The 72,089-nt window shown below is 39.0% G+C and overlaps 1 long non-coding RNA gene and 1 other non-coding gene across 2 annotated transcripts; one reads left to right on the top strand and one right to left on the bottom strand.

The window, feature by feature from the left end:
* Nucleotides 1-40,443: 40,443 nt before the first annotated feature.
* Nucleotides 40,444-40,551, bottom strand: LOC112700140 (small nucleolar RNA R71). Its single transcript, XR_003153058.1, has one exon. It is a non-coding gene; the product is annotated as a small nucleolar RNA R71 (small nucleolar RNA).
* Nucleotides 40,552-42,454: 1,903 nt separating this feature from the next.
* On the top strand, nucleotides 42,455-45,798 carry LOC140173348 (uncharacterized). Its single transcript, XR_011861968.1, has 5 exons — nucleotides 42,455-42,750; nucleotides 43,054-43,197; nucleotides 44,327-44,454; nucleotides 44,836-44,922; nucleotides 45,663-45,798. It is a non-coding gene; the product is annotated as an uncharacterized lncRNA (long non-coding RNA).
* Nucleotides 45,799-72,089: the final 26,291 nt, after the last annotated feature.

The following is a 72,089-nucleotide window of genomic DNA, read 5'->3' as shown; positions in this document are numbered from 1 at the left end:
CTGGTTGCTTGGAGCTAGCATTATGCAGAAGGTAAGAATGTGTTTTTGAATAAATTTTGGTGGGACACCAAACTTAGAATCCTTAATTCTTCCTAAATTAGTTTTGGTGTGAAACACCAAACTTAGCTCCTTGCATTACAGCTAAATTATTTAACCTTCTTATTAAAAGAGTTATAAAAAGAAAACTACCTCAGGTTGGGTTGCCTCCCAACAAGCGCTCTTTTATTGTCACTAGCTTGACATTGGTCCCCTTAGGGTGGTTGATGACTGAAATGTCGCAGCTTATCCCCCCTCACTATAAGCCTCCTTTGTGTGCCTTGATGCTCAATTTCAATGTGCTCAAGAGAGAGTACTTGGTTAACAGTGTAGAGATCTTTTGTTCCCAGCTGTTAGTATACTAATTGCACCTTATCACCTTTGGAAAATCCTTCAGTTGGGATTTTTTTTATTCTTCCACCCTTTGTAAGCCTTCTTCTTGTTTTTCTTCCTTTTTCTTGTTAATCTTTCTTCCTTGACAGTGGCTTTAGTTGTGATACTTCCCTTCTTGTTTATCATCCCAATTCCTTTTTTATTTCCTTCTCCTCCTTGCACATTCTCATTCTTTTGCTCCACTGTGTTGTTGGTTTCTTGCTTTGGAAAATAGTCATTAATTGTCTTGCGTTTCTCTTCACAAATTTGTGGTTCTGGAAATACTTTCAGGATAATGATTTCCTTATGCATCCTGAGGATTAGCTCTCCCTACTCTACATCTATGATGGCTCTAGCAGTGGCCAAAAATGGCCTTCCCAAGATGATTGAATTGTTTCCTTCTTCTTCGGTGTCCAAGATTACAAAGTCCGCAGGAAAGATGAACTTGTCAACCTTAACTAAAAGGTTTTCAATCATTCCTTTGGGATGTACCACTGATTGGTCCACCAATTCCAAGGACATCTGTATTGGCTTCACCTTCCCTATGCCAAGCTTTTTCACTAAAGAGGATGGAATTAGATTTATGCTTGCTCCTAAGTCACACATCCCCTTGTTGATGAATAGACTTCCAATGATGCAAGGTAAGAAGAAACTTCCAGGATCTTCCAGCTTGGGAGGGAGTCCTTTTCTGATTAGTGCACTGCATTCTTCAGTAAGAAGCACAATCTCCTTCTCCAACCAACTTCTTTTCTTGTTGATGAGCTCCTTCAAGAACTTGACATATAGGGGCATCTGCTCCAATGCCTCAGCCAAGGGAATGTTGATTTCAAATTTCTTGAAAGTTTCCAAGAATTTGCGGAAATGTTGATCTTTGGTTTCTTTGTTGAACCTCTGTGGATATGGCAATGGAGGGGTGAAGGCTTTCTCCTTTTTCTGTTATCCTTGGATTAATTCTTCCTCTCCCTTTTGTAAATTTGTTGGCTAGTCTTCTTTCCTTCTTGGCTTCTCTGTGTTCTTGTTTGGCATCACATCTTGATCATTGGCTTCCTCTGCGTATGTTGGCTTTTCCTCCTCTATTGGCCCTTTGCTGCTCTCCACTTGCTTCTTTGTAGTGTCATTGTTGCTCATCAATGCTCTCCCACTTCTTAACTATATCGCCTTGCACTCTTCCTTAGGATTGGGAATTGTGTCACTTGGCAGGGAACTTGATGGCCTCTCTATTGCAAATTATTTAGAGAGCTGGCCAATTTTCCTCTCCATATTCTTTATGGAGGCTTCTTGATTCTTGGCTGTCATTTCTTGGTGTTTCCATATTTTGTCTATCAAGGTTTCTAGGTTGGTGATTTTTTGAGATTCTGGTGATGCTTGTGGTTGGTTGTGAGATGTGGGTGGTAGATGGTAAGCATTTTGGTTGGTGGGTTGGTTATGGGTTGGATAATGGTTAGAGTTAGGGTAAGTGTTTTGTGGTTTTCTGAATGAATTTTGGTTGTTGTTTTGCTGGTTATTCCTTCAGTTATTTTGGTTTGTGTTTCTTTGCCATGGCTGTTGGCTTTGGCTATGGTTATCTCCCCATCTAAGGTTGGGGTGGTTCTTCCAGGAAGGATTGTAGGTATCACCATAAACTTTATTATGTCCAGAACTTTGGTTATGCTGTACTACACATGCTCCTGTTGCTGCTCTTCTTGGCTCTCTTCATTCTGCACCCATGTAGTTGATGGTTGGCTTGTATTCACAGCTGCTACCTGAAGACTGTCAATTCTCTTGGCCATCTGCTCAAATTATTGTTGAATTTATTGTTGCATCATCTTGTTTTGAGCCAAAATGGAGTCCACTCCTTCCAGTTCTAGCACTCCCTTCCTCTGTGATGGTTGACGGGTTCTTTGATGAGCAAAGAAGTATTGGTTGTTGGCCACCATATCCACAAGATTCTGGGCCTCTTCAGTAGTTTTCATCAGTTGTAAAGAACCTCCGACAAAGTGATATAATGCCTCTTGAGATTTCAATGTTAAACCTTCATAGAAATTTTGCAGCATGTCCCATTCGTTGAACATCTCTGGAGGACACTTTCTGATCAAAGATTTGTATCTCTCCCATGCTTCGTACAACGATTCAGCATTTAATTGGGTGAATGTCTGCACCTCGGTTTTCAGCCTGATGATCCTTTGGGGTGGGTAGAATTTGGCTAGAAACTTGGTCACCGAATCATCCCAACTAGTGATACTTCCTTGGGGGAAAGTCTCAAGCCATTGTGCAGCCTTGTCTCTCAGTGAGAATGGAAATAGAAGAAGCTTGTAAGTTTCAGGATTCACACCATTGGATTTAATAGTATCGCAGATTCTCAAAAAGGTAGATAGGTGCTGATTTGGATCTTCCAATGGGCTTCCTCCATAGGAACAATTGTTCTGGACAAGTGTAATGAGTTGTGGCTTCAGCTCAAAGTTGTTCGCATTGACATTGGGAGTGAGAATGCTGCTCCCACAGTGTCTTGGGTTTGCAAATGTGTAAGAAGCTAGAACTCTTCTTTGAGGAGGGTTATTGTTGGTCACCCCCCTGTTGGATTCGAATTTGAGGGATTCCCTTCCATCTCGTGATACTCTTCTTCTTCTGAACTTTCTTCTTCCCCAACAACAGCCTTTCCTCTAACTTCTCTTCTCAACCTCCTGAGAGTTCGTTCATCTTGCTCGGAGAAGCGAGGAATTTCTCCTCTTACATGTGACATACACACAATCATAAGGAACAAACAGCAGCACTCTTGAGAATTGAGTGCAGTTAGTTGAGACAAAATCTCAAACAGTTAGTGGGTTAATCAAAATTAAAGAAAAAGTGTTTGATCTAAACTACCACCTTACTTAATCATTGTCAATCAATTTCAATCCCCGGCAACGGCGCCAAAAACTTGATGTGTGGAAAACGATCCAACACAAAACTCACCAGCAAGTATACCGGGTCGCATCAAGTAATAAAACTCACATGAGTGAGGTCAATCCCACAGGGATTGAAGGATTGAGCAATTTTAGCTTAGTGGTTGATTTAGTCAAGCAAACAAGAGTTGATTTGAGTGATTTGTAATTGAGAGAAACTAAATTCCATGAATTGTAAAGGGGAGTGGGTGAATTGCAGGAAATTAAAGAGAACGAAAGGAAAAAGAGCTGAATCTTAAAGTGCAAGTAATGTAAATTGCAGAAACTTAAATTGCAAGAAATGTAAATTGCAGAAACTTAAAGTGCAAGAAATCTAAATTGCTTGAATCTTAAATGGGTTAGGGATGTGAGATTGCAGAAATTAAGCAAGGAAAATAAAATTTAACAAATAAAAGAGTAGAATATGAATTCAATTGAACCGGATCTCAAACTGAAATATAAAGGAACTTTGTAGAAGCATTCAACAGTGAAATTTAAAATGAAAATTCCAGATCTCAGGACTCAAGAGACTAGATAACTAAGTCTAGATCTCAATGCCTTCCTAGATCCAAATTCAGGAAACAATTACAAGAGAAGTAAAGATCAAACAGTAGAAGAAAGGAATTCAAATATCAATTTCTCAATTGTGCAGTAAATCAAAACAGAGAGACCTCAGGGTGAGATTGAAACAGAATTCCTTCAATTCTCCAACCCAAGGTTCAAACAAGTGTGCAGAAAATGAAAATGAGAAAACCCAGGGGAAGAGAATGCAATTCTTCTTCCCAGAAACTCTAACAGCAACGAAAATTGAAAATTAAATTAAACTCTCTCCAAGGAAAAGGCTCTCTAAAAATTCTAAAAAGAAAGCTCTCTAAAACTTTAAATCCTAAGCTATTTATACACTCTCTTCAAATGATCATGGAGCCTTGAATTTGGGCCTTGGCCTTGATGGAATTGGGTTGATAATAGCCTCCGTTGATTGCTCTTGGTGTTGGGGAGAAGTCCACTTGTGAACCGAGCCATGAACCATTCACGTTTGAGCCAACATTTGAGGCAAACGTTGACTCAAACGTCTTCGTGTGTGGCATTATGCAGCTCGGCCACTCTGCTGTCATCCACGTTTGAGCCAACGTTTGAGGTCAAACGTGAGCTCAAACGTGGCCCTTCCCATGCTTCTCTTTTAGCCAACGTTTGGCCTAACGTTTGAGGCAAACATTGGCACAAACGTGGCTCATCCAAGGCATCAAACATGGGTGCTCTTCCATGCTAAAATGGCGCCAACATTTGACCTCAAGTTTGAGGCAAACATTAGCGCAAACGTGGCTCATTCAAGGCATCAAACAGGGGTGCTCTTCCATGCTAAAATGGCGCCAACGTTTGACCTCAAGTTTGAGGCAAATGTTGGCACAAACGTTGCCATGCTCCAGGGGTGTTCTTCCTTGTTCTTGTGGTGCCAACGTTTGACCTCAAGTTTGAGGCAAATGTTGGCACCAACGTTGGCCTCCCTGGATGAAAATTCTTAGCCAATGTTTGACCTCAAGTTTGAGGCAAACATTGGCGCAAACTTGGGCGTGCCTCCAGGGTGTGATTGCACTCTTCCTCACGTTTGAGTCCAAGTTTGAGGCAAACTTGAGCTCAAACGTGAGTCCTTCCTCTTGCCTCTTGCTATCCCATTTTCTTCAACCTTCTTCCAAGCCTTTTTCCACCTATCTTCAATCAACAATTGCATCAAAGCTATGCTATACTCATGAGAGTTCTTCTTCTTATTGACATATAAGCAATTATAGCACAAAAACTCATGAAAATGCATCAATTCATCCATGGTTGATTGAATCTAAGAAAACATGAAATTCCACCCAGATAGCTTACTTGTGGCTCAAGAAAGTGCATAAAACCCAATGAAAATCAAAGAAAAAGACTAGTAAAACTAGGCTAAGATGACTTGTCATCATCTATACATTTGATTAACACATGAGTATGTACCCGATTCCCAATATTTTCAACAAAATACAAAAACACACCCTTTTTCCCAACAAATGTCCCAAGCTTTCCCACTCTTGAATGATACTCACACACACTAGCCTAAGCTAATAAAAGATCCAAATTAAGGACATTTATTTTTTTTCGCTTTAAGGCTTGTAATGTGCTAAATTAAAAACAAGTGGGTTAAGCGTAGGCCCAAAATTGGCTAAAAATGGAGAGTAAAGGGTAGGCTTTTGGGTAAGTGATCTAATGAAATGATGGCCTCAATCATATAAATGCATGAATACAAGGAATAATTGGACATATAGACTCAAACAAATCAAAGATTACAATCATAGAAAGAGAATAATTACACACAAGAAGGAAGATAAGTGTTTTTGAGATGTAACCACGCAATTAGGCTCAAAACTCACAAGCTTGTGTTCTTAGCTCAAAAACCATGTTCCAAAATAAATTCTTTCAAGAAAGTTCAACAAAAAATTTTTCAAATTGGTGGGGTGCCCAAAAAAAGAAAAACAATTTCTTGGAAAAGAAATCATCACCATAACCAAGTAGTCCTAATAAGAAAGAAGTGGTAAAAATTTGTGCAAATTCTAATTAACATGCAACCTATCATGCGAATCCAAGAACTATCTAACATTGGTGTTGAGAAAGGAAATTGTTACCCATGGAGATCGGTCGAACGACCTCCCCACACTTGAAGATTGCACCGTCCTCGGTGCATGCATAGAAGAGCAAGGTGGACGGGTTGCTACAACTAATGAGCTTCTTCAAAAGGTTGTACGGATGACTTGTTCGTTGCCCCATTTAAAAACTTTTCCTTTTCTTCCTTCTTGGTGGCCAAACTAAAAGGAAAGATAAAGAAAGAAAATTAAGCCTATAACAAAGATATGAAAGTAAATAGAACATAGGCGGGGGCTAATTTTCGTGAGTCAAACTTGAACTTGATCTAGCTCGATTCACTTTCAAGCCTAGTAGTGGGTATATATATATATATATATATATATATATATATATATATATATATATATTTAAGTGGTTGTAATTGATTTGTAAGTATGTATGTGCGTTTTCAAATAAAAAGTATTTCTGTTTTTTTTCTAAACGAATAGTTTATACGGTTTTGGGTTTTTCAAAGGCTCTTATTTTATTATTCAATATATGAAAGTCGTCATAATACTCCTCACTATCAGAGTGGCGCAACCGGAAGCGTGACATTCTGCTAGTAAGGATGTTACAGGTGACAGCGGTAATGGACATTGGGGTTAGAGGAGTGTAAGATTAGAGTTTAGCAAATGCCAATAATATCAAAAAAATGGAAGAAGGAAGGAAAGAAGAAATACCTAGATGAAAGAGAGAGAGTAGTGTTGTAGTTGATGAAGGCAAGCAGCGGTGGTGGCGAACGACGGAGGTAGCAATTCGCAGGGAGGAAACAAGCTCCTCCATGGCAGAAACAAGCTCCTGAATTTATGGTCAATTCTACTGTTGAATTTATTGTCGAACACATAGTCTGTGACCGAAATGGCGCGTTTCATTTAATTATTTTACCGTCGGATTTTTCTCCCCTAATTCCGATGGTCAAATGCGTGCCCACCAAACTTTTTTCTGCACCATTTGTTACTGTCAGATTTAGGGTCGAAAATATAAATTTGACAGTAATATTTCATGAATAACAAATTTAGTGTTGCAACTGCCAGTAAATCTAATGGTAATTTCCGACACTAAATCCAAAAGTAATCAATATTTTGTAGTGTAAATGATTAAAGTAGCATCTGTAAAACTCTAAGAAAAATAAATTTTTATGATTAATTTTAAAAGGCAATAATATGTGAAGTTTAAGTATGATTATTTGTATTAGTAAATAAAATTTGAATATGACTTGAAAATACTAAACTTTTTGCAAAATTTATTTTAAGAGATCAAAATAATTTTTTAACATTAATTTAAAAAGAGAAAAATATTTTTAAATTTCATATTTAAGGTACAAAAGATAGACTATAATCATGAATTTTTAAAAAGATTAAATTATCTTTATAAAATTAATTAAGATTGTTTTATTGTATTAGAGAGTAAAAATTAAAAACTCTTAAAATCTTAAAAGAAAAAATAAAATAACCTTTTATGACATAAATTGTTTAATTATATTAGAAAATATAAATTTTAATGTCTAAAAAACCCTAAAATAGTAAAATACCTAGGGGTGGTAGTGGGGTAGGTAGGGGCGGGTTTTTGGCCTACCCAACTCTGTCCCGCCGTCCTTTTACTCAGGTATTACTAGCCCCATCACTATCCGCGGGTAGTAAACTACAGTACCCTAACCCGTCCCTGCGGGTACCCGCCCCTGTAAAAATTTAATATCATTTTAATTTTTACATATTCATATATGAATTAAAACAAAAACTTAAAGTTCATAGATAAATTAAAATACAAACATAAAATCCATACTATGTCATTAGCTCAAATAACTTGAATTTAAAGAAAAAGCTAGTGCTAGATCACTACAAATTGAACAACATAATAAAGAAATTACAATATTAGATATAAAATAGTCTTCAATCCTTATTCTTGATCACTTTTCACATATTCACCATCATTAAAAGTTTGCAATTCGAAATTTAAACCTAAAAATCAAAAGTGATAACAATTAAACAAAATTAAAAATACTTGGTAGAATTAAATAAAATAAAAATACAAAAAAAACAAAAATAATTCAAGTAATATATGATGACAATAAATAGCATATTAGTCTTCTTCACAAAGTTGAAACAAATAATAACACACCACACCACTGTAAAAGACTAAACAACGCATATAAATTATAGTATAAGAGAATATAGTATAAGACTTTAAATTATTAGAATGAATAATTGCCAAGACTCATTTGTCAATAATAATTCATAGGCATGATTAGGGAGTGATTTAAGATTATTATTCATAAGCACATGACTCAGATAAACAGAACATTAATAATTCATAAGCACATGATTTATCAATAATAATTCGGACCTTTTCTTCTTGTGATGCATATCATTCTAAAATGAAAATATGATTGTACAAGAGATAATGAATTTCTGCCAAGAGATAATAAGCACAAGATAACTATTAAATAAGCACATAATTTGTTGAAATAAGTTTTTCCTTTGATTCTCAATCAATGAAATCATGTTGCCTTAAGAAAGACTCTATACTCTACTTGGATTACTCATTTTTCCCACAGTCACCTTGGCAATGTTTTTTTATAAATGACTTTTTTCTAAACTACGGTTATGATTAGAAGCCGAATTGGAATACTATCCCATTGAACTTTTGAATTATAAACTAATTTGAATACTATATGTTAATTGACCACATTGGTTTGTTTTTCTTATTTGATGAGTTAGCTTTTCTATTTTTGGTGCTAACAGTTATTAATAAAGAAAAAGGGAAAAAGTTCTTCGTCCGTGTGGGTAGAGACATTCCTCTCTCCCTATGTTCTGTAGCCATTGCATATATGATGATGAATATTGCAAACTCCTCTTAACATGACTCATATAAAAAGAACAAAGGGTACCCATCAAATCATCAATATCAAATAGTGGAAAATTAACTCACAGTTACAGAGTTCTAGTTACAGATCTTGTGTTCTAGTTTCAGAATTTAGTTGCAGATTCACAATAGGAGAGAGAGAGAAAGAGAAACTTACAGATCCAGTGATTCGCAGGATGCAAGGACAACAACAGACTCACAGTGATAGCGACGGCGACGGGCTCACGGCAAAGGACAGAGGAGGACAGCGAAGCTCTGCTCTCAGACAGAGGACGGCAGTGAAGCTCTGCTCTCAAACGAAGGATGGCGACTAAGCTCTGCACAGGCAGAGGACAGCGACGAAGCCTCTCGAACGGAGGACAGAGAAGAATCCCTTCTCTCAGATGGAGAACGACGGCAGCCGGCGGGTTTAGAGAAGAAGAAGCTTGATGCTCTATTGCTCTCAGCGTCAGCGACAGCCTCTCACACTCATCAGTGGTCACTAGAGATTGGAGAAGAAGAATAGAAGATTAGGGTTTCTATTTTGAATATGAACTTTCTGAAGAGTGAAAGTGAAATCCTAAGACAACTATAAAAGTCTTTTATATATTTTTTATATTTAATAATTTTTATATATTTATATTATATATTTTATTTTATATTATAATATATAATATATACTCCGAGGCGGATAGGGGTGGGTTCACCCTAGCCCCCGACCCCGCCCCGCTTTGACAGTGCACCCACCCCGACAAAACCCGCCGTCGCACTCGGAGTGGGTAATAATCCGCCCCAACCTGGTAGGGCGGGTCGAGTACTCGCGGGTTCGGGTACTCCTACCACCCCTAAAATACCACTACGAATCATAATTATGTTACAACAAAATAATCCCAAAAAACTCCAACTAACCCACATGTCAAAGCCGAACATTCCACCATATGGGAATGGGATTAATGCCAGTCTAGTGGGTCCCTAGGAAAATTAGTCCATGAGTTGCAAGCCATAGGAAGCTTGGCTTGACTTGAAACATCCCTCATCAATTATCATATAACAAGAAAGCCGACACTTTGTCAATTCTATATTAGTCTTTTTATGCATTACTTTAAGGATATTTTGGACATTGCATCACGTATTAGTGGTGCAGAATTCAAAGTCCACAAACTAACTGGCAAGTACATCAGGTCGTACCAAGTAATACCTCAGGTGAGTGAGGGTCGATCTCACGATGATCGATAGACTGAGGAACAATAGTTGAATGATTCACTTAGTTAGGAAAGCAGAAAGTGGTGTTTTGAGTGTTGTAAATCGCATTAAATAGTACGTCAGAGAGTAAGAAAGCAAGCAGTAGAATTGGTGTGAAATATATGTGAGAAAACAGTTAAAGTTTCGGAGTTGTTTATTCTTCCGGATTAAGTTTTTTTACCAATTATTTTAATCATGCAAGATTCATTTTATGGAAAACTTTAATTGACTAAATCCTAATTTCTTAGTGATTTAGTCTCCTCTAACCTAATCAACCACCAATTCTTTGGTCACTTAATATAGATTAGAGGGTTAGTGATACATGGAAACTTGTCTCTCAACAAATTTTTCTTCGACAAGTATACCAAATTATTGTCAAGTAAAACTCACTATAGAGTGAGGTCGAATCCCACAAGGATTGATTGGTCAAGCAACTTTAGTTAGAAGAGTATGCTAGTTGAGCTAAACAGAATTTAGATTGAGATGCAGAAATTTAAATGACTAGAAAGTAAATAGCAGAAATTAAAGTGCAGAATCTTAAATGGGGGATTGGGTAATGCTCATAAAAGTAAATGGCAGAAATTAAAGAGAATGAGTAAGGTCAGAAATGGGGGAATCATTGGGTTTAGGAGATGTTGCAATTCTCCGGATCAAGTTCATTCTCATCTCTTCCTCAATCAATGCATTCATTGATCTCCTTGGCAATCTTAAGTGACTGAATCCCAATTCCTTGGTAATTCAATCTCTCAAATCTTGATCAATAGCCAATTCCTTGGTCAATTGCTCATGAGAAGAGATGAAGTATGGTCATTGATTATACCACATACATTTCCCAATTCAAGTATTGAGGGGATTATAGTCACATATCCATCCCAACCCAAATTGGTCTAGCATGAGAAAGCAATTCTAGCATGATCTTTTCATTCCTCTTCCAAGGTTCCGAAGAGATCCAATTATGGAGAGTTTCTTTTCCAAGATAACTAACCAATTGAATTAAGATTGAAAGCTTTCTAGTAAAATCAAGAGAAAAGATAGAAGAAGAAGAATGAAAACTACTATTGATCCATCAAATTACAGCAGAGCTCCCTAACCCAATGAAAGGGTTTTAGTTGTTCATAGCTCTAGGAATCAAAAATGGCAGAAAAGAATAATCCATGCTAGAAGTACAGAAAAGTAAATATGCAAAGAGTAGTTCTCCAAGGTGCCAAAAGTCCCTTTCTAGTTCAAAACTACCCTATATATACTACTCTTCATGATCTTCTAGTAAGTTCTTCAAGTCTTGGATGTGGGCTTTGGACCTTGAGTTGAAGCAATCCTCATCTTTAGTGGGCCCAGCTTGTAGAGAAATATGAATTAGGCTTGAGCATTTAGTGAGATTAATCGTGGAATACATTTTTGGGTGTGAGAACATTAGTGGCATTTACCTTTTCCACTAACGTTCCACCTTTATATGCCCATGTTATTCTCAACGTTAGAAGTCTTAACGTGATTTCTAACGTTCCTTCTCAATTCTTGGCCAACGTTAATGGGACTCACTTTTCCCATTAACGTTGGCTTGTGCCCCTTTCGCAAACGTTAATGGGAATCACTTTTCCCATTAACGTTGCTTGCCTTTTGCCTCCTACGTTAGGTCTTACATTAGCTTAGCTAACGTAGCTCTTAACGTGGGCACCTATCACCTTCGAGAGCGTTAGTGACACTCACCTTTGTCACTAACGCTCTAATTGCCTTAATCCCCTACGTTAGAACCCACGTTAACTAAGTTAACGTGGCTTTTAACGTAATAATGAAGCCATCTTCCAACGTTAGTGACAAAAGTGAGTGTCACTAACGTTGGTTCTTTGAACCCCACTCCACGTTAACTTTCACGTTAACAATATTAACGTGAGAGTTAACGTAGGCAATGAAAATGATCCAACGTTAGTGACAAAAGTGAGTGTCACTAACATTGGCAGTGTTGATCCTTGTCGACGTTAGAGTTCATGTTAACTTAGTTAACGTGACTCTTAACGTGGGGCATTGCCTAGTTTCTCAACGTTATTGGAGTTCACGTTTCTCATTAACGTGGATTCTTCCTTTCCTTCTACATTAAGTACCATGTTAACTTAGTTAACGTAGCTCTTAACGTAGGCTATGAAGTGGCTTCGCAGGTGTTATTGGTGATCACTTTTCTCATTAACGTTGCAAGCCAATTGCCATCCCACGTTAGTAGTCACGTTAACTAAGTTAACGTGAATGCTAACGTGATTCTTCCATGCTTTATTTGTCCTGAAATCAAGCAATTAAAGTGCATCAAAGCTCTAGCCAAAATCATGAGATCATGCATCATTAAAATATCATGTAATTTTGGCAAAAAATCTCATGAAATCATGCAAAATTCACAATAGTTGCTTGAATGAAGGTGTAAGTGTATTTTCACCCAAAACTTGCCTTGTTTACTAGGAAAATGCATGAAACTACCCTAAAACAGTAAAGAAAAGGTCAGTAAAACTGGCCTAGATGCCCTGGCATCAGTTAGGTTCAATTCTAGTTTATTGGCCACAAAAACCCTAATTACCCAAATATAAGAGGATTATATGTTACGTATTCCGTTAAGTCCAAGTAATTAGCAGTTCATGAGGAGTTTACTTTCAAGATAGTATTTAAGTGAGATAACTTTTCTAAGAATCATAAGAATTCATATAGAAAAAGGGTTGTTCATCCGAAATATCCATATTCATAAGATGAAGAACAAAAATAATCCTTGAAACTGAATTGATACATAAATTAAAATAGAATAATAATAGTCTTAATCCATAGAAATAAACAGAGCTCCTAACCTTAACCAAGGAGGTTTAGTGGCTCATGACTTAGAGAGAAAACTAGGGTTCCAAAAATGTAAAAGTGCAGAAGTGAAAAGATCCCTCGAATGACTGAATCTTTTCCCTTTTATAGCTCCTAATTTGATTTGAAACTAAAATAAAAAAATAAATTATAAACCTAAAAGATTTTTCTTGTAAATAAAAATAACTAAAATAAAATAGAACAATTAAAAGATAAATCCAACTAAAGATGTTCTATTGGTGAAAGTGGATCCGCATTGCTGGCGCTAAACGCCAGATTCGGTGTTTAGCGTCCTAGAGGATAGAAACACTCCTTTCAATTCTGGCTTGCTGGCGCTAAATGCCAGGCTTGGCGTTTAGCGCCCTAGTGGGCAGAGAACTCCCTTGCATTTTTGAGTTGCTGGTGCTAAACGCTCAGGTCTGCGTTTAGCGCCAACTTGGCAGCTTCCAAACTCTTTTCTTTTCTTGCTCATGAACTCTACCAAACCGATCCAAACTTCACCTGAAATAATTAAAAAGCTAAAGCAACCCAAAGTAGTATCCAAAGAGGTTTCAAACACAAAAATTTAATTAAAACTCAATAAATATTTATCTAAAATAAATAGAAAATAGAGAAAAAATGCTCATGCATCACAACACCAAACTTGAAATGTTGCTTGTCCTCAAGCAACTAAAAACAATATAGGAATGAGAAGAGGATTTGCCTAAGACTTGAGTATTCATTTAAGCTGGTGTCTAATTACTGAGTAGGGTCAATGACACCATGATTCTGAATAGGTTTGGTATCTCACTATCCTTTGAAGCTCAGAAAAGTTGATATCTCTCAAAACTAGAACCCGGATGATATTATGGATTCTCTTTCTTTTTAAGCTCTGATTAATCCTTGAACACAGCTATTTCTTATCATTTCTTTGGTGCTTTGTACCTTGAGCCTAGTCGTGACTCTTAGTGTTGTATTCTCAAGCTTAACTTGACACACAAAGACCAAAATCACTTAACTGGGGGACTCTTTGAGCTTTGATCTTTCTTTTGATTTCTCTCAGTCAGTGGTGCTCAGAGCCTTTGGCATACTCTGCAATTGCATTTGGTCTCGACTCTTAGTGCTTTGTCTCAAAGGTCACTTGATGATGCGTGAACATCTTTTCTATCTTTTCCTAGTGAATTTGCATTCAATTTGTCGAGTTTAATCAAGAATTAATTATCTTTTAGCCTCTATGGATGCTACTTTAAGTCATGTACAATTCTGTTTATTTTAGGTAGCATTCGGCTGGATTTGATGTAGTTTTCGCAGAAAAAGAGAAGAAGGCGAATGATGCTGTCAATCCTGACCTCTTTGCACTCAAAACTGAATAACGTGAGCTACAGAGGTCCAATGGACGTGATTTCAGTGGTGTTAGAAAGCAAACTTCCAAATCTTTCCAATGATGTATAATAGTCATACTTCTTCTCCACCAAGTCATCAAGGGTGGCACCTAACTTGAGGTTTCTCAAGTTAGGCACCAAGATCACTTATACTCATTCATCCAAGGCTGCGCCTAACTTGAGATTTCTCAAGTTAGGCGACAGGACAAAGCAAGGGACGTCCAAGGAGGCTGCCAAGGCTGCGCCTAACTTGAGATGAAATCTCAAGTTAGGCGCAAGACATAACAACAACACGCAAGAGTAGTTAATTCCTTCAATTTAGGCGCATGATTTACCCAAGTAAGGCACCGATGCTCAAGAATTCCATACCAACACACGCTGCCCACCTCAAGTAAGGTGCAGCTCCATGCCAAGTTAGGCGCAAGCTCTCCCTCAATCAGGTGGTCTCGGCGCTCAATCAAAGGAATGCTGCGAAGATCTTTATTTATTTTCTATTAAATTTAATTTATTTATAAATTGAAAAATATATTATTTTGTTTTAGAAAATATATTTTATAGTAATTAGGATTAGATATAAAAAGGAAAAGAATAAGCCCTTTGGGCTAATCTCTTCTCTTCTACCTCATTCTGCAATTTACAGTTTTTACCTGAATCCTTGTTTTCTCTCTGAACCATGAACAACTAAACCTCCACTGTTAAGGTTAGAAGCTCTGTCTATTGTATGGATTGATAATATTACTTTTCTATTTTAATTCATGTACTGATTTATAATTCAAGAATTGTTTTTGTTCTTTATTTTATGAATTTGGGTGGAACGGAAGTATGACCTTAATTCTAATTGAGTTCTTGTCTAACTTGGAAAAGCTCTTTACTTGAACAACAGCTTGAAAACAATTTCTCCTAAACTTCTAATTATCTGGACTTAACGGGATACCTGACATATAATCCTCTTATATTTGGGTAATTAGAGTTTCTGTGGCATATAAACTAGAATTGAACTTCACCCTCTAATTGGAATTAAGTTACCAAGGAATTGGCAGTTGATAGATTTTAGAGGAGACTAAAAAGGTCTAAGGAATTATGGTTAAGTCACATATAGTTTGCCATGAATTAAATCTTGCATGATTAAAATAGTTAGTAAGAAACGTCAATTCAGAAAATAGATAACTCTAAAGCCTTAACTGTTTCTCCATATATTATTTGCAATTTATTTACTACTTTCTTTCTACTATTCTTAATTTACTGTTAATGCTTTTGAACCTTCAAACAGCATTTTCTTTTTGTCTAACTAAGTAAATCACTTAACCATTGTTGCTTGATCCATCAATCCTTGTGGGATCGACCTTCACTCACCTGAGGTATTACTTGGTACGACCCGGTGCACTTGCCTGTTAGTTTGTAGGTTATAAATTCTGTACCACTTGACACACTCACACCACAAGCATATGGTTAGAAAAATAACTCTTTGAGGTTTTAATCATATTTGACCTTCCTAACCATTGATGCTCAAAGCCTTGGACCTTGTTTTTTATTTTTTTTCTTTTTACTGTTTGTTTTACTTCAAGGATCAATTTCTTACTCAATATAGAGAATCCATAATATTTTTCTAAGTTTTTGTACCTCAAGAATCAACATTCTTGACTTCAATATCAATTATGCACTGTTCACTTGATACATTCAGGATCATAGATAATACCACTATATCAAAGTAACTAGAATAACTCATAATATATAACTCAAGTCTCATGAATTTCACTACTTCTTTTCTTTTTCTTTTGATTTTTCAAGCTCAGTGAGCAATACATGAGATACTTTTCAAAAGAAAAATAATTACTAACTTAAATAAATAAGAATAGAAAAGCAATAAAATACTACTAATAATCATGCAAACGATTCAAACAGATAACAGGAAGCAAGATATAATATTGAGAAACAGAAAATAAATAAAGCAGCAGATAATGAAACTCAACCACCTCAATCCTAGTGGTTTCTCCCACCTGGAAATCCTCTCAAGCGCCTCAGCTCCTCCAGCTCTCGCCTCTGGTTCTGCTATTCCTCCACTAGCTGATGGAGGAGGACAGAGTGGTCCTAATGCTCTATCCTCAACTGGTCAACAAAAGATGTTAGTTGCCCAATAGATGTAGTCAACTGATCCCAATAGTCACGAGGAAGAAAATAATATCCCTGAGGCCTCTTAGGCTGCTCCTGCTGAGGAGGGAGAACTGGCTTCTGAGGTGGTGCTCGCCCAAGCTCCTTGGCATACTCCATACCCCTCCGAGTGATCGGCCTCTCAATGTCAATAGGGGTGTATCCATCAATGTGGACTCAAGCGGCCTCACATAAGCGGAAGATGAGGTGAGGGAAGGCCAGTCTAGCAAAGGTGGAAGCCTTTGCTACTATTCTGTATAACTCTTGAGAGATCACACGATGCACCTCCACCTTATTACCGAGCATGATGCAGTGAATCATCACGGCTCGGTCAATAGTAACCTCAGACCAGTTACTCCTAGGAATGATAGAGCGCTGAATGAACTCCAACAACCTCTGAGCAACTGGCCTCAGATCATGCCTGCCCAACCGGTATGGCTGTCCTATAGCATCCTGCCTCTACTATGCTCTGAGGAGGCATATATCGGCGAGGATCTAGTCTAGTCTCTGATCAATGTTGACCATGTGAGTGTAAGAGTGAGGGTCATCTCTGGATGGTGGCAGCTGAAGTATATCCCTCACTTTCTCCGGACTGAACTCTAGGATCCTCTTCTGGACGATAGTGCACCAGTTCTTTGGGTCGGGATTCACGCCTTTGACATGCTTGTAAGTCATTCAAGCATTAGCGTAGAATTCTCTAACCATCAAAACACCTACATCAGTCATGGAGTTGCATAGAACTTGCCAACCCCTCCTCAGAATCTATTTCTGGATCTCTAGATACTTGTCTAGCTGCAGATCAAAGCGGACTTCCAGGATCACTTTCTTTTTGCTCACAACTTTGTTAAAGTGATCCTCGTGGGTCTTGGAAAAGAACCAGCTAAAGTCAAATGGGCCGGTTGCATGAGTCTTTTCATTTCTCTTCCTTGAAGAGGATTTTCCAGTTTTTAGTGCCATATGGATAATGATAGAAATAAAAAAGCAGAGCGCCCCAACACCAAACTTAAAGCCTTTGCTCATCCCTGAGCAAGAAAATTATGGAAATAGAAGGAAGAAAGATATATAGGGAGAGAGAATCAATGGGTAATGAAAAAAAAGGAAAGAGATAGAGGAAAGGAATGTTGGGGTCTATGGAGTTGATAATGTAAGAAAGTGGTGGAGGTAGAGGGGGATGGGATTCAGTTATAGGGGGTATTAGGAAAGGGAGAAAATGGAATGTGAAGAGGAAAAGTGAAAGAGGAAGAAAGAAATGGAGAAGATATGGGTAATGTTGTGGTGAAAAATGGAAAAGGAAGAGGTATATATATAGTGGGGGATGGGGTGAGGTTCAGTTACAAGAAGAGAAGTATGGGGATGGAAAAATGGGTAGGGGAAAGAGGGGTTAAATGAGATATAATGATGGTGGTTAGTAGGTAAGGAAAGAGAAGGAAAAGGAAGATGTTATGGGAAATGAGGGAATGAATGGGAGTTAATGGAATGATGGGGTAAGGGGTTGGTGAACGGTCCAAAAGAAGAAAAAGGGTGTGGTGTCCACGTTTTTACCTTTTGCAAAATTCAAAATCCTTCTTCAAAATTCATGTTCACACTGCTGGCGCTAAAATGTCAGGGTCACGTTTAGCGCCAAAGCACTTGAGTAAACAGATCTCCAGGGTGTTTTGTTCTTCCTCCAGATTCCTCCAGCTCATGTTCTAAACATTTTGTATGACCACAAACATAAATAAAACACAGCCGCATCCGTAGGGCATCGATGTTCGGAAGCGAAAATGAATCTTTTGGGCATGCTTTGTTAGGATCTAAATAGTCGACACACATTCTCCACTTCCCATTGGCCTTCTTAGCAAGGACCACGTTCGAGAGCCACGTCGAGTACTCTAGTTCTCTTATGAAACCAGCTTCTAACAAGCTGGCTGTTTGCCTAGCCAACTCAGTAGCCCTTTCTGGTGACATCTTTCTTTTTCATTGTGCTACTGGTTTGGCCTCCGATTTCACTGCCAGACAATGTGATATGAAATCGGGGTCCACTCTTGGCAAATCACTATTTGCTCTAACAGCCTTGATGAGAGGTTCCTTTAACTCGTGGGGGAGGTTTCGGTGTAAGAAGGTAAACTTGTCCTTCGTGTCTCCTACACGGAACTTCTCCATGTCACCCAAAGGCTCTGGCCTTGGCTTGTCGTCAACCCTTGCATCCAAATCTACTAGGAACACCGCAGCTGCTTCCTTTGACTTCTTCCTTAATGAGAGGCTGGCATTGTGATGAGCGGATAATTTGTACGCTTTTTGGCATTTTTTTAGTATGTTTTTAGTATAATCTAGTTAGTTTTTAGTATATTTTTATTAGTTTTTAGTTAAAATTCACTTTTCTGGACTTTACTATGAGTTTGTGTGTTTTTCTGTGATTTCAGGTATTTTCTGGCTGAAATTGAGGGACCTGAGCAAAAATCTGATTCAGAGACTAAAAAGGACTGCAGATGTTGTTGGATTCTGACCTCCCTGCACTCGAAGTGGATTTTCTGGAGCTACAGAAGCCCAATTGATGCGCTCTCAACGGCGTTGGAAAGTAGACATCCTGGGCTTTCTAGCAATATATGATAGTCCATACTTTGCCCAAGATTTGATGGCCCAAACCGGCGTTCAAAGTCACCATCAGAATTCCCAGCGTTAAACGCCGGAACTGGCACCAAAATGGGAGTTAAACGCCCAAACTGGCATAAAAGCTGGCGTTTAACTCCAAGAAGAGTCTCTACACGAAAATGCTTCAATTCTCAGCCCAAGCACACACCAAGTGGGCCCGGAAGTGGATTTTTATGTCATTTACTCATCTCTGTACACCCTAGGCTACTAGTTTTCTATAAGTAGGACCTTTTACTATTGTATTGGAGAGATCTTTCAATCTTTGGATCTTTTGATCATGTTTTGATGATTGAACTCTCATTGGGAGGCTGGCCATTTGGCCATGCCTAGACCTTGTTCTTATGTATTTTCAACGGTGGAGTTTCTACACACCATAGATTAAGGTGCGGAGCTCTGCTGTACCTCGAGTATTAATGCAATTACTATTGTTCTTCTATTCAATTCTGCTTGTTCTTGTTCTAAGATATCACTTGTTCTTCAACTTGATGAATGTGATGATCCGTGACACTCATCATCATTCTCACCTATGAACGTGTGACTGACAACCACCTCCGTTCTACCTTCGATTGAGTGAATATCTCTTGGATTCCTGATACACGATGCATGGTTGATCGCCTGACAACCGAGTGCTCGCCTGACAGACGAGCCAGCCATTCCGTGAGATCAGAGTCTTCGTGGTATAGGCTAGAACTGATGGCGGCATTCAAGAGAATCCGGAAGGTCTAACTTTGTCTGTGGTATTCTGAGTAGGATTCAATGATTGAATGACTGTGACGTGCTTCAAACTCCTGAAGGCGGGACGTTAGTGACAGACGCAAAAGAATCACTGGATTCTATTCCGGCCTGATTGAGAACCGACAGATGGATAGCCGTGCCGTGACAGGGTGCGTTGAACATTTCCACTGAGAGGATGGGAGGTAGCCACTGACAACGGTGAAACCCTTGCTTAAGCTTGCCATGGAAAGGAGTAAGAAGGATTGGATGAAGACAGTAGGAAAGCAGAGAGACGGAAGGGACAAGCATCTTCATACGCTTATTTGAAATTCCTACCAATGAATTACATAAGTATCTCTATCTTTATCTTTATAGTTTTATTCGTATATCACCATACCCATTTGAGTTTGCCTGACTGAGATTTACAAGGTGACCATAGCTTGCTTCATACCAACAATCTCTGTGGGATCGACCCTTACTCGCGTAAGGTTTATTACTTGAACGACCCAGTACAGTTGCAGGTTAGTTGTGCGAAGTTGTGTTTATGCCATGGTAGTGAACACCAAGTTTTTGGTTTCATCACCGGGGATTATTTGAGCTGTGAAAAGTATTGATCACAATTTCGTGCACCAAGTTTTTGGCGCCGTTGCCGGGGAATTAAATGTCCTAACTATAGTTTCGCATTTGTTCCCTGCAATAACAGTGCTAAGTTTTGATCCGGCAACAACACCAAGTTTTTGGCGCCGTTGCCGGGGATTGTTGAGTTTGGACAACTGACGGTTCATCTTGTTGCTTAGATTAGGTATTTTTTTTTCTTCGGAATTCTTGAAGATGAATTCTAGAGTTTCATGATGATTTGTTGAAGTCTGGCTGGCTGTGAAGCCATGTCTAATTTCATTGGACCGAGGTTTCAACTTATCATCACAAGAGCATGTTGATTTCTATCAATCTTGCTGTTCGAGCAGTGATCTGCTAAGGCTTGGCTGGCCATTGGCCATGTCTAGTGTTTTGGACCGAAGCTTTCTTTGAAAGCTTGGCTGGCTGTGAAGCCATGTCTAATTCCTGGACCGGAGTCTTAGACTAAACATTGCATGATTCCTGGAATTCTCATTAAGAATTTTGATACTTTTTTCCACTTTATTTTCGAAAAAGCACAAAAAAATTTACAAAATCATAAAATCCAAAAATATTTTTGAGTCTAGTGTTTCATTTTAAGTTTGGTGTCAATTGCATGCATTCATTCATGTGTCTTAAGGATCTTCAAGTAATTCTTGATGATTTCTTACTCTGATCTTTGAATTCTCTTGACTTGAGTGTTTATGTGTCTCATATGCATTTTCATTAGTGTCAGTAGTATATAAACTGCTAAGTTTGGTGTCTTGCATGCATTGTTATTTGATTTTAGTTGCATTTTGATTATTCCTTATTATTAAAAATCCAAAAATATTTTTAATTTGTGTCTTCTCAAGTCAATAATACAGAGAATTGAAGATTCAGAACATTCAGCAGAGGAATTGCACAGAAAAAGCTGGGCGTTCAAAACGCCCAGTGAAGAAGGACAGACTGGCGTTTAAACGCCAGCAAGGGTACCTGGTTGGGCGTTTAACACCCAAAAGGGTATAGTTTTGGGCGTTAAACGCCAGAATGTGCACCATTCTGGGCGTTTAATGCCAGGATGGCACAAGAGGGAAGATTTTGTTTTCAATGCAAATTTTTTTTAGGTTTTCAAAGTTTTTCAAAATCAAATCTTTTTCAAATCATATCTTTTCAATCATATGTTTTCAAAATCAATTTCTTTCCATTTTTAAAGATACTTGCTATCAATTAATGATTTGATTCAACATTTCAAGTATGTTGCCTTTTCTGTTGAGAAAGGTTTAATGTTTGAATCATATCTTTTCTTGAAAGCCAAGTCATTAATTTTCAAAATCAAATCTTTTTAAATGTTTTTCAAATCATATACCCTCAATCACATCTTCTTAAAATCAATCATATCTTCTTAACCACATCTTTTTCAAAATAGTTTTCAATCAAATCTTTTTGATTGCTAATTTCAAAATGTTTTTCAAAAATCACTTGATTTCTTTTCCACTTTTATTTTTCGAAAATCAATTAAGGTTTTTCAAAATGTTTTCAAAAATCTCTTACTTAATTTTCGAAAATTGCTTCCCTTCTTCTCACATCCTTCTATTTATGGACTAACACTATCCCTTAATGCAAAATTCGAACTCCATCTTCTTTGATAAGTTCGAATTTTCTACTTCTGCCTTCCATTTTTCTTTTCCTCTGACACCTCAAGGAATCTCTATACTGTGACATAGAGGATTCCACATTTTCTTGTTCTCTTCTCTTTCATATGAGCAGGAGCAAAGACAAAAGCATTCTTGTTGAGGCTGACCCTGAACCTGAAAGGACCTTGAAGCGAAAGCTTAGAGAAGCCAAGGCACAACTCTCTGTGGAGGACCTGACCAAATTCTTCAAAGGAGAAGAACACATGGCAGCCGAAAATAACAACAATGCCAACAATGCAAGGAAGGTGCTGGGTGACTTTACTGCACCTACTCCCGACTTCTATGGGAGAAGCATCTCTATCCCTGCCATTGGAGCAAACAACTTTGAGCTTAAGCCTCAATTAGTTTCTCTAATGCAACATAATTGCAAGTTTCATGGACTTCCATTGGAAGATCCTCATCAGTTTTTAGCTGAGTTCTTGCAAATCTGTGACACTGTCAAGACTAATGGGGTTGACCCTGAGGTCTACAGACTTATGCTATTCCCTTTTGCTGTAAGAGACAGAGCTAGGACATGGTTGGACTCACAACCTAAAGAAAGCCTGGACTCTTGGAAAAAGCTAGTCAATGCCTTCTTGGCAAAGTTCTTTCCACCTCAAAAATTGAGTAAGCTTAGAGTGGAAGCCCAAACCTTCAGACAGAAGGAAGGAGAATCCCTCTATGAAGCTTGGGAAAGATACAAACAATTAATCAGAAGGTGTCCCTCTGACATGCTTTCTGAATGGAGCATCATAGGTACTTTCTATGATGGTCTCTCTGAACTATCCAAGATGTCCTTGGATAGCTCTGCTGGAGGATCTCTTCATCTGAAGAAGACGCCTACAGAAGCTCAAGAGCTGATTGAAATGGTTGCAAATAACCAATTCATGTACACTTCTGAAAGGAATCCTGTGAACAACGGGACTATTCAGAAGAAATGAGTTCTTGAGATTGACACTCTGAATGCCATATTGGCTCAGAACAAAATATTGACTCAGCAAGTCAATATGATTTCTCAAAGTCTGTCTGGAATGCAAAATGCACCAAGCAGTACTAAGGAAGCTTCATTTGAGGAAGAAGCTTATGATCCTGAGAACCCTTCAATGGAAGAGGTGAATTACATGGGAGAATCCTATGGAAACACCTATAATCCTTCATGGAGAAATCATCCAAATTTCTCATGGAAGGATCAACAGAGACCTCAACAAGGTTTCAATAATAATAATGGTAGAAGAAACAGGTTTAGCAATAGCAAGCCTTTTCCATCATCTTCTCAGCAACAGACAGAGAGTTCTAAGCAGAATAACTCTGACTTAGCAACCATGGTCTCTGATCTAATTAAAACCACTCAAAGTTTCATGACTGAAACAAGGTCCTCCATTAGAAATTTGGAGGCACAAGTGGGTCAGCTGAGCAAGAAAATTACTGAACTCCCTCCTAGTACTCTTCCAAGCAATACAGAAGAAAATCCAAAAGGAGAGTGCAAGGCCATCAACATGGCCGAATTTGGAGAGGAGGAAGAGGCAGTGAACGCCACTGAGGAAGACCTCAATGGACGTCCACTGGCCTCCAATGAGTTCCCCAATGAGGAACCATGGGAATCTGAGGCTCAAAATGAGACCATAGAGATTCCATTGGACTTACTTCTGCCATTCATGAGCTCTGATGAGTATTCTTCCTCTGAAGAGGATGAGTATGTCACTGAAGAGCAAGTTGCCAAATACCTTGGAGCAATCATGAAGCTAAATGACAAGTTATATGGAAATGAGACTTGGGAGGATGAACCCCCTTTGCTCACCAAAGAACTGGATGACTTGTCTAGGCAGAAATTACCTCAAAAGAGACAAGACCCTGGGAAGTTTTCAATACCTTGTACCATTGGCACCATGACCTTCAAGAAGGCCTTGTGTGACCTAGGGTCAAGTGTAAACCTCATGCCTCTCTCTATAATGGAGAAGCTAGGGATCTTTGAGGTGTAAGCTGCAAAAATCTCATTAGAGATGGCAGACAACTCAAGGAAACAAGCTTATGGACTTGTAGAGGATGTTCTGGTAAAGGTTGAAGACCATTACATCCCTACTGATTTCATAGTCCTAGAGACTGGGAAGTGCATGGATGAATCCATCATCCTTGGCAGACCCTTCCTAGCCACAGCAAAGGCTGTGATTGATGTTGATAGAGGAGAATTGATCATTCAAGTGAATGAAGAATCCTTTGTGTTTAAGGCTCAATGATATCCCTCTGTTACCATGGAGAGGAAGCATGAAGAGCTTCTCTCAAAACAAAGCCAAACAGAGCCCCCACAGTCAAACTCTAAGTTTGGTGTTGGGAGGCCACAACCAACTTCTAAGTTTGGTGTTGAACCCCCACATTCAAACTCTATGTTTGGTGTTGGGAGGTTCCAACATAGCTCTGAGCATTTCTGAGGCTCCATGAGAGTCCTCTGTCAAGCTAATGACATTAAAGAAGCGCTTGTTAGGAGGCAACCCAATGTTATATTTTATCTATTATCTTTTGTTATTTTATGTCTTTTGTAGGTTGATGATCATGAGAAGTCACAAAATCAATGAAAAAAGCAAAAACAGAATGAAAAGCAGAAGGAAAAACAGCACACCCTGGAGGAGAGCATACTGGCGTTTAAACGCCAGTAAGGCTAGCTGTTGGGCGTTTAACGCCAGAAAGGGGCACCAGACTGGCGTTAAACGCCAGAAAAGGGCAAGAAGCTGGCGTTAAACGCCAGAAATAGGCACCAGCCCGGCGTTTAACGCCAGAATTGGCTAAAAACGCAATTTTGCTTGCCATTTGGTGCAGGGATGACTTTTCCTTGACACCTCAGGATCTGTGGACCCCACAGGATCCCCACCTACCCCACCACTCTCTCTCTTCTTCTTCACCCATTCACCAATCACCTCAACACCTCTTCCCCAAAAACCCTTCACCTATCAAATCCCATCTTTCTCTTCACCACTCACATCCATCCTTCATAAAACCCCACCTGCCTCACCATTAAAATTCAAACCACTTTCCCACCCAAACCCACCCTCACATGACCGAACCCTACCCTTCCCCTACTTCTATATAAACCCATCTTCCCTCCTTCATTTTCACACAACCTAAACACCACTTCTTCCCCTTTTGGCCGAACACAAAGCCATTCCCTTCTTTCTCATTTCTTCTTCTTCTACTCTCTTCTTTTTTCTTTTGCTCGAGGACGAGCAAACCTTTTAAGTTTGGTGTGGTAAAAGCATTGCTTTTTGTTTTTCCATAACCATTTATGGCATCCAAGGCCGGAGAAACCTCTAGAAAGAGGAAAGGGAAGGCAAAAGCTTCCACCTCAGAGTCATGGGAGATGGAGAGATTCATCTCAAGGGTGCATCAAGACCACTTCTATGAAGTTGTGGCCTTGAAAAAGGTGATCCCCGATGTCCCTTTTTCACTCAAAAAGAGTGAATATCCGGAGATCCGACATGAGATCCGAAGAAGAGGTTGGGAAGTTCTTACCAACCCCATTCAACAAGTCGGAGTCTTAATGGTTCAAGAGTTCTATGCCAATGCATGGATCACCAAGAACCATGACCAAAGTATAAACCCGGATCCAAAGAATTGGCTTACTATGGTTCGGGGGAAATACTTGGTTTTTAGTCCGGAAAATGTAAGGTTGGCATTCAACTTGCCCATGATGCAAGGAGATGAACACCCTTACACTAGAAGGGTCAACTTTGATCAAAGGTTGGACCAAGTCCTCACAGTCATATGTGAAGAGGGCGCCCAATGGAAGAGAGATTCAAGAGGGAAGCCGGTTCAATTGAGAAGGCATGACCTCAAGCCCATGGCTAGAGGATGGTTGGAGTTTATTCAACGCTCAATCATTCCCACTAGCAACCGGTCCGAAGTTACCATAGACCGGGCTATCATGATTCATAGCATCATGATTGGAGAAGAAATAGAAGTTCATGAGGTTATAGCTCAAGAACTCTATAAGGTGGCGGACAAGTCCTCTACCTTGGCAAGGTTAGCCTTTCCTCATCTCATTTGTCACCTCTGTTATTCAGTTGGAGTTGATATAGAGGGAGACATCCCTATTGATGAGGACAAGCCCATCACTAAGAAGAGGATGGAGCACACAAGAGACCCCACTCATCATGAGATCCCTGAGATTCCTCAAGGGATGCACTTTCCTCCACAAAACTATTGGGAGCAACTAAACACCTCCCTAGGAGAATTGAGTTCCAACATGGGACAACTAAGGGTGGAGCACCAAGAACACTCCATCATCCTCCATGAAATTAGAGAAGATCAAAGAATCATGAGAGAGGAGCAACAAAGACAAGGAAGAGACATTGAGGAGCTCAAGCACTCCATAGGATCTTCAAGAGGAAGAACAAGCCGCCATCACTAAGGTGGACCCGTTATTTAATTTCCTTGTTCTTTATTTTTCTGTTTTTCAAATTTTAGTGCTTATGTTTATCTATGTTTGTGTCTTGTGATCATTAGTGTCTTAGTGTCTATGCCTTAAAGTTATGAATGTCCTATGAATCCATCACCTCTCTTAAAAAAAAATAAATGTTCTTAATTGAAAAAGAGAAGAATTGCATGAATTTTAAATTTTATAACAGTTTAATTATTTTGATGTGGTGGCAATACTTTTGTTTTCTGAATGTATGCTTAAACAGTGCATATGTCTTTTGAATTTGTGGTTCATGAATATTGGCTCTTGAAAGAATGATGAAAAAGGAGACATGTTACTGAGGATCTGAAAAATCATTAAAATGATTCTTGAAGCAAGAAAAAGTAATGAAAAAAAAGAGAAAAAGAAAAAATTCGAAAAAAAAAATAGAGAAAAGAAAGAAATAAAGTTGTGATCCAAGGAAAAAAGAGTATGCTTAAGAACCCTGGACACCTCTAGTTGGGGACTCTAGCAAAGCCGAGTCACAATCTAAAAAGGTTCACCCAATTATGTGTCTGTGGCATGTATGTATCCGGTGGTAATACTGGATGACAGAGTGCTTTGGGCCACGGCCAAGACTCAATAAGTAGCTATGTTCAAGAATCATCATACTTAACTAGGAGAATCAATAACACTATCTGGATTCTGAGTTCCTAAAGAAGCCAATCATTCTGAATTTCAAAGGATAGAGTGAGATGCCAAAACTATTCAGAGGCAAAAAGCTAAAAGCCCCGCTCATCTAATTAATACTGATCTTCATAGATGTTTTTGGAATTCATTGCATATTCTCTTCTCTTTTTTATCTTGTTTGATTTTCAGTTTCTTGAGGACAAGCAACAATTTAAGTTTGGTGTTGTGATGAGCGGATAATTTGTACGCTTTTTGGCATTGTTTTTAGTATGTTTTTAGTATAATCTAGTTAGTTTTTAGTATATTTTTATTAGTTTTTAGTTAAAATTCACTTTTCTGGACTTTACTATGAGTTTGTGTGTTTTTCTGTGATTTCAGGTATTTTCTGGCTGAAATTGAGGGACCTGAGCAAAAATCTGATTCAGAGACTAAAAAGGACTGCAGATGCTGTTGGATTCTGACCTCCCTGCACTCGAAGTGGATTTTCTGGAGCTACAGAAGGCCAATTGGCGCGCTCTCAACGGCGTTGGAAAGTAGACATCCTGGGCTTTCTAGCAATATATGATAGTCCATACTTTGCCCAAGATTTGATGGCCCAAACCGGCGTTCAAAGTCACCCTCAGAATTCCCAGCGTTAAACGCCGGAACTGGCACCAAAATGGGAGTTAAACGCCCAAACTGGCATAAAAGCTGGCGTTTAACTCCAAGAAGAATCTCTACACGAAAATGCTTCAATGCTCAGCCCAAGCACACACCAAGTGGGCCCGGAAGTGGATTTTTATGTCATTTACTCATCTCTGTACACCCTAGGCTACTAGTTTTCTATAAGTAGGACCTTTTACTATTGTATTGTAGAGATCTTTCAATCTTTGGATCTTTTGATCATGTTTTGATGATTGAACTCTCATTGGGAGGCTGGCCATTCGGCCATGCCTAGACCTTGTTCTTATGTATTTTCAACGGTAGAGTTTCTATACACCATAGATTAAGGTGTGGAGCTCTGCTGTACCTCGAGTATTAATGCAATTACTATTGTTCTTCTATTCAATTCCGCTTGTTCTTGTTCTAAGATATCACTTGTTCTTCAACTTGATGAATGTGATGATCCATGACACTCATCATCATTCTCACCTATGAACGTGTGACTGACAACCACCTCCGTTCTACCTTCGATTGAGTGAATATCTCTTGGATTCCTGATACACGATGCATGGTTGATCGCCTGACAACCGAGTGCTCGCCTGACAAACGAGCCAGCCATTCCGTGAGATCAGAGTCTTCGTGGTATAGGCTAGAACTGATGGCGGCATTCAAGAGAATCCGGAAGGTCTAACCTTGTCTGTGGTATTCTGAGTAGGATTCAATGATTGAATGACTGTGACGTGCTTCAAACTCCTGAAGGCGGGACGTTAGTGACAGACGCAAAAGAATCACTGGATTCTATTCCGGCCTGATTGAGAACCGACAGATGGATAGCCGTGCCGTGACAGGGTGCGTTGAACATTTCCACTGAGAGGATGGGAGGTAGCCACTGACAACGGTGAAACCCTTGCTTAAGCTTGCCATGGAAAGGAGTAAGAAGGATTGGATGAAGACAGTAGGAAAGCAGAGAGACGGAAGGGACAAGCATCTTCATACGCTTATCTGAAATTCCTACCAATGAATTACATAAGTATCTCTATCTTTATCTTTATAGTTTTATTCGTATATCACCATACCCATTTGAGTTTGCCTGACTGAGATTTACAAGGTGACCATAGCTTGCTTCATACCAACAATCTCTGTGGGATCGACCCTTACTCGCGTAAGGTTTATTACTTGGACGACCCAGTACACTTGCTGGTTAGTTGTGCGAAGTTGTGTTTATGCCATGGTAGTGAACACCAAGTTTTTGGTTTCATCACCGGGGATTATTTGAGTTGTGAAAAGTATTGATCACAATTTCGTGCACCATATTGTCGCACCCGACTGCATTTCCAGGTCTCTTTTGATAGATCTTATAGCTCCTCTGTCTGTTACAAACTTCATCGTGAGCAGTTTCGTGCAAATAACAGTTGAAAGCTCATTGATAGTCGTCCTTCCAAAGATCACATTGTACACTGTTCTCCTCGGATTTGCCGCAGATCGGAAGTATAAAACTCAGCCGAACCGTAATTAATTAAATAATAAAATATATATGAGTGAATATGATTAGAAAATTTAGCAATCAGAATTTGATGATTTAAATATGATAATTAGACTCAGTGGAATTTTCTGAGTCAGAAAACATAGTTTTCAGCGTAAAAATGCGAAATCGGAAATTTGACCGGCAGTACCGGCTGAGATCTGTCTGGTACTGCAGTTGAGAATATTAATTATGTGTGAATAAGGTTAAAAGATTAGAATTCATAATTTGAGAAGATAGAAATATTTAAAATACAATTTAAAACTCTTATCTTGAAGGTTTGGGCCCAAAGTTAGGCCAATGGACTAAACCAAGTAAACCGAACCTAAGTGGGCCAAAGACCCAACCTATATATAGCCTTATTAAGGCCATTCAGCAGCCACAACCTCCCATTTTCATGATAAATGCGCTAAAATGGAAGAGAGGTGAGAGGTGAGGGTTCCAACTTCAATTTCAATCCTCAAACCACCATAACATGAGCTACGAAGGTCCGATTGACGAGCCATTTGTAGCCATGCATAGCTCTTCTCCTTCTCTTCAGGTCTATCAAAGTTTTGTGGTGAGTATTTAACTCTTCTCTGCCTAGTTTTGTTTTTCCTATTGTATTTCAAATTTGGTTTGGATTTTGAGGAAATCTTGTGATTTTGGTTGTTTAGGGGTGCTCTAGTATGAGCCATTGGTGATATTCATCACAAAATTTAGTAGGTTGAGGTAAGAAATCACTAACCCTTGTGATTTACTAGATTTAAAAACCCTAGGTTGAGGTGTGTAAGATCTTGGTTGTGTTAGAGTTGTTGGGTGAGATTTTGGTGCTCTTGAAAACTTAAATTGGATTGCGAAACTCTTGCGTGAGGCTTGGGGCTAAGATTGGTGGAGACTTTCAAAGAAGAGGCTCAATTGATTTGGCTCCAAGAGGTATGGTTTAAGTTTCATTTAAGTACCGTGTGATATTATATGAATTCCTAAGTTAGGTGCCTCTAGGATTAAGCTTGAATGGTACGATTAATTGGTATTATATGTGTAGTGGATGATATTGATATTGGATAAGGATTGAAGAATTGTATATTTGGTAGAATTGATGTGTATAGATGATGTTCTTGGTAATTTATGAAATTGGATGATAATTTGATGGTGATGCATGGTGGTTGTGTGTGGAAAATTGAGTATTTGAGTGGTGACAATGCTTTTATGAGATTATGTATTGGACTGCTACATTGAGACGGAGGCCATGAATTTTGGACCGGAGGCCAAAAAAAGGTAAGAAAGGTAAGTGATGTTGTATGGTGTGATAATGTGTGATATGGAATTAAATCTTGACAATGAATGTGTTGAAAATAAAAGGGATTGATGGAATATGAAAAATTGAGGTTTTGGTAGGTTGAGTGGATGAATTTGAGTCAAATTGTAGGTGTAGTAAGTTTGGAATTATGAGTTGGGAACGTTTGATGTTAACTTGGTAAGGCTTAGGTTGGTTTTAAAAGGTTTGAAATTGGTTTGTGTTGAAAATTGAGTTTGGTTGGTTTTTGTGAAAGTTGTGATTTTGGTCTAATTTGACGGAGCATAACTTGGTCTTCAAATCCCCGATTTATGTCAAACTTGTTAGAAATAAAATTGGATCCGAGATGTTTATGCCGTTCGAAGAACGGGTGGAAAATGATTTGAAACAGAAAAGTTATGCCCGTCAGAAGTTTGGGGTTTGAAAATGTATGCTGCAGCTTTTTAAACTTAGTAATTTTTTTGGTAAAACGTACACCCACGCGTATGCTTGCCTGACGTGCACGAGTCACTCACAACTTTTACTCTCCACGCGCGCAGCTGGCCAACGCGTTCACGTCGCTGTACTGATGCAGGTGTGTAGTGGAAAATACAGAGAGTTTTGATGGTACCGTGACGGCTTTGTGCATCGAGCATAAAACATCCCCATGCGTACGCGTGACTGACTTGTATGCATCACTTTCCTTTCTGCTTTCAGATCGTACGCATGGACAACACGCACGCATCACAATCGGATTTTCCTACCAACGGATACGTGTGGCTGATGCGTACACGAGACCCCGTTTTCAGCAAAAATCTGGATTTTGTGTTTTTGAACTAAATTTCATATTTCCAAACCTCTGTTTTCATCTATTTTGTCCTAAATCTTTATAGTATGCCTAGTAATGAGACGGAGTTAGGAAATGTGGTAACTTGTGGATGAAGTAACGAGACAATTAATGATGAGACATGATTAATGATGATTGTATGAGTTGCTAAGGATGATGGTGGGAGTGTTGTGTATGCCATGAGCCGAAGGGCTGTGTTTGTTAGTGAATTAAGGCTGGATATGTATTTTGTTGTGAGCCGGATGGCTGTGATAAATATTGATTTATGGAGGAGTATGTATATGCATATGATTGAATGATCTAGATGTGCCGGGTAAAAGGCAGTGGAAATGACCACTCGCTCCGGGTATTTGATTAAGAAGTGTAAAGATGTTGAGAATATATGGAAAAGAAATTAATGAATTAATGATTATGAAGGAATTGGAATAATAATGAAAATGAACTTGAATTTGGTTGTGATATGCTTACGGGTAAGACGCAGTGGTGTCATGCACTTGCTCCGGGTAAGAGGCAAGGACACCGGGTAAGATGCAGTGGTGTTATCCACTTGCTCCGAGTATGAATTTTGAATGAATTGATGTATGAAAATGAATTGTAATGATAATGAAAATGTGTTTCTAAATGTGACTCTGGGTAAGATGCAGTGGCATTATCCACTTACTTCGGGTAAGATGTAGTGGTGTTATCCATTTGCTCCAGAAGAGTTTGAGGCTTCAGGTAAGATGCAAGGGCTGTGTTCTGTTGCCGCTGACTCCGGGTCGAGAACTATAACACCGCCTGGGTAAGAGGCGGTGGTGAGGTTGTCCCCTTCTCTGGGTACACGGGTAAGATGCAAGGGTTGCGGTGTTATTCATCTTGCTTTGTCTTTGGTGCTCTGTCCATGATTAGCTACCAGGACTTGTCGGGTTTCCTTTATAACTGACAGATGAGACTCATCGGCCATAGGATAGGCATGCATCATCTGCATATGTTTGATATTCTTTGAATTTGCTTAATTGTTTTGATTTGCCTAATTGTACATGTTCTGTAACACCCTACCACACAGAGTCTTATGCTTAAGTCATAAAACAAGGGTGGTGAGGTATTACGACCTCTAAAGATAAATATAGTACGTGTAGTATTGCAAAAAGGTTTATAGCTAGGAGCCTTTGAACAAAAGTGGGTAAATCAAAAGCGCAACACTCCAATCGATAACGTAAACGAAGCAGATATAAGATAATCTAACCTGAAACGAAGCAGATATAAGATAATCTAACCTGAAAAGCCATACAGAAGAGTGCCAACAATACATATATCAAGGGTCAGGACTTGGTTTGCGAAGATAAGCGGTCCGAGCATACAGTATACATACACATATACTAAGGAAATCCCAAAAGACAACTGATAAACCCCATTTTTAGGGTTTATCTTGTACTGATTTCGAGGATTTTATCAATGACTCTACACACTTTTTGTATGAAAATACATGACTTTGTGTTCCTTTTCTAATTTTGCCTCATGAATGAAAACATGCTTATTTTGCACTAAATTAGATATATTTCTAATCCTCCCGTGGTACCATTCGATGCCGTGACCTGTTTGTTAAGTGGTTTCAGAATATAGGGCAGGGATGACCCGAAGGAGAGAAGGGAAGTGTGTACAAAGGAAAGGAGCATGAGAAAATAAGCTTTGGAAACCTTAGCAAGGACGCGTACGCGCACACGGCGCGTCCGCATGGAGTTACGCCATCAAAAGCCAAAGCTAGGAGCCAAGCTACGAGTCGGCGTGTGTAGCGGCTAGATTATGATCCTCATGGACGCGTCCGCGTAGATTACACCTTCGTGCAAAACTGCAACTGCCTCATGGACGCGTACGCGTGCTGTGCGTGTACGCGCCGATGGTCTCACATGATTTTTGTAGAGAGCATGTGATTGGAGCGTGGAGACAGTTAGAGACCCCATTTTGGGGAAGTGTTTTGGCGGGAAAAGCTTAAGAAGACCAAGGACTGAAGGGTTAAGGGACTTTTAGCTCATTTTACATTTTCATATATATTTTCTTAGAGTTAGTTACACTTTGGGTAGAGAGAGAATCTCCATCTTCTCTCTAGAGTCTCATTCTCCTCAAATCTCCATTACAATTCTCTTGTGATTTTCCTTGGTGAGATCCATTGTAATACACTTTTACTTTGATGCAATTAGTAGATTTACTCTTCTCATATTCTCAATTAGTGCTCTTTGATCCTTTTACTAATGGATCTAGCTTTGTTTTTGTTACTTGGATTTGGAACTAGTGAATTGAGGTAATTTCATGTCCATTACTTGTAATTGTTCAATTGTAGATAATTGTGTAATCTAGATCTCTTCATTTCCATTCTTCATTCTAGTTCCTTAATGGCTCTTATGAATGCTCATCAAGTGTTTGATAAAATGCCAATACTAGTTATGGAGTAAAAGTTTCTCACTTGGCTTAGGGTTTGGACCATTAGGAAAGTTGAATAGTAAATGTCAATTGTTGATTGAGAATTAAGGATTGCTAATTGGTTTGGGATGCACTAAAATTAGATTCCCCTAGGGTGAAGCTAAGACTTGTGATTCAAGCTAATTACTTTCACTTGACTCTCCTCTATACTTAGAGGTCAACTAAGTGGAGCAAGGCTTAATTGTTATCATCATTGAAGGAACTATAATGATAGAATTTCTAATGCCAACCCTAGGCCAAGTCCTTTAATTTTGATTGTTTGCCATCTACTTTTGCTATTAATACACCGACCTTCAAAAGATTCATAACAAAAGCTTCCTAATCAATAACATGCATTCTCTAGCAATTCCAAGGGAGGACGACTCGGGAGACTAGTACTCTCGATTATAGATTGTAGAATTGTTTGATGCGAGGTTTAAAGTGTCGATTAGACTATACTCACGATTGTATTCACTATTGAATTCTATATCGACATGCTAAATTTCGTTTATCAAAATGGCACCAAAGTTGGTTGGGATTGGGCCCCACAACCCTTGAAAATTCGTTGGCCACATTTTTATTAAAAAATCATAAACCAACACCAATGCGTACGCGTACAGCACGCATACGCGTCCCTGGGGTGAGTCGCAAGGTGCGCGTAAGCGCCATGTGCGCGCGCGCGTCCATAGACGAGTTCAACTTCTTTGCCTTTTCATGATTTCTCCACTTTGCATGCTTTCCTCTTCACTCCTTTGATCCATTCCTAGCATTTTCAACCTGAAATCACTAACAAACACATCAAGGCATCTAGTGGAATCAAAGGGAGATTAAAATCATCAAGTTAAAGGTCTAAAAAGCATGTTTTTACATCTAAGCACAAATAAGGAGACAATCACAAAACTATGCTAATTCATTGAATAAATGTGGGTAAAAGGTGTTAAAATCTCTTAAAATCAATACAAGATAAACCGTAAAAATAGGGTTTATCAACCTCCCCACACTTAAACCAAGCATGTCTTCATGCTTAAACCAAGAATGAAGTAAAGGGCGTGGCATTTATTAAATGGAGCTAACTAAATGCAATCTACCTATATGCAACTATCTAAATAAATACAAGTGCTTGGTCAAAATAAATCAATTCCCAAGAAGCATATATGCGCAAGGGCTAAGGACTAGCAAGTCTAATCCACAATTGGATTGACTTATTAAATAGTTTTACAAACTTGCATGAAAAGTGATATTTATGGATGGAAGCATGTAATTGAGCATCAAACCCTCACTGGATGTATTTGCACTCTATTCGCTCAAGTGTTTGGGGTTGATTCTCTCAATTCTCTCCTAATCATGCTTTCCAAGATTTGTTCTTCTTCTAACAATCGACATATATTTCATGCATGCATACAAGTGTCATGAGGTCTTTTCTTTGGTTGTAATGGGGTTAGGGTCAAGGTAGGATGCATATTTGGTCAAGTGGACTAGAATTTAAATCTTTGATCAACTTAAACTTCCCACCTAACCTATGACATCCTATACAATTAAGTTCTAACCTAACTACCCATTTTTTTACCTTTTCACATACTCATGCATCCCTTTTCATTTCACAACACTTATGCATTGATCTTTATTGGACTTTACTTGGGGCATTTTGTGCCCTTTTTAATTTTTTCTTTTTTTTTCTTTGTTTCTTTCTTTTCCATATTATTTTTCTTTTCTTTTCTTTTCTTTTTCTTTTGTTTTTCTCATTTTTTTTCTTTCTATATACAAGAGCATCAATGCATAAGATTTTACATTTGATCAATACATGAGTATGTACCCAATTCTCAATATTTACAATAACAATACAAAACTACCCTTTTATTCACCCAATGTCCCAAGATTCCCACACTTGAATGTTACACACACTAGCCTAAGCTAATCAAAGATCCACTTAAGGACATTTATTGTTTTTCGCTTTAAGGCTTGTAATGTGCTAAATTAAGAACAAAGTGGGTTAAGCGTAGGCTCAAATTGGCTAACAATGGATGATAAAAGGTAAGGCTATTTGGGTAAGTAAGCTAAATGAAATGATGGCCTCAATTATATAAATGCATGAATACACAAAATAATGGACATAAAGAATCAAACAATTCAAAGATTACAATCATAGAAAGAGAATAATGCGCACAAGAAGGAAAAATAAGTGGTTATAAGATGTAACCATACCATTAGGCTCAAATCTCACTTGCTTGTGTTCTTAGCTCAAAAACATGATCCACAACATATATAATTCAAGCAAGTTCTATGAAAAGTTTTCACTCAAATCAATTGGTTCCCTATAGATAGAAATCTTGAAAATTTTCATTATTTTGACTAAGCTTATTTTGTATATATATGCAAAATTAAGAAAATGCAAGTAAAAATCCTAAAAACCTAAAATGAAATGCAAAAGTGTTGGGATTAGAAATTCGTCACCCAAAATTGCCGATCGGTCGGACGACCTCCCCACACTTAAAAGTTTGCACCGTCCTCGGTGCATTCAAAGATGAGCAAGGGGGTATGGTGACTCTCCGGATTGATGCATGTTCTTAGTCTTGCTTCCATTTGCTTGTGGTGAATTGTTCATGAAAAATAGAAAATAACACCATAAGAGAAGAAGATATAAAAGCAAGGAAGCATACATTGTTGGAATGAGGTAGATCACTAGAAATGAGTGAGTGAATTAGTGTGACATTAATGAAAAATAAGTGTGTGAATTCTAAATTGCGCGGTTTAGAACACACATTAGCAGAAAAGGGCGATGTCACAAAAGAAGCATGCACTTCACTTATCCTAGTGTGCTTGAGATGCTTTAAGTAAACTTGTAAGGTAAAACAAGCAATAAAGAAGCATGAAAGCATTCAAGTCAAACACATATAGATGCATATGATCATGAAATACAATGCATTAAGGTAAATGCACAACATCCATCAAGAGGTTGCCTAATCACAAAATAAGGCTCAAATCACATGGTGGCTGATGAGCGGATAATTTATACGCTTTTTGACATTGTTTTTAGTATATTTTTTGCATGTTTTAGTTAGTTTTTATTATATTTTTATTAGTTTTTAGTTAAAATTCACTTTTCTGGACTTTACTATGAGTTTTTGTATTTTTCTGTGATTTCAGGTATTTTCTGGCTGAAATTGAGGGATCTGAGCAAAAATCTAATTCAGAGGCTGAAAAGGACTACACATGCTGTTAGATTCTGACCTCCCTGCACTAGAAGTGGATTTTCTGGAGCTATAGAAGCCCAATTGGCGCGCTCTAAATTGCTCCAAACCGGCGTTCCAAATCAGCTCAAGACTGCCCGGCGTTAAACGCCGGAACTGGCACAAGAATGGGAGTTAAACGCCCAAACTGGCACAAAAGCTGGCGTTTAACTCCAAGAAAAGTCTCTACACATGAAAGCTTCAATGCTTGGTCCAAGCACATACCAAGTGGGCCCGGAAGTGGATTTTTATGTCATTTACTCATTTTTGTAAACCCTAAGCTACTAGTTATCTACAAATAGGACCTTTTACTATTGTATTTTACATCCTGGAATCTTTTGATCAATTTAGATCTTTTGATCACTTTAGATCTTAGGATCATCTTTGGACGTCGAGTTCTTAGATTATGGGAGGCTAGCCATTCGGCCATGCCTAGACCTTGTTCTTATGTGGAGCTCTGCTGTACCTCGAGTATTAATGCAATTACTATTGTTCTTCTATTCAATTCAGCTTATTCTTGTTCTAAGATATCACTTGTTCCTCAACTTGATGAATATGATGATCCATAACACTCATCATCATTCTCACCTATGAATGTGTGCCTGACAACCACCTCCGTTCTACCTTAGATTGAGTGGATATCTCTTAGATTCCTTAATCAGAATCTTCGTAGTATAAGCTAGAATTGATGGCGCCATTCTTGAGAATCCAGAAGGTCTAAACCTTGTCTGTGGTATTCTGAGTAGGATTCAAGGATTGAATGACTATGACGAGCTTCAAACTCGCGATTGTGGGGCGTTAGTGACAGACGCAAAAGAATCGCTGGATTCTATTCCGACATGATCGAGAACCGACAGATGAATAGCCGTGCTGTGACAGAACACGTTGAACATTTTCACTGAGAGGACGAGACTGTAGCCATTGACAACGGTGATGCCCAACATAGAGCTTGCCATGGAAAGGAGTGAGAAGGATTGGATGAAGACAGTAGGAAAGCAGAGAGACGGAAGGGACAAAGCATCTCCATACGCTTATCTGAAATTCTCACCAATGAATTACATAAGTATCTCTATCTTTATTTTATGTTTTATTTATCTTTTAATCATTAATCCTCCATAACCATTTGAATCCGCCTGACTGAGATTTACAAGATGACCATAGCTTGCTTCATACCGACAATCTCCGTGGGATCGACCCTTACTCGCGTAAGGTTTATTACTTGGACGACCCAGTGCACTTGCTGGTTAGTTGTGCGAAGTTGTGATAAAGAGTTGAGATTGCAATTGAGCGTACCATGTTGATGGCGCCATTGATGATCACAATTTCGTGCACCAAGTTTTTGGCGCCGTTGTCGGGGATTGTTTGAGTTTGGACAACTGACAGTTCATCTTGTTACTTAGATTAGGTATTTTTCTTCAGAATTTTTAAGAATGAATTCTAGAGTTTCAAGGTGATGTTCTTATCATCACCAAAGCTGATTGATTTTCATCAATTTAGCTCTTGAATGTAATGTCCTGCTGAAGCTTGGCTAGCCATGTCTAATCTTTTTAGACTGAAGCTTTAGACTAACATTGCATGATTCCTGGAATTCTTATTAAAAATTTTGAATCTCTTTATTTTCTTTTCCATATAATTTTCGAAAAAAACCAAAAAAATTACAAAGTCATAAAAATAAAAAAAAATACTTTATGTTTCTTGTTTGAGTCTAGTGTCTCATTTTAAGTTTGGTGTCAATTGCATGTTTCTGTTCTTCTTGCATATTTCAAATTCATTCATGTGTCTTCATTGATCTTCAAGTTGTTCTTGATGATTTACTTGCTCTGATCTTTAAATTCTCTTGTTTTGTGTGTCTTGTTGTTTCTCAGATGCATTCTCAATTTGTTAGTGTCAGTAGTATACAAACTTCTAAGTTTGGTGTCTTGCATGCATTGTTTATTTGATTTTAGTTGCATTTTGATTTTTCCTCATCATTAAAAATTCAAAAAAATTTTAATTTGTGTCTTTTCAAGTCAATAATACAGAGAATTGAAGATTCAGAACATACAGCAGAGGAATTACACAGAAAAAGCTGGACGTTCAAAACGCCCAGTGAAGAAGAAAAATTGGCATTTAAACGCCAACCAGGATACCTGGCTGGGCGTTTGACGCCCAAAAGGGTAGCATTTTGGGCGTTAAACGCCAGAATGGATACCATTCTGGGCATTTAACGCCAGGATGGCACAAGAGGGAAGATTCTGTTTTTAATTCAATTTTTTTTTCAAGTTTCCATAATTTTTCAAAATCAAATCTTTTTCAAATCATATCTTTTCAATCATATATTTTCAAAATCAATTTCTTTCCATTTTCAAAAATACTTGCTAACAATTAATGATTTGATTCAACATTTCAAGTATGTTGCCTTTTCTGTTGAGAAAGGTTTAATGTCTGAATCATATCTTTTAAATTTCTTGTTAGCCAAGTCATTAATTTTAAAAATCAAATCTTTTTAAATTGTTTTTCAATAATATCTTTTCAATCATATCTTTTTAAAACCATAACTTTTCAATCATATCTTCTTAATCACATCTTTTTCAAAATGGTTTTCAATCATATCTTTTTGCTTTCTAATTTCAAAATCTTTTTCAAATTTCACTTAATTTCTTTCCCAATCTTAGTTTTCGAAAATCAATTACCATTTTTCAAAATTTCTTTTAATAAATTCACTTTAATTTTCGAAAATTTCTTTCCCTCTTCTCACATCCTTCTTTTTATGGACTAACACTCCTCCTCAATGCACAATTCGAATGCTATCCCACTTGATAAGTTCAAATTCTTCTACCTCCTCCTTCTATTCTTCTTTTTCTCTGACACCTCAAGGAATCTCTATACTGTGACATAGAGGATTCCATACTTTCTTGTTCTCTTCTCTTTCATATGAGCAGGAACAAAGACAAAGGCATTCTTATTGAGGCTGACCCTGAACCTGAAAGGACCTTGAAGCGAAAGCTAAGAGAAGCTAGAGCACTACTCTCTGTAGAGAACCTAACAGAAATCTTCAAAGAAGAAGACATGGCAGCCGAAAACAACAACAATGCCAACAATGCAAGGAAGGTGCTGGGTGACTTTACTGCACCCACTCCCGACTTCTATGGGAGAAGCATCTCTATCCCTGCCATTGGAGCAAACAACTTTGAGCTTAAGCCTCAATTAGTTTTTCTAATGCAACAGAATTGCAAGTTTCATGGACTTCCACTGGAAGATCCTCATCAGTTTTTAGCTGAATTCTTGCAAATATGTGACACTGTCAAGACCAATGGGGTTGACCCTGAGGTCTACAGACTTATGCTATTCCCTTTTGCTGTAAGAGACAGAGCTAGGATATGGTTGGACTCACAACCTAAAGAAAGCCTGAACTCTTGGAAAAAGCTAGTCAATGCCTTCTTGGCAAAGTTCTTTCCACCTCAAAAATTGAGTAAGCTTAGAGTGGAAGTCCAAACCTTCAGACAGAAGGAAGGTGAATCCCTCTATGAAGCTTGGGAAAGATACAAACAATTGATCAGAAAGTGTCCTTCTGACATGCTTTCTGAATGGAGCATCATAGGTATCTTCTATGATGGTCTGTCTGAACTGTCCAAGATGTCATTGGATAGCTCTGCTGGAGGATCTCTTCATCTAAAGAAGACGCCTGCAGAAGCTCAAGAACTCATTGAAATGGTTGCAAATAACCAATTCATGTACACTTCTGAAAGGAATCCTGTGAACAATGGGATGAATCAGAAGAAATGAGTTCTTGAGATTGATACTCTAAATGCCATATTGGCTCAGAACAAAATATTGACTCAGCAAGTCAGTATGATTTCTCAAAGTCTGTCTGGAATGCAAGCTGCACCAGGCAGTACTAAGGACGCTTCATCTGAAGAAGAAGCTTATGATCCTGAGAACCCATCAATGGAAGAGGTGAATTACATGGGAGAACCTTATGGAAACACCTATAATCCTTCATGGAGAAATCATCCAAATCTCTCATGGAAGGATCAACAGAGACCTCAACAAGGTTTCAGCAACAATAATGGTGGAAGAAACAGGTTTAGCAACAGCAAGCCTTTTCCACCATCTTCTCAGCAACAGACAGAAAATTCTAAGCAGAGCCACTCTGACTTAGCAACCATGGTCTCTGATCTAATCAAAACCACTCAAAGTTTTGTGACTGAGACAAGGTCCTCCATTAGAAACTTGGAGGCACAAGTGGGTCAGCTGAGTAAGAGAGTTACTGAACTCCCTCCTAACACTCTTCCAAACAATATAGAAGAGAATCCAAAAGGAGAGTGTAAGGCCATCAACATGGCCGAATTTGGAGAGGAGAAAGAGGCAGTGAGCGCCACTGAGGAAGACCTCAATGGACGTCCACTGGCCTTCAATGAGTTCCCTAATGAGGAACCTTGGGAATCTGAGGCTCACACTGAGACCACAAAGATTTCATTGGATTTACTTCTGCCATTCATGAGCTCTGATGAGTATTCTTCCTCTGAAGAGGATGAAGATGTCACTGAAGAGCAAGTTGCTAAGTACCTTGGAGCAATCATGAAACTAAATGACAAGTTATTTGGTAATGAGACTTGGGAGGATGAACCTCCTTTGCTCACCAAAGAATTGGATGACTTGACTAGGCAGAGATTATCTCAAAAGAGACAGGACCCTGCACTACAAGAAAAATACCCATTCAGCCACACTTTTTTTAGGCTACATTTGAAAAGCGTAGCCTATTCATAGAATAGGCTACGCTTTTCCCGTGTTTCCTTTTTATAAGAGAAAAGGATACACAAATGCGGCATCATTTAAAAAGCGTAGCCTTAGGTATTATAGAAATCACTTATAAAGCGTAGCCGTAGGTTGATATCTATAGGTTCACTTTTCGTATCAAAGGAGACGCTTTTAAAGGGTAGCCTATTTTTTAAGTTTTGGGTGCACATAAAAAGTGATGCCTAATGTATCTAGAGCCAAAAACTTAACACTTAGTAATTTTTTTCCTTTTTTTCCGGAAAGCAAACTGATGAGCGATGACCTTAACACTTAAAGATTTCTTTTAAAAAATTATAGGACTCAAGTTCTTGGATTTTTTAATATAAAAGTTGATTATCAACATTTTTAAAAAAAATATAAAATGTTAATCAAAACAATATAATGCACATTTAAACTTTTTGACGGTATTGAATTTCACTTTTTAAAAAGAAAAATTATATAGGATGAATTACATACACTCTAAAACTTAACTAATTTCACTTTAATTAGTGTATCTGACAATGAATTACTTAACTATTTTTTAATGCATCACTTTATACAAGTTAGCAATTATTTTGAAATAAAACGTGCTTAATTATATATACATAATTAAAAAAACTTAAGAAGATATATAGATTTATTTGCATTTTTTCCTCCCCAAAATACAGATATATTACGTATCCTAATTATACATAGATAAAATTTCTTTGCCTCTTAGCAAACTTCTTGAGTCTCAGTCACCTTCAATAGCTCACTCACCTTCATCCTCGTAAAACCCTCTCACTCTCGCCATTGAGAGTCGTCGCCTCCCACTCACGGCTCACCTGCACGTATCCACATTGACCGTCGTCACTCCTCTTCGCCATCGCTTGCACTGATCAAAGCTGTGCCGCCCTCACCATCATCGCTGTGCAGCCCTCACCATCGTCGCTGCGCCGCTCTCACCATCGTCATCTCCGTACTTCTCATCATCGTCTTCGCTGTGCTCACATCATTGAATAGGTATGTATTGATTTCTATTTGCTTCTGAAATTGATCAGTGGCTTAGGGTTCCTATTTTAGGAGTTTTAATTTGGGGCTTTTAATCTCTGAAATATGGGTTTGTGAACTGTAATTTGATAACATGCATGCTGTTGTTGATGAAGATGTGTGGTATTTTAGGGTTTGTGAACTGTGATTTAATATACAGCTTGTCTATTTTCTCTGTATTTTTGTTTCTGAGACTGAATCCAAATGCAGCGTTAATAAGCTTTTGTTTCTGTGATTTCTCAATGAATAAGTTGGCTTCCGTTTTTCTGTTTTCAGCTTCCTATTTTCAGCTTCCTGTTTCCAGCAGAGTTCTTGCAGTTTGAACGGTTTCTTGGTTAGCCAGAAACAGAAATGGTGTGAAGAATGTAAAGAATGAAAGAAGACAAGGAGTAGAGAAGAAGTAGAAGACGAAGAAGAAAGGTGAGCTGAATTGTGTGGTTTACCAATATTTACTAAATTCTATAATCACCGGATAATTTTTACCATTCATCATCATCAGCTATATATAAATCAGTATTCCTTCATACCCTTTTGGATTAATTATAATTATCCGGTGATTATTAATTATACACTATTATTTCCAGTTTTTCCTTCTTGCTGAACTTGGTCCCCTTTTACAATATCTGCCTGAAATATAAAATTTAGACAACTCATCACCATCAGATCATTATATATATCTTCCAATTCTCAGATCACTATTAATAATGATAAGAATTAAGAAACCTTAGTTATAGTCTCCATAGCTGTATATATAAATCTCTATACATTTTTTTTAATTTATATAATGGGAGATTATTTAATTAGATCAAATCTCTTACTGAAGAATGGCTTTCTGGTTGGAGTAGTAACTTGAAAATAGTCCCTAAAGAATTTCTTATTCTCCTTTTGCAGTTCTTTCCACACTGCACAAATTTGTAACATAGACTTAATTTCACAACATGCAAATAAATAAATAGTGATGAAATTGAAAACTCATTAATAATAATAAGGTTTATATAATATGGACCTGTAAGTGTAACAAGTGGCTTGATTCCTGCATGTTCAGCTAATGCCTTTATGCACTGATCTTGACTCATATGAAATAGCAAGCATCTCTCTATAAGATTCTGAACCTGCATTATCATTATTTTCCATGCATGTTAATATAAAATAACTAGTACTAAATTAGAACCAATGTCCAAAATGTAAAGAAATTAAAGTATCAGTGAACAGAGCTAGTTATAATAGTTAGAGTAGTTATCTATTATTAGAAACTACTTTTTGTTATTTTTGTTAACTTGAGGAGTATATATAAATAGCTCTTCTATATACTTGTGTGATAGATAACAATGAATATCCAATACAGTTTTCTAATACTTTCTTTTTCATAATCTTTTCCTTTTTGTCAAATATTTGAATTCTTTCTCATGAGTTCAAATTCTGTTCTTAGCTCAAACACTATCAGTTACTTTCAGAATTTCATGTTAGTGATACCAGAATTACATGATTATGAGTTCAAGTTTTTTCATATTATTTAATTAATTAATGAATTTGTGTGGTTTCTTTTTAGGAAAGGGAGATTTAATAACATGTTCTAAGCAAAAGAATTCAGAGTTATTTCACGCGGTTCTTGGAGGCTTAGGACAATTTGGAGTTATAACAAGAGCAAGAATTTCTCTTCACCCAGCACCCACAAAGGTACGTTTCATTTTAAAAAATATAAGAAAATAATTTATTTTTAATTTTATCTTTTTTAAATTAAGATTTAAAACTTAAATTTTAACATATATTTTATACTGATCATTAATTTTAGTGGCTGATTTTAGTGAATACTTAACATAATCGTATCAATTTATAATGCTATTTTATACAAAGATATTAACATGAGAGTATTCAATGTATAATACTATTTGGGTACAAATTTAAATATGGTAGGCATATCTGTTCACAGCTGGATGGAAACTGACTAAGAACCCTATCTTAGGTGATTGAATCTTTATAAAAACGATAGGACAAAGAGTACGTGAAGTTTTTGTTGGATATGGCAATTACAATTTTTTTTGTCTGTAATTGTTACAGTTATTCGTGGTTAAGGTTGAAGGCGAAAGTTTTTGGTTAAGGTCTTCCAAGAAGATTTTGTCAAAACGTTGATCGTGTCATGGCAAGGTACAATGCATACTTTAATTCTTTTAATTTGTTAGTTTTGAAGTTGCAATTTAACTTATTATATGTGTGCTATAAATTCTATGTTTCTCTTTATTTGTTTTACCTCAATGGGTTTCTAGAGAATTACTTCTAAGACTATGAACTATTTCCCAATCTAATTACAAGGCTTTGAATGTCCTTTTCATTGCCCATTCCCTTTGTAGCGAATAACACCCTGCCTCCTCTATTCTTCTAATCTTCACTTTGCGAAACCTTATAAATTTTCCGCCTAAAAAATTTAATAATTATCGATTAGGTTTTGTGATATGCCAAAGGATTGGATGGATCTACCGAGGTATAGCGAAGAGTATATCAATGGTGTTATTAGTTTTTTAGACTTTGCATACTCTGAGGGAGAACCGGACGGACGACAAATTCAATGTCCTTGTAAGAGGTGTTGTAACATTAATTGGTATAGAAGAGATGTGGTATTCGACCATTTAGTAGCCGACGGATTTGTTATAGGGACATATCAGGATTGTGTTAAAGGAAATGGAAGAAAGAAACAGCTGTAGATTTTCATGGTTTGAATGAAACAAGATAATACATAATTCCTTGAATTCACCTCTTCTGCCGTGACCATGTTATTTTTTTTAGTATATGCTTTCTTGGTTTACTATGACTACGTGTCCATTTAATTCTTATAATTACGAATGTCACTATGAATATTTTTTTAACTATTTTTCTATATAATTATGCAGGGTAACAATGAAGATTAAACAATGAAGATTAAGCTGACTATTATTGTGGTTTATTGGCTAAGATAGAGTGCTATTTAGAATCTTTACATGTATGGTTGACTAATGATTTTTATTAGAAGATACTTTTATTGGCTAAGTGATATTATGGTTTTGATATGGCTATGCATACTTTAGTTTGAGTTGTATGAATTTTTATAGTTAACTTCATTCTAGTACTTTTGGATCAATGTTATAAATATATTTTGGTTAGAGACAATTTTTATTATATAAAGAAATTATTTAGTATAATTATGTATTTATTTTTATTTTGTAATATTCAATTCATTTATACATGTAATCATATTAACTATTATGTTGTATTAATAATTATTAGATAATTATATATATATATATATATATAGAAAATAAAAAGACCTAAGGTTACACTTATATGTACAGTTGCTATAGTATATAAAAAAAATGAGACTTAAGGCTACACTTATATACAGTAGCTATAGTATACAGAAAAAAAAAACGAGACCTAAGGCTACACTTATATACCGTAGCTGTAGTATAAAAAAAAAGAGGGACCTAAGGCTACGCTTAAAAAAAGTAGCTATGGTATACAATGTGGCTACGCTTTACAAGTGATGCAGTAGCGTTGAAAAGCGTAGCCTATTCTGGAAGAATGAAAGCTGAAAAGCGTAGCCTTTGGTCATGGACAGCATCACTTGAAAAGCGTAGCCTATTCCCAAACGTCAAAAGCGTAGCCCTTGGTGCAAAAAAGCGTAGCCTTTGAGAATAGGCAACGGCCGAATAGGAATCACCCCAAAAAGCGTAGCCGTAGCCCAAGAAGCGTAGCCGTAGCCTAAGGCATCATTTTTTTTCACTTTTGGCTACACTTTTCAAGTGTACCTGAATGGGTGTTTTTCTTGTAGTGTTGGGAAGTTCTCAATACCTTGTACAATAGGCATCATGACCTTCAAGAAGGCTCTGTGTGACCTAGGGTCAAGCATAAACCTCATGTCTCTCTCTGTAATGGAGAAGCTAGGGATCTTTGAGGTACAAGCTGCAAGAATCTCACTAGAGATGGCAGACAATTCAAGAAAACAAGCTTATGGACTTGTAGAGGATGTTCTGGTAAAGATTGAAGACCATTACATCCCTGCTGATTTCATAGTCCTAGAGACTGGGAAGTGCATGGATGAATCCATCATCCTTGGCAGACCCTTCCTAGCCACAACAAAGGCTGTGATTGATGTTGACAGAGGAGAATTGATCATTCAAGTGAATAAAGAATCCTTTGTGTTTAAGGTTCAAGGATATCCCTCTGTAACCATGGAGAGGAAGCATGAAGAGCTTCTCTCAAAGCAGAGTCAAACAGAGCCCCCACAGTCAAACTCTAAGTTTGGTGTTGGGAGGCCACAACCAAATTCTAAGTTTGGTGTTGAACCCCCACATTCAAACTCTAAGTTTGGTGTTGGGAGGTTCTAACATTGCTCTGAACATTTGTGTTTAAGGTTCAAGGATATCCCTCTGTAACCATGGAGAGGAAGCATGAAGAGCTTCTCTCAAAGCAGAGTCAAACAGAGCCCCCACAGTCAAACTCTTAGTTTGGTGTTGGGAGGCCACAACCAAATTCTAAGTTTGGTGTTAAACCCCCACATTCAAACTCTAAGTTTGGTGTTGGGAGGTTCTAACATTGCTCTAAACATTTGTGAGGCTCCATGAGAGCCCACTGTCAAGCTAATGACATTAAAGAAGCGTTTGTTGGGAGGCAACCCAATGTTATATTTATCTATTTTCCTTTTGTTATTTTATGTTTTCTATAGGTTGATGATCATGGGAAGTCACAAAATCAATTGAAAAAAGCAAAAACAAAATGAAAAATAGAAAGAAAAATAGCACACCCTGGAGGAAAACTTGCTGGTGTTTAAACGCCGGTAAAGACAGCAAATGGGCATTTAACGCCCAGTCTGGTACCATTCTGGGCGTTTAACGCCAGAAAGGGGCACCAGACTGGCGTTTAACGCCAGGAATGGGCAAGAAGCTGGCGTTAAACGCCAGAAATGGGCACCAGCCCGGTGTTTAACGCCAGGATTGGAAGAAGGAGCATTTTTGCTCGCCACTTGGTGCAGGGATGAATTATCCTTGACACCTCAGGATCTGTGGACCCCACAGGATCCCCACCTACCCCACCACTCTCTCTCTTCTTCACCCATTCACCAATCACCTCAATACCTCTTCCCCAAAAACCCCTCACCTATCAAATCCCACCATTCACTTCACCACTCACATCCATCCTTCATAAAACCCCACCTACCTCACCATTCAAATTCAAACCAGTTTCCCTCCCAAACCCACCCATATTGGCCGAACCCTACCCCTCTCTCCACCCCTATATAAACCCATCTTCACTTCTTCATTTTCACACAACCTACACACAACTTCTCCCCCTTGGCCGAAAAACAAAGCCATATCTATCTCCTCTATTTCTTCTTCTTCTACTCTCTTCTTTCTTCTTTTGCTTGAGGACGAGCAAACCTTCTAAGTTTGGTGTGGTAAAAGCATTGCTTTTTGTTTTTCCATAACCATTTATGGCATCTAAGGCCGGAGAAACCTCTAGAAAGAGGAAAGGGAAGGCAAAAGCTTCCACCTCCGAGTCATGGGAGATGGAGAGATTCATCTCAAGGGTGCATCAAGACCACTTCAATGAAGTTGTGGCCAAGAAGAAGGTGATCCCCGAGGTCCCTTTCAAACTCAAAAAGGGTCAACTTTGATCAAAGGTTGGACCAAGTCTTCATAGACATTTGTGAAGAGGGCGCTCAATGGAAGAGAGATTCAAGAGGGAAGCCGGTTCAACTAAAAAGGCATGACCTCAAGCCCATCACCAAGAAAAGGGTGGAGCAAATAAGAGAACCTCATCAAGAGCATGAGGAAATTCCTCATCATGAAATCCCTGAGATGCCTCAAGGGATGTACTTTCCTCCACAATACTATTGGGAGCAAATCAACACCTCCTTGGGAGAACTGAGTTCCAACATGGGACAACTAAGGGTGGAGCACCAAGAACATTCCATCCTCCTCCATGAAATTAGAGAAGATCAAAGAATCATGAGAGAGGAGCAACAAAGGCAAGGAAGAGACATTGAGGAGCTCAAGCACTCTATAAGATCTTCAAGAGGACGAACAAGCCGCCATCACTAAGGTGGACCCAATCTTTAATCTCCTTGTTTTTTATTTTTCTATTTTTCGAATTTTTATGCTTATGTTTATCTATGTTTGTGTCTTATTACATGATCATTAGTGTCTAAGTGTCTATGCCTTAAAGTTATGAATGTCCTATAAATCCATCACCTTTCTTAAATGAAAAATGTTCTTAATTGAAAAAGAGAAGAATTGCATGAATTTTGAATTTTATAACAGATTAATTATTTTGATGTGGTAGCAATACTTTGACTTCTGAATATATGCTTGAACAGTGCATATGTCTTTTGAATTTGTTGTTCATGAATGTTGGCTCTTGAAAGAATGATGAAAAAAGGAGACATGTTACTGAGGATCTGAAAAATCATAAAAATGATTCTTGAAAGAAGAAAAAGCAGTGAATTCAAAAAAAAAAGAGATTATGTGCGAAAAAAAAGAGAGAAAGCAAGCAGAAAAAGCCAATAGCCCTTTAAACCAAAAGGCAAGGGTAAAAATAAAGTCGTGATCCAAGGCAAAAAGAGTGTGCTTAAGAACCCTGGACACCTCTAATTGGGGACTCTAGCAAAGCTGAGTCACAATCTGAAAAGGTTCACCCAGTTATGTGTCTGTGGCATGTATGTATCCGGTGGTAATACTAGAAGACAGAGTGCTTTGGGCCACGACCAACACTCATAAAGTAGCTGTGTTCAAGAATCATCATACTTAACTAGGAGAATCAATAACACTATCTGGATTCTAAGTTCCTATAGAAGCCAATCATTCTGAATTTCAAAGGATAGAGTGAGATGCCAAAACTGTTCAGAGGCAAAAAGCTAAAAGCCCCGCTCATCTAATTAATACTGATCTTCATAGATGTTTTTAGAATTCATTGCACATTCTCTTTTTTTTATCTTATTTGATTTTCAGTTGCTTGGGGACAAGCAACAATTTAAGTTTGGTGTTGTGATGAGCGGATAATTTATACGCTTTTTGGCATTGTTTTTAGTATGTTTTTAGCATGTTTTAGTTAGTTTTTATTATATTTTTATTAGTTTTTAGTTAAAATTCACTTTTTTGGACTTTACTATGAGTTTGTGTGTTTTTCTGTGATTTCAGGTATTTTCTGGCTGAAATTGAGGGACCTGAGCAAAAATCTGATTCAGAGGCTGAAAAGGACTGCAGATGCTGTTGGATTCTGACCTCTCTGCACTCGAAGTGGATTTTCTGGAGCTACAGAAGCCCAATTGGCGCGCTCTTAATTGCGTTGGAAAGTAGACATCTTGGGCTTTCGAGCAATATATAATAGTTCATACTTTTCTCGAGATTTGATGGCCCAAACTGGCGTTCCAAATCAGCTCAAGACTGCCCGGCGTTAAACGCCGGAACTGGCACAAGAATAGGAGTTAAACGCCCAAACTGGCACAAAAGCTGGCGTTTAACTCCAAGAAAAGTCTCTACACATGAAAGCTTCAATTCTCAGCCCAAGCACACACCAAGTGGGCCCGGAAGTGGATTTTTATGTCATTTACTCATTTTTGTAAACCCTAAGCTACTAGTTATCTACAATAGGACCTTTTACTATTGTATTTTACATCCTGGAATCTTTTAATCAATTTAGATCTTTTGATCACTTTAGATCTTAGGATCATCTTTGGACGTCTAGTTCTTAGATTATGGGAGGCTGGCCATTCAGCCATGCCTAGACCTTGTTCTTATGTATTTTCAACGGTGGAGTTTCTACACACCATAGATTAAGGTGTGGAGCTCTGTTGTACCTCGAGTATTAATGCAATTACTATTGTTCTTTTATTCAATTCAGCTTATTCTTGTTCTAAGATATCACTTGTTCCTCAACTTGATGAATGTGATGATCCGTGACACTCCTCATCATTCTCACCTATGAACGTGTGCCTGACAACCACCTCCGTTCTACCTTAGATTGAGTGGATATCTCTTGGATTCCTTAATCAGAATCTTCGTGGTATAAGCTAAAATTGATGGAGCCATTCTTGAGAATCCGGAAGGTCTAAACCTTGTCTGTGGTATTCTGAGTAGGATTCAAGGATTGAATGACTGTGACGAGCTTCAAACTCGCGATTGTGGGGCATTAGTGACAGACACAAAAGAATCACTGGATTCTATTCCGACATGATCGAGAACCGACAGATGAATAGCCGTGCTGTGACAGAGTGCGTTGGACATTTTCACTGATAGGACGGGACTGTAGCCATTGACAACGGTGATGCCCAACATACAGCTTGCCATGGAAAGGAGTGAGAAAGATTGGATGAAGACAGTAGGAAAGCAGAGAGACGGAAGGGACAAAGCATCTCCATATGCTTATCTGAAATTCTCACCAATGAATTACATAAGTATCTCTATCTTTATTTTATGTTTTATTTATCTTTTAATCATTAATCCTCCATAATCATTTGAATCTGCCTGACTGAGATTTACAAGATGACCATAGCTTGCTTCATACCGACAATCTCCGTGGGATCGACCCTTACTCGCGTAAGGTTTATTACTTGTACGACCCAGTGCACTTGCTGGTTAGTTGTGCGAAGTTGTGATAAAGAGTTGAGATTGTAATTGAGCGTACCATGTTGATGGCGCCATTGATGATCAAAATTTCGTGCACCAGTGGCCAAATCATGTAATTCAAGAAGAGTTACAAGCTCGAAGGCAATTCTCATCACTTGGTATTCTTAAAAGGTAAGCATGAAAAAAAAACTCAAAACCAAGTAGCAAAATATAACCTCAATCATAGAATCTAATAAAGATTATCTAAAAATATTCATGCTAAAATAGCATTTAGGTAATAAGGGGCAGCAATGCATAGTAAACAAAGTCAATAATCCAACACTTATGATGAAAAGAGAGAAAATAAAATGAAAACTAAACTAAAACTAACTAGTTAACTAACCAACTAACTAATTAACTAACTAAAATAAATGGTTATCCATGATGTTTGGAAGTGTTGGATGAGGGTAGAAGAAGGGAAGAAGAAAGGAGAAGGAAAGAAATGGAAAGGGGAGAAGAAAAGAAATGTATGAAATAAGGGAATCCGTGCGTACGCACGCATGGCGCGCGCGCGGGTTGTGGTGCAATGGATACGACGCGTACGCGTACAGAGTGCCTCCGCGTCGATGGATTATTCCGAGAGTGGCGCGTACGCAGCAGGTTTGTGTACGCGTGAGTTGGTTTGTGCCTCAGGCCCAATTTCCGCACAGTGCAGGCCCAACTCTCGGGTCTTTTGAGTGGGGGTGGAACTTCGGCATCCACGCGTACGCGTTATGTGCACGTGCGCATGGATGGTCGAAAATGCTGAATTGCGCGTACGCACCAGGTATGCGTACGCGTGGATGGTGCTCTATTTTTCAAAATTTTTCTATGTTTTTGCACCAATCCAAGCATTCCAAACCTCCAAACAGCTACCAAAATACTCTAAAACCTTATTTAACATGCTATATTACCAAACATACTCAACTAACTAAACAAAACATGGAATTAAACTAATCCTATTAGTATGTACAAAAGAGAGAAAATGAAAAGAATTTACCATGGTGGGGTGTCTCCCACCTAGCACTTTTATTTATTGTTCTTAAGTTGGACTTATGGGGAGCTCCTCATCAAGGTGGCTTGTGCTTGTATTCATCTTGGAACTCCCACCAATGCTTGGTTCTCCATTGTGCCCCAAGATTTCTTATGGATTGAGCCAAGTGTTGATGGAGTTCTTCACAAGCTTGGGGCTCCCATTGTCGATCCTCTTCTTGTAATCCGGGATCCCACACTTTATTTTCACACCCGTCTTGAAGTTGATCATCATTATTAATCCATCCGGGTGGTAAGCAAGATGAATTCTCAAGGTGATACCAAACTCTCCTTTTAGACCCATTCAAGTGAGCACTAGCCCAACCCTTACATCTAAGCTTTGAAGTATCAACCAAAATGAGCCTTGATTTGCAATGCCATCCACTAAACGTTCTTCTCTTACGCTTTATCCCACAAATCATCCTAAGTTGACCATCCGTTTCAAGCAAACCATACTCAAGTGGGACAATGAAGCTAATAGAAATGAGTTTTACCCACTCAAGTGAAGGAATAGATGACAACCTAGGCAAAGGAGCTTCCAAAGATCTTGACAAAGCGCACTCAACTTCCATTTTTCTTTTTCTAAGGACTTCTACCTCTCCTCAAGATTTTTCAAATTCAATCATTTGTTCATCAATTTCATCTAACTCTTCTCCATCACTTAAATCATAAATGGGAGGTCGAGAGAAATCTACCTCCACATCGCTTTCTATCTCATTGGGAGAAGGCTCTTCAAGATCAAAGGAGTCACCACCATTAGGATTTGGTACTTGATCTTCATCTCCAAGGGAACTCAACTCTTGCTCCATTCCTTCCAAGTCTTCATATGGAATATGCCTTGGAGGTTGTGCACATTCCTCCTCAACATCAACTTCAATCTTCTTGGAGGGGTTTTCTTCAACTCTAGGTTCCCATGGAGGTTTCGCATCTCCTAAGTCTTCAACCACTTCTTCCTTTTCTTCAATGGTTAAAGGTTCCTCCAATTGTTCTAACACAAAGTAGCATTCCTCCTTTTCCACCGGAGTTTCCAATCTCTCCTTCATGCTATGTTCCTCTTTAGATTTTCAGCATGTAGCCATGGGAGTTCTTTGAGTGTCCAAAAGTTGGGATGCTAGCCGGTTTACCACCTCATCCAAGGCGGTCATGAATTATTGCACATCCCTTGTCATCTCCTCTTGTCCTTGAAGGAGAACACCAAGGGTTTCATCCATTAGAGGTTGGGGTGGATGGGAGGGTTCATCATATTGGGGGAAGTTCATAATAGGAAGGTGGTTCATCATAATTAGGGTGTGGTGGTTCAACATTATCCACTTTTCCCACTTGTTGCACAGCATGCTCCATGGTTGCTTGAAATTGATCTAATGCTTCCTTGAGACGATCCCTTGACTCTTGTTCCGCTTGGATATCATGATAGGGATCATATGGCTCTTGGATCGATGGAAATGAATATTCTTCCATGTGAATGAAATCTCGTTGCAAGTATAGTTTCTAAACCAACACTAATCCTTTCATAAAAAAAGTTGTTTGTCACTAAAACAAACCCCTAAATTTATAAACCGAAGTATTGGAACCTCGGGTCGTTCTCCCTAGGAATTGTAATGAAGTGTCTTGTTATTGGTTGTGAGTTATATTTGGGGTTTTTAAGATTTTAGACAAGAAATATAAATGGCAAAGAAAATAAACTAACAACTAACAAAGCTCTTGGCAAGATATGAGAATTAGAAGTCCTATCCTAGTTATCCTCCTCAATTATGATAACAAATTGTCCATTACTCCCACTTAGTTAACCTCTAACTATGGAGGAAAGTCAAGTGGATGAATCAATTTGATTCCTCAAGTCCTAATCAACTCCTAAAGGAAAGACTAGCTTTAGAGGCATTCAAATCAATTAGCAACTTCTAATTATCAATCAACAAAGGAATTAGATAACTCAAGAGTCACTAATTACTCTACCTAACCTACACTAAAATCCAACCAAGCATTTCATCAAACACTTGGAAGGCACAAAAGAAAAGCATAGTAAATTGACAACAAGAATGAAATCTAACAACAATTATTGAAAGGAAATAACAACAACAATTAAAAGAAACACAAGTATTATTGAATTACCTTGAATTGAATTGAAAGAAAAGAGAAGGAACAATAGTAGATCTACAACAAAATACAAGAACAACATAAAAGAGATTACAACAAAAGAATGGAAGAAGAATGAAAGTAACAACAAGGAATTAAAAGATAGAAGTAGAAGAAGATGAATTGAAATCTAGATCTAAGAACTAAACCTAGAGAGAAGAGAGAGATTCTCTCTCTAGAAACTACTTCTAAACTAATCGTAATGAGTGAAAATGAACTAACTCCCTTTGCTCTTCAATCCTTGGCTTTAAATAGCATCTTTGGCGCCAAAGTTGGTTGGGATTGGGCCCCACAACCCTTGAGAATTCGTTGGCCACATTTTTATTAAAAAATCATAAACCAACACCGACGCGTACACGTACAGCACGCGTACGCGTCCCTGGGGTGAGTCACAAGGTGCGCGTAAGCGCCAGGTGCGCACGCGCGTCCATGGGCGAGTTCAACTTCTTTGCCTTTTCATGATTTCTCCACTTTGCATGCTTTCCTCTTCACTCCTTTGATCCATTCCTAGCCTTTTCATCTTGAAATCAGTAACAAACACATCAAGGCATCTAGTGGAATCAAAGGGAGATTAAAATCATCAAGTTAAAGGCCTAAAAAGCATGTTTTCACATCTAAGCACAAATAAGGAGACAATCACAAAACTATACTAATTCATTCAATAAATGTGGGTAAAAGGTGTTAAAATCTCTTAAAATCAATACAAGATAAACCATAAAAATGGGGTTTATCAACCCATTTCTCTCTTGCCTCTTTGCTTGATTGACTAATCCTACTTACTACCATGAGCTTTACTTCTTCTTTATTGTATGACGCGTTCACAACCGAATCCGAGCTTAGTCCCATTTGATCTGGAAATTGAACGAACTTTGCTTCATATTAGACAAGCTCGGAGGCGGTTAACTTTTGGGGAAGGTGAAAAGGTTCTTACCCATTCACCAACTTTACTCGAAGTGAATATTGAACCGCCACTTGAAGAAGGCACTAACCATTCCCTCATTAATACTACTAATAATTGTTCTTTTGATCTAGGCACCAACACCATGGCCGCTCCGAGGAGAGTTACTCTCAAGGAAGCGGGTGCACCGGATTATGTTCTTCAACCTCTTCATGTGCTTCATCCCAACTTGAATGCAAACTTTGAACTCAAGACCGCTTTGATTAACCTCTTACCTAGGTTCCATGGACTTCTCGCACAAGTCCCTATTCGACATCTCAAAGATTTTCATCGTATATGCTCAACAACTAGACGGGAAGGATCCGATGAAGTTGCGATATGGTTGTTTGCTTTCCCTTTCTCCCTTTAAGATAAGGCCAAAGAATGGTTCTACACCCTATCTAATAAAGTCATTTCCGATTGGGATTTGCTTAGAAGAGGGTTCTTAGAAAAATTATTGCCCCCGGAATGAATGGACAAGCTAAGAAAAGAGATCTCATGCATTGTACAAGGTGAAATGAAACCCTTATGTGAGTATTGGAAACGGTTCAACAAACTCCTTGATGCATGCCCTAATCACATGATCGACACTAAAGTGTTGCTAGGCTACATATGCCAAGGGATGTGAGAACAAGATAGGACTCTCTTGGACTCCTCTAGCAATGGTTCTTTGTCTAAATATAGGACGGCGGAGGAAGCATGGCAACTCATTGGTGACTTAGCCGAGTTAAATCAACATGTTAGAAGAAGAGTTAACCGCCCAAAAACCGTGAATGAGGTATCAACTAGTAGCGAGACCACCGTTCTAGCCAAATCCTTGGACGAAATGACAAACATCCTAAAGCAACTCCAATTGGGACAACAACAGCCTTATCAACAACAACCCTACCAACATCACCCTCCACCATCCCCTCAACAATATAGTCAACAATTGGTTCCTCAAAAAGTGTGTGGCATTTGTTCTTGCTATTCCCACTACACGGATGAATGCCCAAGTCTTCAAGAAGACAATACCTTGGCGGCTACCCACAACTTCTATGACCTCCCAAATCAAGGGTACTACCAACAAGACGGCAATTTCAACCAAGGGTATCCCCATCAAGGAGGAAGCTACAATCAAGGGGGTGGCAATTATAATCAAAATTGGAGGGACAACAACAACAATGGAGGTAACCAAAGATGGAACAACAACAACTCACAAAACCGACCCCCATACCCCCAAAACCAATCATATGCCCAACAAAAACAAGGAAGAAATTACCAAACATACCAACCACCACATCAACGCCCACCACCCAACCAATCACAAGCACCTCAAATCACATACCCTTCCACTTCTCCCAATCAAGATGATACACTCCGAACTATCCTCCAAGGCCAAAAAGAGCTCCAAACCACACTTGCTTCCGACCTTACCGGTCTCACATCTACACTACAAGCTCTTCTTGCACGCATGGATCCACCATCCAATCCTACTCCTCACCCCCCAAATGCAAGTGCCATTCCCTCTCAACCTCAACCCAATCCCAAGGGAGGCATTAATGCCATCACCTTGAGATCCGAAACTCAATTAAAAGAGAAGAAGGCAAAGGACCCAAGTCCAATCATAATCACTCAAGAGGAGGAGGGAGTAGAGATAGAAGAGATAGAAGAAGAGGAGGCACCACAAGTCATAGTTGAGGATGAAGAAACTCAACCAACAAGCGAGGTCCCCAAGAATAAGAGAACCGTGGAAGAAGAAATTGCTCAACCAATCCCATTTCTGACACTTGCAAAGAAAGCTAGGAAGCGCATGGAACTTGACCCCAAAATGATAGAAATGTTCAAGAAAGTTGAGGTAACCATCCCCCTTTTTGATGCTATCCATCAAGTACCTAAATATGCAAAATTCCTTAAAGATTTATGCATGAACAAGGATAGAATTCTTGAGTTAGAGACTATTCTGTTGGGGAGTTCTATTTCTGCTTTAATGGGAGCATTGCCCGAGAAGTGTGATGATCCGGGCCCATGCATGGTCACTTGCACCGTAAATGGAGTTCAATTTCTAGATTGTATGTGTGACCTTGGTGCATGTGTTAGCATTATGCCCCTCTCCGTCTACAAGGTATTAAGACTACCACCATTAAAGAGGTCGATGGCAAGATTTGTTCTAGCGGACAAAAGCATAATAACTGTGATGGGTGTTGCGGAAGATGTGTTGGTAAATATAAAAGGGTTGGTGTTTCTGATTGATTTCTATGTTGTTGAGATGCCATCAAGCGAGTCCGAGAGGGCATCATCCATTCTACTAGGGAGACCATTTTTGAGGACCTCTAGATTCAAGTTAGATGCCTACTCGGGAACCTACTCATTTGAAATAGATGGGAGAGTCGTGAGTTTTAGCCTAGAAGAAGCAATGAAACATCCACCGGAGAATCACTCTTTATTCTGATGTGACCCAATTGACAACATTGTTGCTGAATTGCACTTTGCAAAGTTGGATGAGAAGTACATGATTGAAGGCATAAATGAAGATCCAAGTGAAGCAAACACATTACAACATCCGGACCATCCAGAAATTCAAACCCCAAATCAAAACAAAAAGGTAGCATTGAAGCCACTACCACCCCACCTAAAGTACTCATATCTTGATGAAGCCCACAAGCTCCCCGTGATCATTGCAAAGGAGCTAAATCCTCAACAAGAAGAAAAATTGCTATGCATCTTGAGGAAGAACAAAAGGGCCATAGGGTGGAGTTTGGCGAATCTAGTGGGAATAAGTCCCCACGTATGCGAGCACCGAATATTCCTTAAAGAAGGAGCTAGACCTGTTCAACAACCTCAAAGGCGACTCAACCCAACTATTTTAGAGGTTGTGAAAAAGGAAGTCACCCGGCTACTAGAAGTGGACATCATCTATCCCATTTTGGAAAATGAATGGGTAAGCCCGGTCCAAGTGGTGCCAAAGAAATCCGGAGTGACTACAATCAAGAGCGAGAGCGAAGAACTTATAGCAACAAGGGTGCAAAACTCTTGGAGGGTGTGCATAGACTACCGAAGGTTGAATACAGCCACTAGAAAAGATCACTTTCCACTACCGTTTATTGATCAAATGCTTGATCGACTAGCCGGTAAATCTCATTATTGCTTTCTAGATGGTTATTCGGGGTATTTCCAAATACACATTGCTCTAAAAGACAAAGAAAAAACAACATTTACTTGCCCCTTTAGAACTTATGCCTACAAGCGTATGCCATTTGGCTTATGCAACGCACCGGCAACTTTCCAAAGATGCATGATGAGCATATTTGCGGACTTTCTAGAGTAATGCATGGAAGTTTTCATGGATGATTTCAGTGTGTATGGTGAGTCTTTTGATAATTGCTTGGACAACCTTGAAAAAGTCTTGGAAAGATGCACTAAATCAAACCTTGTCTTAAATTTTGAAAAATGTCATTTCATGGTTAGGCAAGGCATTGTTTTAGGACATATTGTTTCCAAAGAAGGCATTTCCGTAGATCCGCAAAAATAAATGTTATATCTAGCTTGCCTTACCCTTCCTCCGAGAGGGAAGTCCGTTCATTCCTCGGACATACAGGATTTTACCGGAGATTTATCAAAGACTTTAGCAAGATAGCACTACCTCTCTCTCGACTATTGCAAAAGGATATTGAATTTGATCTAAGCAAAGAGTGCATGGAAGCATACGACAAGCTTAAAGTGGCATTGACACAAGCTCCTATCGTAAGAGGGCCGGATTGGAATCGGCCATTCGAAATAATGTGCGATGCTTCAAACTATGCGGTAGGAGCCGCGTTAGCACAACGCGAGGGTAAAATTCCCTATGTCATAGCATATGTATCAAAAACACTAGATGGAGCCCAATCTAATTACACTACTACCGAGAAGGAACTCTTGGCTATTGTTTTCGCCTTGGATAAATTCTGAGCCTATCTTCTTGGTTCTAAGGTAGTAGTGTTTTCGGATCATGTGGTGTTGAAGTATTTGTTGGCCAAAAAGGAATCAAAACCGAGATTGATTTGATGGGTGCTATTGTTGCGAGAATTCGATTTGGAAATTAAAGATAGGAGTGGTTCACAGAACTTAGTGGCAGACCATTTAAGTCGCCTTGAACACACAAATGGCGATACCACTCCTATCAATGATTCCTTTCCCCTAGAAGGCTTGCATTCAATCTCGAAAGTTATTCCTTGGTATGCTCCAATAGCAAACTACTTAGTTTCACACATCTTCCCTCCCAATTTTACCAAACATCAAAAGGATAAGCTGAAAAGCGAATCCAAATACTATGTATGGGATGATCCCTATCTTTGGAGATGTAGAGCGGATCAAGTAGTACGAAGGTGCATACCCCAAACCAAATTCCAAGCAATCTTGGATGCTTGCCATTCTTCCGAAGGAGGTGGCCATTACGGACCTCAAAGGACGGCAAGAAAGGTCCTTAATTGTGGATTTTGGTGGCCAACTCTTCTTAAAGACTCTTTTCTTTATTGCAAATCTTGTCCCCAATGCATTAGATTTGGTAATCTCTCTAAGAAAGAAGAAATTTCCCAACAAAATATGCTTTTTTGTGAAATCTTTAATGTGTGGGGTATCGACTTCATGGGGCCATTCCCAAACTCTAATGGCTTTCTCTACATTCTATTTGCCGTAGATTATGTATCCAAATGGGTGGAAGCAATACCCACCCGGACGGATGATGCTCAGGTAGTTCTCTCTTTTGTGAGGAATAATATAATTTGTCGCTTTAGGTCACTGATGAGCGGATAATTTGTACGCTTTTTGGCATTATTTTTAGTATGTTTTAGTATGATCTAGTTGGTTTTTAGTATATTTTTATTAGTTTTTAGTTAAAATTCACTTTTCTGGACTTTACTATGAGTTTGTGTGTTTTTCTGTGATTTCAGGTATTTTCTGGCTGAAATTGAGGGACCTGAGCAAAAATCTGATTCAGAGACTAAAAAGGACTGCAGATGCTGTTGGATTCTGACCTCCCTGCACTCGAAGTGGATTTTCTGGAGCTACAGAAGCCCAATTGGCGCGCTCTTAACGGCGTTGGAAAGTAGACATCCTGGGCTTTCCAGAAATATATGATAGTTCATACTTTGCCCAAGGTTTGATGGCCCAAATCGGCGTTCAAAGTCACCCTCAGAATTCCCAGCGTTAAACGCCGGAACTGGCACCAAAATGGGAGTTAAACGCCCAAACTGGCATAAAAGCTGGCGTTTAACTCCAAGAAGAGTCTCTACACGAAAATGCTTCAATGCTCAGCCCAAGCACACACCAAGTGGGCCCGGAAGTGGATTTTTATGTCATTTACTCATCTCTGTACACCCTAGGCTACTAGTTTTCTATAAGTAGGACCTTTTACTATTGTATTAGGGAGATCTTTCAATCTTTGGATCTTTTGATCATGTTTTGATGATTGAACCCTCATTGGGAGGCTGGCCATTCGGCCATGCCTAGACCTTGTTCTTATGTATTTTCAACGGTGGAGTTTCTACACACCATAGATTAAGGTGTGGAGCTCTGCTGTACCTCGAGTATTAATGCAATTACTATTGTTCTTCTATTCAATTCCGCTTGTTCTTGTTCTAAGATATCACTTGTTCTTCAACTTGATGAATGTGATGATCCGTGACACTCATCATCATTCTCACCTATGAACGTGTGACTGACAACCACCTCCGTTCTACCTTCGATTGGGTGAATATCTCTTGGATTCCTGATACACGATGCATGGTTGATCGCCTGACAACTGAGTGCTCGCCTGACAAACGAGCCAGCCATTCCGTGAGATCAGAGTCTTCGTGGTATAGGCTAGAACTGATGGCGGCATTCAAGAGAATCCGGAAGGTCTAACCTTGTCTGTGGTATTCTGAGTAGGATTCAATGATTGAATGACTGTGACGTGCTTCAAACTCCTGAAGGCGGGGCGTTAGTGACAAACGCAAAAGAATCACTGGATTCTATTCCGGCCTGATCGAGAACCGACAGATGGATAGCCGTGCCGTGACAGGGTGCGTTGAACATTTCCACTGAGAGGATGGGAGGTAGCCACTGACAACGGTGAAACCCTTGCTTAAGCTTGCCATGGAAAGGAGTAAGAAGGATTGGATGAAGACAATAGGAAAGCAGAGAGACGGAAGGGACCAGCATCTTCATACGCTTATCTGAAATTCCTACCAATGAATTACATAAGTATCTCTATCTTTATCTTTATGTTTTATTCGTATATCACCATACCCATTTGAGTTTGCCTGACTGAGATTTACAAGGTGACCATAGCTTGCTTCATACCAACAATCTCTGTGGGATCGACCCTTACTCGCATAAGGTTTATTACTTGGACGACCCAGTACTCTTGCTGGTTAGTTGTGCGAAATTGTGTTTATGCCATGGTAGTGAACACCAAGTTTTTGGTTTCATCCCCAGGGATTATTTGAGTTGTGAAAAGTATTGATCACAATTTCGTGCACCAAGTTTTTGGCGCCGTTGCCGGGGATTGTTCGCGTATTTCGGCAAGCTTTTGGTCCGGTAACATCAGTGCCAAATTTCTGATCCGGCAACAGCACCAAGTTTTTGGCGCCGTTGCCGGGGATTGTTGAGTTTGGACAACTGACGGTTCATCTTATTGCTTAGATTAGGTATTTTTTTCTTCAGAGTTCTTGAAGATGAATTCTAGAGTTTCATGATGATTTGTTGAAGTCTGGCTGGCTGTGAAGCCATGTCTAATTTCATTAGACCGAGGTTTCAACCTATCATCACAAGAGCATGTTGACTTCTATCAATCTTGCTGTTGGAGCAGTGATCTGCTAAGACTTGGCTGGCCTTTGGCCATGTCTAGTGTTTTGGACCGAAGCTTTCTTTGAAAGCTTGGCTGGCTGTGAAGCCATGTCTAATTCCTGGACCGGAGTCTTAGACTAAACATTGCATGATTCCTGGAATTCTCATTAAGAATTTTGATACCTTTTTCCACTTTATTTTCAAAAAAAGTACAAAAAAAATTTACAAAATCATAAAATCCAAAAATATTTTTGAGTCTAGTGTTTCATTTTAAGTTTGGTGTCAATTGCATACATTCATTCATGTGTCTTAAGGATCTTCAAGTAATTCTTGATGATTTCTTACTCTGATCTTTGAATTCTCTTGACTTGAGTGTTTATGTGTCTCATATGCATTCTCATTAGTGTCAGTAGTATACAAACTGCTAAGTTTGGTGTCTTGCATGCATTGTTATTTGATTTTAGTGTATTTTGATTATTCCTTATTATTAAAAATCCAAAAATATTTTTAATTTGTGTCTTTTCAAGTCAATAATACAGAGAATTGAAGATTCAGAACATACTGCAGAGGAATTGCACAGAAAAAGCTGGGCGTTCAAAACGCCCAGTGAAGAAGGACAGACTGGCATTTAAACGCCAGCCAGGGTACCTGGTTGGGCGTTTAACGCCCAAAAGGGTATAGTTTTGGGCGTTAAACGCCAGAATGTGCACCATTCTGGGCGTTTAACGCCAGGATGGCACAAAAGGGAAGATTTTGTTTTTAATGCAATTTTTTTCAAGTTTTCAAAGTTTTTCAAAATCAAATCTTTTTCAAATCATATCTTTTCAATCAAATCTTTTTCAAAATCAATTTCTTTCTATTTTCAAAAATACTTGCTATCAATTAATGATTTGATTCAACAATTCAAGTATGTTGCCTTTTCTGTTGAGAAAGGTTTAATGTTTGAATCATATCTTTTCTTGATAGCCAAGTCATTAATTTTCAAAATCAAATCTTTTTAAAATGTTTTTCAAATCATATCTCCTCAATCACATCTTTTTAAAATCAATCATATCTTCTTAACCACATCTTTTTCAAAATAGCTTTCAATCAAATCTTTTTAATTTCTAATTTCAAAATCTTTTTCAAAAAAATCACTTGATTTCTTTTCCACCCTTGGTTTTCGAAAATCAATTAGTGCTTTTCAAAATGTTTTCAAAATCTTTTACTTAATTTTCGAAAATTGCTTCCCTTCTTCTCACATCTTTCTATTTATGGACTAACACTATCCCTCAATGCAAAATTCGAACTCCATCTTCTTTGATAAGTTCGAATTTTCTACTTCTGCCTTCCATTTTTCTTTTCCTCTGACACCTAAAGGAATCTCTATACTGTGACATAGAGGATTCCACATTTTCTTGTTCTCTTCTCTTTCATATGAGCAGGAGCAAAGACAAAAGCATTCTTGTTGAGGCTGACCCTGAACCTGAAAGGACCTTGAAGCGAAAGCTAAGAGAAGCCAAGGAACAACTCTCTGTAGAGGACCTGACCGAATTCTTCAAAGAAGAAGAACACATGGCAGCCGAGAACAACAACAATGCCAACAATGCAAGGAAGGTGCTGGGTGACTTTACTGCACCTACTCCCGACTTCTATGGGAGAAGCATCTCTATCCCTGCCATTGGAGCAATCATGAAGCTGAATGACAAGTTGTTTGGAAATGAGACTTGGGAGGATGAACCCCCTTTGCTCACCAAAGAACTGGATGACTTGTCTAGGCAGAAACTGCCTCAAAAGAGACAGGATCCTGGGAAGTTTTCAATACCTTGTACCATAGGCACCATGACCTTCAAGAAGGCCTTGTGTGACTTAGGGTCAAGTGTAAACCTCATGCCTCTCTCTGTAATGGAGAAGCTAGGGATCTTTGAGGTGCAAGCTGCAAAAATCTCATTAGAGATGGCAGACAATTCAAGAAAACAAGCCTATGGACTTGTAGAGGATGTTCTGGTAAAAGTTAAAGACCATTACATCCCTACTGATTTCATAGTCCTAGAGACTGGGAAGTGCATGGATGAATCCATCATCCTTGGCAGACCCTTCCTAGCCACAGCAAAGGCTGTGATTGATGTTGATAGAGGAGAATTGATCATTCAAGTGAATGAAGAATTCCTTGTGTTTAAGGCTCAAGGATATCCCTCTGTCACCATGGAGAGGAAGCATGAAGAGCTTCTCTCAAAACAGAGCCAAACAGAGCCCCCACAGTCAAACTCTAAGTTTGGTGTTGGGAGGCCACAACCAACTTCTAAGTTTGGTGTTGAACCCCCACATTCAAACTCTAAGTTTGGTGTTGGGAGGATCCAACATAGCTCTGAGAATTTCTGAGGCTCCATGAGAGTCCTCTGTCAAGCTACTGACATTAAAGAAGCGCTTGTTGGGAGGCAACCCAATGTTATATTTTATATATTTTTCTTTGTTCTTTTATATTTTTTGTAGGTTGATGATCATGAGAAGTCACAAAATCAATGAAAAAAGCAAAAACAGAATGAAAAGCAGAAAGAAAAACAGCACACCCTGGAGGAATAACCTGCTGGCGTTTAAACGCCAGTCAGGCTAGCAGATGGGCGTTTAACGCCCAGTCTGGTACCATTCTGGGCGTTTAACGCCAGAAAGGGGCACCAGACTGGCGTTAAATGCCAGAAAAGGGCAAGAAGCTGGCGTTAAACGCCAGAAATGGGCACCAGCCCGGCGTTTAACGCCAGAATTGGCTAAAAACGCAATTTTGCTTGCCATTTGGTGCAGGGATGACTTTTCCTTGACACCTCAGGATCTGTGGAACCCACAGGATCCCCACCTACCCCACCACTCTCTCTTTTCTTCTTCACCCATTCACCAATCACCTCAACACCTCTTCCCCAAAAACTTTTCACCTATCAAATCCGATCTTTCTCTTCACCACTCACATCCATCCTTCATAAAACCCCACCTGCCTCACCATTCAAATTCAAACCACTTTCCCACCCAAACCCACCCTCACATGACTGAACCCTACCCTTCCCCCGCTTCTATATAAACCCATCTTCCCTCCTTCATTTTCACACAACCTAAACACCACTTCTTCCCCTTTTGGCTGAACACAAAGCCATTCCCTTCTTCCTCATTTCTTCTTCTTCTACTCTCTTCTTTTTTCTTTTGCTCGAGGACGAGCAAACCTTTTAAGTTTGGTGTGGTAAAAGCATTGCTTTTTGTTTTTCCATAACCATTTATGGCATCCAAGGCCGGAGAAACCTCTAGAAAGAGGAAAGGGAAGGCAAAAGCTTCCACCTCCGAGTCATGGGAGATGGAGAGATTCATCTCAAGGGTGCATCAAGACCACTTCTATGAAGTTGTGGCCTTGAAAAAGGTGATCCCCGAGGTCCCTTTTTCACTCAAAAAGAGTGAATATCCGGAGATCCAACATGAGATCCGAAGAAGAGGTTGGGAAGTTCTTACCAACCCCATTCAACAAGTCGGAGTCTTAATGGTTCAAGAGTTCTATGCCAATGCATGGATCACCAAGAACCATGACCAAAGTATGAACCCGGATCCAAAGAATTGGCTTACTATGGTTCGGGGGAAATACTTGGTTTTTAGTCCGGAAAATGTAAGGTTGGCATTCAACTTGCCCATGATGCAAGGAGATGAACATCCTTACACTAGAAGGGTCAACTTTGATCAAAGGTTGGACCAAGTCCTCACAGTCATATGTGAAGAGGGCACCCAATGGAAGAGAGATTCAAGAGGGAAGCCGGTTCAATTGAGAAGGCATGACCTCAAACCCGTGGCTAGAGGATGGTTGGAGTTTATCCAACGCTCAATCATTCCCACTAGCAACCGGTCTGAAGTTACTATAGACCGGGCTATCATGATTCATAGCATCATGATTGGAGAAGAAATAGAAGTTCATGAAGTTATAGCTCAAGAACTCTATAAGGTGGCGGACAAGTCCTCTACCTTGGCAAGGTTAGCCTTTCCTCATCTCATTTGTCACCTCTGTTATTCAGTTGGAGTTGACATAGAGGGAGACATCCCTATTGATGAGGACAAGCCCATCACTAAGAAGAGGATGGAGCACACAAGAGACCCCACTCATCATGAGATCCCTGAGATTCCTCAAGGGATGCACTTTCCTCCACAAAACTATTGGGAGCAACTAAACTCCTCCCTAGGAGAATTGAGTTCCAACATGGGACAACTAAGGGTGGAGCACCAAGAACACTCCATCATCCTCTATGAAATTAGAGAAGATCAAAGAATCATGAGAGAGGAGCAACAAAGACAAGGAAGAGACATTGAGGAGCTCAAGCACTCCATAGGATCTTCAAGAGGAAGAACAAGCCGCCATCACTAAGGTGGACCCGTTCTTTAATTTCCTTGTTCTTTATTTTCCTGTTTTTCGAAAATTATGCTTATGTTTATCTATGTTTGTGTCTTGTGATCATTAGTGTCTTAGTGTCTATGCCTTAAAGTTATGAATGTCCTATGAATCCATCACCTTTCTTAAATGAAAAATGTTCTTAATTGAAAAAGAGAAGAATTGCATGAATTTTGAATTTTATAACAGTTTAATTATTTTGATGTGGTGGCAATACTTTTGTTTTCTGAATGTATGCTTAAACAGTGCATATGTCTTTTGAATTTGTGGTTCATGAATATTGGCTCTTGAAAGAATGATGAAAAAGGAGACATGTTACTGAGGATCTGAAAAATCATTAAAATGATTCTTGAAGCAAGAAAAAGCAAAAAAAAAAGAGAGAAAAAGAAAAAAATTCGAAAAAAAAATAGAGAAAAGAAAGAAATAAAGTTGTGATCCAAGGCAAAAAGAGTGTGCTTAAGAACCCTGGACACCTCTAGTTGGGGACTCTAGCAAAGCTGAGTCACAATCTAAAAAGGTTCACCCAATTAGGTGTCTGTGGCATGTATGTATCTGGTGGTAATACTGGAAGACAGATTGCTTTGGGCCACGGCCAAGACTCAATAAGTAGCTATGTTCAAGAGTCATCATACTTAACTAGGAGAATCAATAACACTATCTGGATTCTGAGTTTCTAAAGAAGCCAATCATTCTGAATTTCAAAGGATAGAGTGAGATGCCAAAACTGTTCAGAGGCAAAAAGCTAAAAGCCCCGCTCATCTAATTAATACTGATCTTCATAGATGTTTTTGGAATTCATTGCATATTCTCTTCTTTTTTTTATCTTGTTTGATTTTCAGTTGCTTGAGGACAAGCAACAATTTAAGTTTGGTGTTGTGATGAGCGGATAATTTGTACGCTTTTTGGCATTGTTTTTAGTATGTTTTAGTATGATCTAGTTGGTTTTTAGTATATTTTTATTAGTTTTTAGTTAAAATTCACTTTTCTGGACTTTACTATGAGTTTGTGTGTTTTTCTGTGATTTCAGGTATTTTCTGGCTGAAATTGAGGGACCTAAGCAAAAATCTGATTCAGAGACTAAAAAGGACTGCAGATGCTGTTGGATTCTGACCTCCCTGCACTCGAAGTGAATTTTCTGGAGCTACAGAAGCCCAATTGGCGCGCTCTCAACGGCGTTTGAAAGTAGACATCCTGGGCTTTCCAGCAATATATGATAGTCCATACTTTGCCCAAGATTTGATGGCCCAAACTGGCGTTCAAAGTCACCCTCAGAATTCCCAGCGTTAAACGCCGGAACTGGCACCAAAATGGGAGTTAAACGCCCAAATTGGCATAAAAGCTGGCGTTTAACTCCAAGAAGAGTCTCTACACGAAAATGCTTCAATGCTCAGCCCAAGCACACACCAAGTGGGCCCAGAAGTGGATTTTTATGTCATTTACTCATCTCTGTACACCCTAGGCTACTAGTTTTCTATAAGTAGGACCTTTTACTATTGTATTAGGGAGATCTTTCAATCTTTGGATCCTTTGATCATGTTTTGATGATTGAACCCTCATTAAGAGGCTGGCCATTCGGCCATGCCTAGACCTTGTTCTTATGTATTTTCAACGGTGGAGTTTCTACACACCATAGATTAAGGTGTGGAGCTCTGCTGTACCTCGAGTATTAATGCAATTACTATTGTTCTTCTATTCAATTCCGCTTGTTCTTGTTCTAAAATATCACTTGTTCTTCAACTTGATGAATGTGATGATCCGTGACACTCATCATCATTCTCACCTATGAACGTGTGACTGACAACCACCTCCGTTCTACCTTCGATTGGGTGAATATCTCTTGGATTCCTGATACACGATGCATGGTTGATCGCCTGACAACCGAGTGCTCGCATGACAAACGAGCCAGCCATTCCGTGAGATCAGAGTCTTCATGGTATAGGCTAGAACTGATGGCGGCATTCAAGAGAATCCGAAAGGTCTAACCTTATCTGTGGTATTCTGAGTAGGATTCAATGATTGAATGACTGTGACGTGCCTCAAACTCCTGAAGGCGGGGCGTTAGTGACAGACGCAAAAGAATCACTGGATTCTATTCCGGCCTGATCGAGAACCGACAGATGGATAGCCGTGCCATGACAGGGTGCGTTGAACATTTCCACTGAGAGGATGGGAGGTAGCCACTGACAACGGTGAAACCCTTGCTTAAGCTTGCCATGGAAAGGAGCAAGAAGGATTGGATGAAGACAGTAGGAAAGCAGAGAGACGGAAGGACCAGCATCTTCATACGCTTATCTGAAATTCCTACCAATGAATTACATAAGTATCTCTATCTTTATCTTTATGTTTTATTCGTATATCACCATACCCATTTGAGTTTGCCTGACTGAGATTTACAAGGTGACCATAGCTTGCTTCATACCAACAATCTCTGTGGGATCGACCCTTACTCGCGTAAGGTTTATTACTTGGACGACCCAGTACACTGGCTGGTTAGTTGTGCGAAATTGTGTTTATGCCATGGTAGTGAACACCAAGTTTTTGGTTTCATCACCAGGGATTATTTGAGTTGTGAAAAGTATTGATCACAATTTCGTGCACCAGTCACCAAGAGCAATCATAAGTGATCAAGGCTCACACTTTTGCAACAAAAGAATGGACGGACTCATGAAGAAGTACGGCATCACACATAAAATTGCCACGGCCTATCACCCCAAACAATCGGCCAAGCTGAAGTTTCTAACCGGAAAATTAAGCATATATTAGAGAGGATTGTGAAGCCTAGTAGAAAGGATTGGAGTGCCAAGCTCTCCAATGTACTTTGGGCATACCGAACGGCTTACAAAACACCGATTGGCATGAGCCCCTTTCGGTTAGTGTATGGTAAAGCTTGCCATTTGCCGGTGGAAATCGAACACAAAGCATATTGGGCCGTCAAGGAATGCAATCTTAATTTGGGTGGGGCTGGAATTGAGAGAAAGCTTCAATTGGCAGAATTATAGTGCTTGAGATTAGAGGCCTATGACAACTCTAGGCTCTACAAGGAAAAGATGAAAGCCATCCATGATAAGAACATTAGGAGAAGGGAATTAGGACCCGGTGACCTAGTCCTCCTTTACAATTCAAGGTTGAGATTATTACCCAGAAAGCTTAGATCAAGATGGGAGGGACCTTATCAAGTAGAAAAGGTGGAACCATACGGAGTCTACCATTTGTGGCACCCATCAAGTCCATATATTTTCAAAGTAAATGAACACCGTCTCAAATTGTACCATGGTGAGCAAAGAAAGAAAACCAAGGAAATTGAAGTATTCCTTTTGGAAGATGCACCTCTTGCCTAAGAACATTGAGCTAGTGGAAGTCCAACTTAAGGACGGTAAACAAAAGTGCTAGGTGGGAGACACCCCACCATGGTAAAATCTATCCATTTGTATATATCCATCGAACTCTTCTTTGATTGATGCTTGCTTAACCCTTGACTTGAGTAGTTAGATTTGCTTTTCAAGAAATTTGCACCATGAACCATTTGCATGATACAAAACAACTCATTTCTAGGTCTTTGATAAATACCTGCTATAGTTGTGACAATATGTGCATATAAAAAAAAAGAGGGGGCAGGACGTGAGCGTATGCTTTACGCGCGCGCGTCCCCAGCGCGGATGTAGGCCAATATACTTTCCAGAGAGTTGGGCCATTCTCGCCCCAACGTTAGGCCCCCAGCACATCACGACGCACGCGTGCGTGCACCAGGCACCTGCGCGTCGAAAAGCTCAATATGAAATGAATGCAACCGCGCACATGCCGCGTCCGCGTCGTTAATTCTGCCGCAACCTCTGATGTATTTTCCAGAAAGTTATGCCAGACCCAGGCCTACTTTATGCTTGAGGCATAAAACTACTGCCGCGGCCGCGCACTAGACGTGCACCAACCACAGAATCGCAGCCTTTGCGCATCCGCACCATGTGCGCGCACGCGCCATGACCCCTGTAGCCAACATCTGGTGCACATTCCAGAGAGTTGTGCCACTTCTGGGCCAATCTTGTGCTACTGGCACAACCACACTGGTGCACGAAATTGTGATCATCAATGGCGCCATCAACATGATACGCTCAATTGCAATCTCAACTCTTTATCACAACTTCGCACAACTAACCAGCAAGTGCACTAGGTCGTCCAAGTAACAAACCTTACGCGAGTAAGGGTCGATCCCACGGAGATTGTTGGTATGAAGCAAGCTATGGTCATCTTGTAAATCTCAGTCAGGCGGATTCAAATGGTTATGGAGGATTAATGATTGAAAGATGAATAAAACATAAAATAAAGATAGAGATACTTATGTAATTCATTGGTGAGAATTTCAGATAAGCGTATGGAGATGCTTTGTCCCTACTGTCTTCATCCAATCCTTCTTACTCCCTTCCATGGCAAGCTGTATGTTGGGCATCACCGTTGTCAATGGCTACAGTCCCGTCCTCTTAGTGAAAATGTTCAACGTGCTCTGTCATAGCACGGCTATTCATCTGTCGGTTCTCGATCATGTCGGAATAGAATCCAGTGATTCTTTTGCGTCTGTCACTAACGCCCCACAATCGCGAGTTTGAAGCTCGTCACAGTCATTCAATCCTTGAATCCTAATCAGAATACCACAGACAAGGTTTATACCTTCCGGATTCTCAAGAATGCCGCCATCAATTCTAGCTTATACCACGAAGATTCTGATTAAGGAATCCAAGAGATACAAATTCAAGCCTTGTTTGCATGTAAAACGGAAGTGGTTGTCAGGCACGCGTTCATAAGTGAGAATGATGATGAGCGTCACATAATCATCACATTCATCAAGTTCTTGAGTGCGAATGAATATCTTGGAACAAGAATAAGCTGAATTGAATAGAAGAACAATAGTAATTGCATTAATACTCGAGGTATAGCAAAGCTCCACACCTTAATCTATGGTGTGTAGAAACTCCACCGTTGAAAATACATAAGAACAAGGTCTAGGCATGGCCGTGAGGCCAGCCCCATGATCTAAGATAGCATAAGACTACTCGAGGATAGCTACCCAGATGAAAATACAATAGCAAAAGGTCCTATTTATAGAAAACTAGTAGCCTAGGGTTTACAGAAATGAGTAAATGACGTATAAATCCACTTCCGGGCCCACTTAGTCTGTGCTTGGGCTGAGCATTGAAGCATTTTCGTGTAGAGACTTTTCTTGGAGTTAAACGCCAGCTTTTGTGCCAGTTTGGGCGTTTAACTCCCACTTCTGTGCCAGTTCCGGCGTTAAACGTCGGGCAGTCTTGAGCTGATTTGGAACGTCGGTTTGGGCCATCAAATCTTGGGCAAATTATGAACTATTATATATTGCTGAAAAGCCCAGGATGTCTGATTTCCAATGCAATTGAGAGCGTGCAAATTAGGCTTCTGT

This window comes from Arachis hypogaea, chromosome 6, assembly GCF_003086295.3.
Source record: "Arachis hypogaea cultivar Tifrunner chromosome 6, arahy.Tifrunner.gnm2.J5K5, whole genome shotgun sequence".
In the NCBI taxonomy this organism is placed as follows: domain Eukaryota; kingdom Viridiplantae; phylum Streptophyta; class Magnoliopsida; order Fabales; family Fabaceae; genus Arachis; species Arachis hypogaea.
The sequence above is the reverse complement of the archived record's forward strand: the minus strand, read 5'-3'. Positions and strand labels throughout refer to the sequence as shown.